At 42.0% G+C, this 72,089-nt stretch overlaps 1 protein-coding gene across 2 annotated transcripts; it reads right to left on the reverse strand.

Moving 5' to 3' along the window:
* Positions 1-17,918: 17,918 nt before the first annotated feature.
* Positions 17,919-48,135, reverse strand: LOC147427628 (uncharacterized). 2 transcript variants are annotated; one of them, XM_086497296.1, is made up of 6 exons: positions 47,929-48,135; positions 44,902-47,063; positions 44,661-44,823; positions 44,410-44,573; positions 43,892-44,150; positions 17,919-18,633 (listed from the first exon to the last, which is right to left on the reverse strand). In XM_086497296.1, exons 2-6 carry the CDS (start codon positions 47,040-47,042, stop codon positions 18,523-18,525), a joined length of 2,838 nt encoding a protein of 945 aa, XP_086353422.1. In that variant the 5' UTR covers positions 47,043-47,063; positions 47,929-48,135; the 3' UTR covers positions 17,919-18,522. The 2 variants fall into 2 exon arrangements, with proteins under 2 accessions (XP_086353422.1, XP_086353423.1); XM_086497297.1 differs by lacking the exon at positions 47,929-48,135 and adding an exon at positions 47,565-47,715.
* Positions 48,136-72,089: the final 23,954 nt, after the last annotated feature.

The raw sequence follows: 72,089 nt of genomic DNA on the forward strand, positions 1-72,089 counted from the left end.
TGTAAAAGTTCAATTACACACACACACACACACACACACACACACACAATCGTAAGAACATAACGAGTTGCTTCATCCCTTCACAGAATGGGTCTCATACTTCTTGTACTTTCTCAATTTTCCTCCCTCGTATACTTTGCCCTCGTAGGTTTCGACTTGCATCATTGCCCTTTGCATCTTCCCTTGCATGCTCGTGGCTCTCACAGGATGCTGCATCCATCCACACACACACACACACACACACACACACACACACACACACACACACACACACACGCACGCACGCACGCACGCACACACACACACACACACACACACACACTCTCACCCTCAGACATTATTAGTGACACATACACACACTCTCAATCTAGCGTGGAATACATGCCTTGAATGCTAGGCATGCCCGTCATACGCAATCTTCGTCTTACTCTCTCTGACATACCCATACCTGCATTCGTACTCACAGACATTTGCAACTTGGAAGCTAATCGATGTTCCTCAGACTACTTATGATGATACAACACATACATGAAGTTGCAATCGATGGCCATATAGTACAGTCTTGACCTCATCAAGCTAAATGGTGTTAGAAGATTGAAATACTTCAGTTACTATCCAGTTGATTGTTCTATCGACAGCAACGGGACAGGTAGGTGTCCTTGCACCTACTCAGTAAAACCTTGATTAATTTTGAGATTTTTAAATTGGACCTATGAGCAATGATTTCTAATAATATGTATTGGAGAAAGAGGAACAGGGTAAGTGTTTTGCATTCAGACTATAACACACTAAGATGAATTGACAAAAAAAATTGAGTTTTACTATGTACAGAAAGTATTGCTTTTCCGGTTCTGATGAATACCCTAGCTTAAATCTGTTTTCTAATTGTCTTTTTTAATTATAATTGGCCATGTCTACATATAAGGATATTCTATGCTGTGACCTTGAGTAATAGAGATAGCTGGAATTTACTGAGAGGTGTTAAAACAATTGATTAAGCGCATGCAGGTTGTGTGCATTTGATAGGCAGTACATCAGATGTCTTTTCAAATCTAGAAAATGATTTTGAGTCTTTCTCTCTCTCTCTCTCTCTCTCTATATATATATATATATATATATATATATATATATATATATATATATATATATATAAATGACAGTATTGATAAGCATCAGTTAAAAAACTGGTTGGGAACTATTTGGGAGTTTACACTCAAATTGTCCTTTCAAGGCTGGTGATAAACATAGGTTTTTGAATTCATTTTTTGTCATGTTAGTACTTGGAAAATGAAAATACTATTGAGAGTTTGCAAGGCCCATGTGCAGGAAGATTTGGCTTTTACATTTGACCCTAGTTAAAGACATTTTGATGCATGATGTTGAGCGTTAAACCTCATGTGAGGGTCTCGGCAGAGATGGCAGTGACTAAAATGTTGAAAAATCATATGTTGTACAAAGGAGATGCTGCCCAAATTTTCACTTTTTAGAGAGCTTTAATACTAGAAGTGGTAGTGATTCAACATGCATGTTACCTTCTTTGGTGTTAAAAATAATTGCAGATTTAGAGTTGAAATTTTACTAGTTTATAAGTTGAACACTCATCTTCCACTTTGACATAGAAGTTTACATTCTTGTGGATCAGGATTTCTTGGATTTTGAGATGCAAATAGAAATTTTTGAGGGCTGAAATTTAAAAGCTTTTTAAGGAGGAATTGTGGTGGATCAATATTCAAAAATCAGGTAGATATGCATGGCTAACTGCTTCACATGGTGTTTTATGTGGGTGAAACATGAATATTGGTAGCTCGTGATTATATGTATATACATGGAATTTACAATCCCTTTTGGTAGATAGTTTACATTAATAATGTAGAGGAATACCTAATACAATGGATATGTCAACCCCGATCAAGGTAAGTATACATTGGTGAGCTCAAAACCATAAGCTAGTTCTTGATACTTTCCTTTGTTAGCAATTATGTGCAAAATTCTTGAAATAGGAGTATTTTCTATGGTTTCTAATAGAGCCTTAATCCTCATGTGAAGGTCTCGAATGATATATTTTCTATGGTTTCTAATAGAGCCTTAATCCTCATGTGAAGGTCTCGGATGAGATGACATTGGATTGGACTTCTGAAAATTTGTCCAAAGTGCAAAGGAGATACTGTCTGTTTTTTTTTGGAATACAAACAATATAGTAAATAAATGATTCAAAGTCGAAGCAAAATACTTGATCAATGCTAGGTTGTTAGTTTTTGTTGTATTTTTGACACCGGGAACAAGGGGAGGGGTCATTGACACCTGTCTTCCCAATTAAGGCCAGTACTGATGGACTTGCAATTTTTGGATGGTGGCAGGTAAGAGGCTCCTTCCTTGGGATTAACAAAAACTATAGCAGTAGCAGGAGATCATCCATCGATATTTTGTTGTTTATCATTGATGGATAGCCCTTGTATACACCTCTTTGATAATTGTAATACAAAGTGTATACTACTCTCAGGACTAAATGTAAAGTGTAGACTTATCTTTATCAAGTCTATAGGATACTTCTTGGTCATTATAAATGTATTTTTTAGCTTTTATGAACAATTATCTGATCTCTAGTCCCATTGTATGGTTGAATAGTTCGTATAATCAAACTATTGTTAGATAATCAATCTTACACTTGTCTCTAGCTAGCCTTTGGTCGGGCTAGCACCATACAATGGGCCTAAAACAACTATATATATCTTGACTTGACCTACCTAATCCAAGAGGATGGGTTGGGGCCACGGTTTCTAATCTGGTCAAGCACATATAACATTTAGTTTATCACCAGAGACTAGAAGTTGTTGTAAGGTGGTTAGTCCTTCTTGCATTCTTTATCCTACCTAGTTCAAAAATATAGATTCGGAACTTATAGTATGTATAACCAACTAGAGGATGTAGTACCTAACCGTCATGACTATACTTTATATACATATAGATTTTGGCTAAACTATACATATATCTAGAAGCTGTTTGTTATTAGTGATTACCTTGGATGATATCAACCTGATATGTAAGGTTTTTTGTAGGATATTGGATAATGTCCATATAGAAACATTGGAAACTACTTGTTTCAACATAGATTATTTTAGCTTTGCTGAACAACAGTAAGAGACTCTCTCCTACTCATCAGTACTTGACAATGAATACATCATGACTCATTAGATGAATTTTTCTATCATTGATCATGCTTATATATCAGCCCTAGTGGCACCGCTTTACCAAATGGTAGCCTTTCTTCATTTAATTAATACCTCTTTGAACACTTCATACTGTTTAGTATTTTTTCCTTATTTGTGCAAACTTGGTTGGGGGTAGGGTTCCACATGGTGGGCCCTACCTTCCACCATGTGGACATTCTCCTAGGGGTTGGGGGAGGGCCACACACACACACACACACACACACACACACTCTCTTACACTTATACACATATCTACATGGGCAAAAGCTACTGCCCCATTCTCTCATACTTACTGACTTGCCTCACTCTTCTTCACGACTTCATACCCGTCTCTCACCAAGACAAGGCTTTAGGCTTGTTTCAATCTTGCACGTGAATTCATGCCCACAACATGTCTCAATCAATCTGTTAGAATATCATCTGTTAATATCGATAGGTTTAACCTTCAAGCTTTAGACAATGGAGCCCCATCTATCTAACTTGTGCATACACGCACAATTATTCCAAGGCTTTGAAGGCCATCTGAACTTTTGAAAACGCTATATATGGTATGCTATCAATCCCCTCTTGCGGCCTTCTATGGGTTTCTATTGTTCTATTGCATACACACGTACATACACTTACCCTTGTTCTCACACACATGGACCATTTCACAACAGAGTGATAAAAGACGTCTTTTAAAACACTTGAAATAACTTTTGAGCACTTAGCGAGTTGACTAGCACTTTACTAGCCCCCCTAAACCACTTTACCAGCCCCTGGAAACACTTAAAAGCACTTCTGAGTAGTTTACTAGCCCCCTGTACCACTTGACCAGCTCTTTGGAACACTTAGGACCACCTGACCAACACTTTTAAGCACCTTTTGCTACTTGACAAGCACTATGAACCACTTGACCACACCCTAAACCACTTTGCCAGCTTTTTATACCACTTGACAAGCACTCTGAACCACCTGACCAACACTTTGAACCACTTGAACAACCCCCTGAACCACTTGGACAACACTTTGTTCCACTTAACCACCATTTACCAGCCCCCTCAAAAACTTGACAAGCTCTTTGGACCACTTAGGACCTCCTAACCAGCACTTTTAAGCACTTTATATCACTTGCCAAGCACTTTGAACCACTTGACCAAACCCCTGAAGCACTTGCACATCACTTTGTACTACTTGACCACCACTTAACAACCACGTGAACGACTTGACCAGCTCTTTGGACCACCTGAACAACACTTTATATTACTTGACAAGCACTATGAACCACTTGACCAGCTCTTTGAACCACTTAGGACCACTTGAACATCACTTTGAAACACTTTATACTACTTAACAAGCATTATTGACCACTTGACCACCACCCACTTTGAACCAAGTGACCACTTAACCAACACTTAACACCCAATCCAGTTGACAGCAACAATAACATTTGACTTTCAAAATTTGTCATAGTATATTCAGGTTTAGATACAAGAACAATTTGCTTTACAAGGAGTTAGCTTTTTCAAGGAGTAAAGTCAGTCAGGTAGTCTACTATGGCCATTCTTGCCGATGTGGCCGCTTATGATTGGTTGCTGGACCTGGCATTTTCAGTGCAAGAATTTTATGTTGTGCCCGTACTCTTCCATGTGTGCCAGATTCCAGTTCAATTGTGCAAGTTCATCCGCCCTGGAATCAAATGGACATTCCCTAATAGTCTTGGCTCTCTCAGGAGTGGCAGCCCACTGTATTATAAATGAGGAAATATCTTCTTTGCGGAAATTTTCCCACTGCCTCTCATTTTGCTTTTCTATCCCCTAGGCATAATGACAAAGTTACTGGGATCATTGAAGTACATCTTATAAAGAGAATCATCCAGCAGTAAAGTGTTAGACTTATTGAACTTAGGAAAGAGGCACCAAAAGGTTTCAAGTTTTTTGAAAAACACTTGCTTTGGGGGGTTTCTATATTCCCAACTACTAACATGGCAGCAGTTTCGTGCCAGACACTCACTCAGAGAACGCTTGGCCCGATAGGCACTTGTCCATACCCTTCTAAAGATTGTGGCAGGCGCACGACAACCACATAAAAGTCTCTGCTATTTGACTCATGATGAAATGACGTATATGAATTCTCCACAACACCTTAGGGTGATAACATGTTTAGGTGGTACCACTTTTTGCACCTTTTGGTGGTACCACCAATAGCACCTAGTTGGAGGGAAATACAATGTTCTTCAATTTGGGAAAAGAGGGAGAGGGATATTCTAAATTTGCATGCAATATAATTTATCTACCTATAATCTAGATGCATGTGAGCCATTATGGGGTGGAGTGGGTCCCCTTTTTTCGAACTTATAGTCATCATGGCCTTTGTCCTCTTTCTCCTTTCCTCTCATGCAACTAGCTTGTCACTCAAAATCCTATTTGTACTTGTGTGCTCGCTCTGCTCTCTTTGCTCCCATAGATCGTGCTCCCCCCATTGCTCATGCTCCCCCTATTGCATGCTTTAGCTGTTGCACTCTGCCCCCCATTGCAGCCATCACGCTCTGCCATAGCCCTGGTGGAGCTCTGTCCCCATTGTCCCCAGCACGGAAGCATAAAGGCTGTAGTAGCACCCCCTGCAGAGATGACTCCCAAGAAGAACACTCCCTCTTGGAAGTGAAAAAACCCAACTCAGAGAATGTAGTTGGTACAGCAGGTGCCCCCTGCAACAAACACCATAGCACAATAGACCCTCGCAACAGCCACCACACAACAGACCCTCCCAACACATGCAACACAGCAGACGCCTTCAACAACCACGACACAACAATCTCGTGCAACCAACATGACGCTGCAGACCCCAACAACAAACTTGACTGCCGAAACTTCCCTCTCCAAATGCATGTTGTCGATTGAAAAATATGTTTGGAAAGGGAAGTTCTACATTGCGTTTTCGTCGTGTCTATGCGCCTCATGGCAATGCATGGCCAAAAATCCTATTTTTCAATATTGGTTGCAAATCGTTTTTCTCCATGGCTTTGCTTGCAGCATCGGTGGAGTATCCGATACTCTCCAAGTTTTGCTATTCTGCATTGCAGTTGCATGAGGAATATGGACTGAGCATGGAGGGCAAGCTGCCCAAGGATTTAATAGACAAGAACCTGCCACACCAGAATAGTGGTCAACAGTGTTCAAGGTGCTAGAGAAGAAGAAGACTAAGATCTTCCTCCACCAGGTGCATGACCACCTTTACGATTCATGCCGGCTTCTGTATCAGAAGGTCTACCAGGCAGCCCCCTCCAATGGCGAGCTCATGACGAGGTTTGCGAGGGGGTTTGCATATGAATACTGTGATGTTGCCAAAGCAGACCTCGACAACCATAAGATTTCATGGGCTTTGGTTGGGGATCAAGTATTAAAGAATGTCAAGAGCCCTGCTCAATCGGAAAATACAGAAGTTCATGTCCGATTAGGGTGTGAAGGAAGCCCCCACATTTAAAGGACTGATAAAGAATGCTGTGGACGATCTTGCGGCATCCAACCACCCTCTACAACACATGTAGAGAGCCTCTCATCCACGCTCCCGAGCCCTCAGTTTTGAATGCAATCGGCCGCCCTCAATCTACGCAAGCCTGTAGAGGTGTCATAGCCTGGGAAGGTGATCGAGAGTGGACAGGGGCCGCCTACCCTTTGTAATGATAATACTTCATGCTCTGGTTTAAGCGGGAACCAAGTCTCAGTATGTCTTTATTATGCAGCCAGGGGGGGGGGGAAGAGCTTTTCTTTAAAAAAACACTTATGACTAGTATACTAGTGTGTGTGTGTGTGTGTGTGTGTGTGTGTGTGTGTGTGTGTGTGTGTGTGTGTGTGTGTGTGTGTGTGTGTGTGTGTGTGTGTGTGTGTGTGTGTGTGTGCGCGCGCGCGTGTGCGTGTGCGTGTGCGTGTGTTAACTACTATGCAGGGCAGTTAAGGCGGGCAAACATGTGATGGCAAGATAAAAGAAGCAGGAGAATTACACGTGAGAGATGATGACGATTCTATTTTTAAGGTGTATCATGCATGATTGAGTAACACAAGGGGTGAGTGGGTATCACACGCCCTCTTTTTAATGTTTCCTATGTAATATTCAATTGTTCCATGTGTGTGACAACAAGGGTAAGTGTATGTGTGTGTGTGTGTATATGATAGAATGAGAGAAACCCAAAGAAGGCCGCAAGAGGGGATCGATAGCATACCGTATAAAGCGTTTTCAGAAGTTCAGATGGCCTTCAAAGCCTCGGAATAATTGTGCGTGTATGCACAAGTTAGATAGATGGGGCTCCATTGTCTAAAGCTTGCAATTTAAACCTATCGGCATTAACAGATGCTATTCTGACAGATTGATTGAGGCATGTTGTGTTTAAGACTGAAATAGGCCTAAAGCCTTGTCTTGGTGAGAGCCAGGTATGAAGTTGTGAAGAAGAGTGAGGCAAATCAGTAAGTATTTCGCCCATGGATATGTGTATAAGTAAGTGTTTGTGTGTGTGTGTGTGTGTGTGTGTGTGTGTGTGTGTGTGTTGTTGTTGTTGCTATCTTTAGCCTTATACACAAAAGAACATAATAGTTCAAAAGATAATTGGCTTTAGGCAAAGGACAATGATTAGCACAAAAACAACCCAGTCGTTGATTCATTTTTGTACATCATAGTGAGAATGAGGTAAGAACAACTTATTCTGAAGTGAAAGAGGCCAGGTTCGATAGTGATGGACAGTAGCTAATCCAAAAATATCATAAGTAAAGATAGAGTCCTCACATGCATCCATATAAACAAGGCAACAAATTCAATAGCCTTGAATACATATTACAGGTGCCAACAAACCTATCAATTGTTATCCATGTCTTACTTAAAACCTTTTTAACTTATACCTACCATCCATGTAGTGTTAAATATCAGCAAGTATTCATTCTCAGAATAGTAAGACACATATGAAAGTGAAATGTGTGTGTGTGTGTGTGTGTGTGTGTGTGTGTGTGTGTGTGTGCGCGCACACACACACTCAATCCCAAACACCATACTTAATGAGTCGACCGTAGGCCCATTGAGTATGGGCCTACTGCCTCATCAGGTCGATGAGATTAGTGCAATTTAGTTTAAGGCCAGGCCACTTATTGTGTGAAATGGCACGGGTGATGGTGTTTAATAGATTGCATCGTCTAAAACCATTTAAGCAATAAATATTTACGAGGCAGTTGATTTCTTCCTATGCAATGAAAATGTTGGAAGAAGAGTAAAGGATCGCATAAAATATGCTCAGACAAGTGTTAATAGCGACTTTAACAAGTCTGTTACTTTTCTTTTTTACAAACTCAGCAGGAGTAATTATTAAATTCTCTCTTTTCCAACAAACCTTAGGTCAAAATTCCCAGCACAAGGTCTATGCAGAGAAATAGAAAAGTTTAGTAGAAGCCATAGGGAGTATTAAACCCTATCCAAGCATGGGCTCTATTTTTAAACATTTAGGGTAGATTCAAGGAATTTCCAATTGAAAGGATCTATTATTGATGCTAAGGAGATCATCATGTATCTTTAAGTATGTGAAAAGAGAGAAATCTTTTGAAGAGACACTTTGTTAGCCATGGTTTTTAAAAACCATTTTTATTCAACATAATCAAGTTAAAGAGTACACATCATAGGTGAACACAAAAAGCCCATTGGAATGCCTTGACATTGTCTAAAACAACGCCCACCAAATTGTACAAAAAAAAATATTGAGTACGCAAAAAATGATAATGTAGAGCTCTTGCTCATTGAAGTGTGAAAAAGGTTTCAGATTAGATTTTTCAATCCATTTGGGTTTATGGGATAATGAGATATTAGAGAACCCTTGCGACTTATCACTATCAACGCCAATTTAACTATTTTGCTTAATATGTTTATAAGACCAACTTCTCCGCCAAGAGGAATATTTTTATAGCATTGAGTGAAATCAGTCAAAAAAAGATAATAAATTTGGTATGGGAGATTAATTATGAAGTTCTTGATAAGCCAGAACATATTGTAGTAGATATTTAGGAAGTCTTTGCAAACCTTTTGTTTCTTTGCACAAACAAGTTCAAACTTGGTGAGGATAAGATCAAGACAAGAAGTAATGTCCTTTGTGATGTTCGTGTAAATACCATTAGAGGCATCAAAGATCCATCTAAACTTATGCTTGTGAATTTTATAGGCTTGGAACAACACTAGTAGTTTACTCAAATCCTTAAAATAGCCTATATTGTAGTAATGGTCTAAGACAATGTTGGAGATGGAAATAGGAGATAAGGGGAGTGAATTACCCTAGTACGTTGAATGTGGGCAAAAATCCAAGGCAGTTTTTTATATTAAATTGTAGGACTGTTAGAAGTTTTATCAAGTCCCACAATAAACCATTTTTTAAAGAGCATTTGTAAATAGCTACATATTTTGGGGTAATCCATGAGTTCAGGGTGGATAACCATTATTAGCAGTAAGCTAACTCGGATAACATTTTTCGGAGCTTTCATTGTAAAAACACTTATTATTTTGATGAATCGGAATATTGCAACTCCTACTTTCCAGATAAACAGTGTAATTGTTGAGCCGGGGCTACAAGCTTTCAGATTGTATCAATTTGTCTTTAGTTAGAGCTTCTAGTTTAGTTTTGACCACAAAAACCTTGGCTAAGGTATAAAAGCCAATTCCAATTTTTGTAAGTATTTTAAAAGTTTTTGGATAATAGAAACACACCGTGAGCTAGCGACGCTCACTTCTCTCCTTCTCGCACTTCCTACTCCCTTCCCGGTTGTCCCATTGCAGTGTCGTCTGTTGTGTTGCAACCGTAGGTAAGAGCTCTACGCATTGACGTAAGCATCTCATGGTAATCCATAGCTTTTGGCGTCGCCGATTTCCGGCCTAATTTTCTCATAAGTAGGAATTTAAGCTTCAAAATCATAAAATAAGTATAGGCGGGGTATTGGGGCATCATTGCTAAGCATTTAGATGCATTCTGGGTTGAAAATGACTAGGTCAAAAACTCACTGCTGTTAATAATCATGATTTTTGTACTTGACCTAAAGTGAGATTTCAGACCATAAGCATGTGTGCTTAGGTCTTATAAACATGTCCTAGAAGTTTCATAACGTTTGGTTGTCATTTGATGCTATAACGGTTATGATTTGTTTGCCGATAAGCGATTAGCTTTTGGTGATTTCTGTCATTTGAGTGTATCTTGAGTTAGATGCGAGTTGTTTGTTGTTTTCCAAGAGATTGACAACCTCTTGTAACCTCTATGCACTAGCGAGTCAGCTTCGTCCCATGGATGGACAATTATATTCGTGGTTCTCGCTATGTCTGCAATAAGATAGGAGTGAGGTTAGACACCCATCCCACAACCATTTAGGTGAAACTGAAACAATTTTTTGTAAGAAGTAATCATTTACAAGATTTGTTAATTCCATTTGGATTGTCATCTCTAGTCGGGGTTTTTGACTATTCATTTAAACAACCAAGTAAGGTTGATAGGGCTAGATGTGGATTTTTGAATAAATCGGGATGTGATTTAACCCTTTAGCAACAATTTTTCAAATTTTGAGATTGTCTAAGATTTTAAGATCATAGGTACAAATATGTTTAGCAAGAACAACAAAGTTTTTACAAAACTTATCATAATGTGAGAAAAAGCATTCAAGAACAATATTATTTTGTTAAAAGTCAGTGTTGTAAATAAGATTTTTGATGGGATGGTGAGAGGTCCACCCCATCATGCATTGTTTAGCATATTATGGTAACCAAAAAGAGCATCAAAACATTCACAAAAGATAGATTTAGACAGAAACCAATCCAAAAGTTCATTGTAGTAGAGACAGTGTACGTAGACCAAATCTTTCTCAAGCACCTTCTTGGAAATTGTCTTTCTCCCACACGGAAAAAAGAACCTGCAAACTAGTTTAAATTACATGTCAAGGAGGTGTCAAATAGGGGCATTCCTCCCTCTCCCTCTAGTACTTCTACCTTTTCTTCTATTGTGGCTAATTGAGAAGCTAGGGGTTAGGAAAGAAGTAAAAGAGCTATTGGGTGTGGTAAGAGAGTTTGGCCTTTTTAGAGAGGGTGTGCTATCTTCTTCAATGCATGGCTTGAAAAAACTAGTCGCAATTTTAAACCTTGTAATTGGCATACGTAGTAATGTGGGTGTGCCAGATTCACCTGATTTGAATTTTTTAAGAATATTGTGCATCTTGCTTCTAAAATCATTAAAGGCAATCTAGGCAATCACCAAGGATTGGGCATGTCCCCCAAGCCAAGAGCAAAATAGAGAAAGATGAAAATCCACCAATTTTTTACGGAAGAGATGCTCAAGATATTTCAAAATATACCATATAGCATGGTCAAACCACATGATACTAGACTCACATGCTGCTTAGGGTCAAGAAATTTGCATGCACACTTTAGGTATGGCCTATAGATAATCCAAATAGATTTTGTGTAGTAGTCAGGATTACTTTGGCAAATTCTGTGATCCCTTTTGTGCAGATGTAGAAGCACATTTAGCATGATCTATAAAATTGAGATTGAAGGGAGCCTTTCCCCTTTATCCACAAATTTTCCACCCTTCAATATTTTAAGGTGGCAATCCTCAATAGTGGATGCGGGAAAGTTATCAAGGTAAACCCAAGTTTCACTAAGTATTGAGATTGAAGGGAGCCTTAATGAGTTCTCCTTTATCCAAAAACTATTTACCATTCAATATTTTAAGGTGGCAATCCTCAACAGTGGATGCGGGAAGGTTAGCAAGGTAAACACAGGTTTCACTAAGTATGGGAGTAGAAAAATATTTATTAGGTAAAATCCAAAGTTGGCGGTCAACCCCAAGCTTGAAGAAAGGGGAACACTTTAGAAACCTTAGGGACCATTTCCAAAAGAGTAGATTCATTGAGAGTGCAAAGATTGTTTTGGAATTCTTTGACTTCTTTCAAAGTAGCTTTATCTTGACAAAAGAGACCACCTGATTGTGGGACAATGTAGGTGGCCGAAGTACTGACAAAGGCCGAATTTAAGCCACATAGCTTTTTCAAAAAATTGGCAAGCTTCTCACTAGACGAGGAAAAATAGGCCAATTCTTGATCATATTATTGAGCCCAAATAAGGAGTTGGGAGATAAATTCAAAGATCATTGTACAACCTTTCTCAGGTTCTGTTGTCCAGAGTAGCAAGGATTTTGACCCAATCATTGAAGGAAAGCATGTGCAAAATAGAGGATTTCTTTTCTACAGAAAGAAAGAGTCATAAATAAGTTGTGAGGCTTCCAAATTGCAAATACATCGAAGGACAAGAGAGCTAGCAATTGAAAGGGGCTCAGAAGCTAGCTCAAGCTCTTGGGAAAGGGCCAAGGCCTGTATCAAAAGAGTCAAAGATTAGTTGCAAAGAGGTAGCTAGTTAGAATATATTATCTTTCGGTTTTTGGATTTTCTCTCAAGAAAAGGCCTAGTCTTAGGTGGAGGGATTTTATGTCTGGGGTGATCTTTTAAATATTGTAGGATGTTTTCCATGGTTTTTGTATGTTTCTCAGGGTTGTGGATAACCTTCATATGAGCATTCCCTTTAAAGGTAGAATGTTCCTGAAAACATGAGAATAATTTTAGCATATTATCCAAACATGGGTTAGTAAATTTGGGTTAACTTGCAACTTAAAACCGGCTAAGCCATAAAACTACAACAGTCATGAGCGGAAACCCAGCCTCTAGCCAAAGAAAGACCACCTAACAACAAATTACACACAGTGGGCCAATCAAAAAAAAAAAAAACTAAAGCCAGCATCCCAGTCCACTCAGTTACCTAGTTCTTGTGTTTAGGATGTGTGTGTGTTGTATTAGACTTAATACTTATACACAAAAGAACATAAAGCTTGTACAAAAATAGCTCAGTATCAGATTCATTTTTGTACAAGATAGTGAGAGTGAGACATCATTCCAATAATCATATACATAAGTATTAGAGTCATGGGTGTCATCAAGGTTGAAATCAACTGGGACCTTCAAAGTCGACGGAAAAAAGCTAGGCTAAATCATTTTAAGTAAAGATGGCATTCTCACCTGCATTCATACAAACAAGACAACAAATTCATTAGCATTGAATACGTATTACAGGTTTCAAAGAACCTATCACTTTTTATCCTTGTCCTACTTAAGTTTACCTTAGACTACTATCTGATAAGTTTTTATTTACATATAGTTTAGAGTATGTAAATGTAATGCATCAGAAGGCCATCACCCCTTCTAATGCAAGTGGCAATACTTGATTTTAATGTGTGACAAAGCAGTTTATTTTCATAAGAAATCTCATGATATAGTTTTTTTTATTTATAGTCTTAAAGGTATGAACAAATCACAAGTAATAGTCCCTTATTTTCATTTAAAGTTTCTAAGTTGAAATGACTTTCTCCAAGCAGTATCCACAGGATCTTTGCAAGCCTCATTTAGCAGTAGCCCTTTACCTAATCCAAGATTTCATCAACCTTATTTATATTTTCAAAAGTGATTGGAGAAGCCATCTTTAGCAACTACAACCATCTTGAATCAACCAAAAGTAATCTCAATTTAACAATTGTGTTTTGAGCTAGAGATGAAAAAGTGTATCAACTAGTGAAAGCACCCAATTAGCTAAGTACTTCTAGTTAGAAATTTTAGTGTACCCACTATAGTCTAAAATATTTCCCATCCGTAAGTTAATTTGTATTTACCATTCGTTTATCAGGCACAGCAACCATCTTTTACCAAGCACAAGCTTAGCCGCTTTATCAAAAAAGGATTTAGTATTGGCAATGAATGAGATTATACATATTTAAATAGAGTAGCGAGTAGTATTATCCATAGTCCAAAAAGGACAAGGATTTAGATAACGGCCAAGTTTGAAGAGTATCCAGGTCTGCCACATTTAAAACAAGGTTATTAGCTTCAAATCGCCGCTAATTCTGGCCAAAAAATTCGGTACGGCTTCATCGTACTTCATAAGTCTACACGACAGTATCCTTTTTCGATTAAAAACCATTTTCATGATAAATACTGCAAACCACAATCAAGTTAAAACATTAGGTAACTTACCAAAACAGAGCCACCCGCTTGATTTCTGATGTATTGAACTTTAGATAGACATCATCTCGGTCTAGTAAGCATTAGTTTTAAGAGCAAAATCGAGTAAACTAAGCAAGATGGTTAGAATGCAGTAAGTGTAATACAAACAACACCAACACACAAACAGAGTTGAACATATCAGTAACGAGAGGCACGACAACAGCTACTACCAATTTTTAAAAAATTGGTTGTATGGTATATCAAACTCACTATCATTCACAAAAAAACTAGTTTTGTTATCAAAAAAGAGTTCTAAACCACAGTCAAATTAGCCAACTAATAATTCCAAATGCACCATATTATCACCGCGGTAGGGTAGCCATAGTAATTGCAGAGGTGATAAAAACAAAACGAAAGGCCAGCATTATGTGTAATAGAATAGAACCAGTGAGAAAAAAACCTGTGAAGTTGCAATATTTTCAACTAGTTCAATGTTACAGCCAACAATGTTATGCCACAGCAAGGATGCACAACCTCCCTCACACTCACACTCTCAGAACGTATTGCAAGGCTAAGTGAGGGAAAAAGGGATCCCTCACCATTTATATAGATGAAGGCAACCAATCTTGAGTGGACTCCAGCTAGGTCCCATCCTCCAAGCATCATCGATATTAGCACGTGATCCTATCAGGCAGGTATGGAATCCACGAATAGGTGCAGATACTCCCAATATGCAACAACATAGGGGACATAGACTTTGGTAGGATTAATGAATGTGAAGCAACGAAAACAAAGGATTAGAAAGATTCCTCCATCGTTTCAACCCAATGGGGAAAAATAGTTGCAGAAAAACGTTTTTAAGAAGGACGTCATTTACCCTGTGGGACATGGTTATTAAATATGGTAGGTAGTCCAACGGGGGAGTTCTCACTAGGTAAACATTTTCAAAGCATGGTTTTAAGTTTATTAACTTGCCACACAAGGGGTGGGAGAGAGAAAGAGGGAAGTATAGGAAACATAGAGGGGCAGTAAATAGGAAACACTATTAAGCTTCATAGGTCAAAATTAGTGTGCGTATGAGTTTTTGGTTTGACCAGGGCAGGTGTAGACTAAGTAAATGTACCATGGTAACCCAAGAGAATTTCATGGAATGTTAAGAAGGAGGGGGGGTGGGGGGAGAGAGAGAGAGAGAGAGAGAGAGAGAGAGAGAGCACATTTGGTCATAAAAAGTTTTTTTGGATTAATATAGCCATCTTAGACTTCAAGAGCATGATAAACTTATAGGAGCCATGTGTTAAGCAATATGGTTTTCCTCTTTTGAAGTATAATTGGTTTTTGCAGGCTTGTGTGACCAATTGCCTCCCAAGAATCTAATGGGCTTTCTCTAAATGAGATGCAGAGGTGTTGATTAAAGACATAGGTGATGAGGTTGTCAGTTGAAGTGATTCAACATTGTGACCCCTCATGAGGGATACTTTCACCACACTTTTTAATGTGTGGTGATTACATAGGGATTTCTTAAGTTGGTACATTAAGGACAATGTCATATAGTGACTCGACAATGCACCATGATTGCAACCTTGTTGTGGCATAATAAGGCTTTTTGGTTAACTTTTTTGCCATCCCTTTTAGCTCATGGGTAAAACTTTTAAGTAGACAAGCTATCATTAGAGCTATGGCTGGAAAGCAATAGTCCTCACCACAGATAATAAAACTTACATGTGGCCATTAAGTGCAACGGAGGAAGACCATTAGTATATTGAAATGTAGTGTGATAATTTCTTGCACAATATCCACATTGTTCCTAGGGTCATACTCAAATTCATCCCGTTCTAATCTTTCGGACCATTATTTGGTTGAAGCAAAAGAGCAACATGCCGAAATTATGAGTGGGACACATTCATGAATTCTCTTCAAGTGTGGGATATTAGGACAACTAGTGAATTTTCTTGGAAAAGCTGGGATCTACTAAGAAAAGCTATAGATGTCATGTCTCAATCCCTACACTTACATTGTTTTTGGAGCCTAGACTAGAATTTAATACACCATGCATCTCAGTCATTACTTTTTTTACTCAAGCTTGGTTACCATATAATTAAGCTACAAAATCATCGATTTCACATTAAAGTTTTCCTCTTGGGTATCTAAGTAAACCAAGAAAAAATGTCCCAAATTTGAGCCTTGGCCTTCTCTGACCATCTAAGCACCTAGTAAGGCTATCAAAGCCACCAAGAAGAGCCTAATCGAGTTTAGGAAAGAGGTAGTGGAGATTCGAAGGAGGCCATTAGAGAGTGTCTACTCGATCCTAGTGGTAACCCCACTCAAAACAAGATTCATGAGTTAAATCTGAAGAGAGAGGAAGGTCTTGCTTTCCAACACGCTGAGTAGTAAGGTTAACAACCTTTCAACAGTCATGTTTAAGATCTTGAAAAAGAAAGCCGTCAAGGACACTCCCACTATATAGACAACCGATGGGGTCAATCCCTCTATCGAGGGTGGAAACCTTGAGGGAATATTGAATTACTTTAGATCCACCATTGCCTCGGCATACTCAATGAACGTGGAAACCTATAGGCAATAGACGCGGGGCATACTCAACATCCTAAAGATGGCAAACAACTTAGCAAGGAAATGGATTATCGTAGCCCTTCATAATCCCATGGTAGATTGGCGATTTCTTAAGAGAAGTCCACTTAAATCTTCCAAAGGTGGCATACTATCCAAGGCATACCCTAGTTGTTCGGCTCTTACCGTATTACCGCACTTCTCAAGTCCAGACAAGCAAGAATCCAAATGTAGCTTCTCAATTGTTGAATCACATGTTCTGTATTAATACAAACAAATTATCAAACAAGACACACCTCTCTCTCTCTCTCTCTCTCTCTCTCTCTCTCTCTCTCTCTCTCTCTCTCTCTCGTCGGATAGATCTTTAAGGTCTCTTTGGATAGTTTCCTACAACATTAAAATACTCTTCTTCTTGTTCTCTCCCTCCCCTACCCCAAAAAAAAAAAGCAAGTCACCACCATCTCTTTGATATATAGTGAACCAATAGACCTTTCCATTGCTTCGCATGCAATTAATTCAATTGTGAACAGTCCATGGTCCAGCTTCATATAAAACTGTACATTATGAGACGACAAAAGCAGCTACCTAGGTACACACCGAGGTAAAAGGAAAAATTTGGGTGGCAAAAATTAGCAGCGCCAAAAGAGGAAGACCAAGACAAGATGTTGCCAATACCAAATTTTGGCAAGGAAGACCAATGCTAAGCAAGCAGAGAATTAACGAACCACCTGATACAGTTATACACTCACTAGACTTCACATTGGCATTCTAAAAGAATAAAATGAAAGGATAGTCGAGTCATCTAAGGTTGCAAAATGAAAAGACCCATCAATTGACAAATTAAACAAAAGAAGATTTCCACTATTAACATGAAAAGGTCGAATCAGTAAAGGAAATGATAAAATTTCAAATGTTCTAACTCTCTTCTCCTCCAAGGCTTCTTTTAGAAAACCAAAAACAGATCATTTCGTCAATTTTGAAGGTGTGCACAGCTTATGCAAGACAACTCACATGCACACCGCGCGCACACACAAAATCAACATACATGCAGAATATGGGGTAGTAATGAGCTTCTGACTTCCACAAAGAAGAAACATAGCAGTTAACAACAGAAACAAGAAGAGAATCTCCTTTCATTAAAAGATTGTCAAGTTTACATCACACGAGTATACATCAATATGAACCCTCAAATCTTGCAGCAAAGCATTACGATTTAACCCAGTAAAAAACAGAGGCCAGTGCGGAAGTCCAATTCCTGTCTGTTGGGTCGTTATATATGTACTATTTCTTGAAGTGACATTGATCAGATTTGAGAAGGTCGTATATTCAATTTGCAGAGACCCAAACGCTGTTTCTAACAGGCTGGATGCACTTTCAATCCCTAAGTAATTCCCCTTCACATAGACTAAATCTATATAGCACAACAGTTGTAAGAGGAGAGCTTTTTGTTTGCTCTCAAGCAGTTCTAGAGATTTTTAACCCACTAGGAGCATACCTTGCCCTCAACCAGCTGGAAAACTGTGGGCCAATGTAACCCGGTTGTGTTACACAAAAATTCACAAACAAATGGCGTGCAGTCAATCTATTGCTCATCTCTCTGCCATACTGTGAAAAATGCCACCTTGCCTTCATATCTTTACGCTGTTGGCCTTCTCTTTATCAATACAACCAGGAGTTTTCCTGCATACAAAAACAAGTAACAACAGTTCACAAGCCCCTGCTCAGCATTTCTTTAAATTTCTCCTGGAAAGGATGCGTTTCCCATAAGGGCTACTTCGCAGAAAAGGCATGTGAGGACAAATGGCATCTACAAGAGTGGCATGAAGATTACCCTGCAAACATATGCAAGAAGCTTAAATTAAAAGACTAAGGAATTATAAATAAATTTGCAAAAATGCAATGGGCTAGACACAAAAACAACCTTCATGACAGGCATACTTTCAGTTGAATAATACCTGCCAACTCTATAATCAGCAATACTCTCCTGTGTTTCTTCTACCTCAGGTTGCTCCGCTGGCACCTCCCTTCAAAGGTCATAGTAGACTTACATGAAAAGCATTGTGAATCCTGTAAGTATCTCACAACTTAAGTCTAAAGGATACCTAATAGGTCTTTTCTCGAGATTTAAAAGGGCTCATAACCAAGCTTTGGATAAAGCTTAGTTATGAGCCTCCTTACCCTCCATCTTTCCCAGTCGTGCCTTCTCAAACCTAAGCAGCACCCGATCATCTTCCGCTAACTTCAGATGCTTGTCTGCTGCTTCCTTGTGCCGTTCTTGAGACTTGCGCAAAGCCTCCCTAACCTTAGCAAAAGTGGTGGCTAGATCCTCTACAAAATGTCTGAAAGATACTGTCCTTGGTGCACAAGATAGGCACAACCTTCTTGCCACCCTCGATTATCTCAAATGGTGCCTTCTCAATCGATGTATGAACAGAGCTGTATGCAAACTCCACCAATGGAAAACATTTCTACCTCAGACACTTATTTTCACAAATGTGACACATTTACAGGTCGAATACCCATTGAGGTGGTAATCTCTGATTGCCCATCGACAATCGGACGAAACTACAAAGACAATTCGAGTGTACAGTACCCAGATTCTCACATACTGCTCTCCAAAACAAACCTGGGTGTCTTGACGCAATAGATGTAGGCATCTGCCACAAACTGCTGACGTGTCAAAGCCCTGAAGAAGGGAGTCAACTTGCAGATGTCAGCCGAGGGGCCTAAACCCTAAGAAGAACAAGTAACAGAAGAAGAAGTCCTACCAACTTATGGGGACCCCATCTGATGGGGCCCCAAGTGACAAAGGAAATAAAGCAAGACCCACACACACACACACAAATTGCGTAGCTGCTGATGACGTGGCAGGCTGTACGGATTTCCGTAAATTACGCTGGCAGCTTTTTGGCATTGCTTTTGCACCAGATGCTTTTGAGTTTGAAGGCTTTTCACTGTAAACTACTTTTGGGACCTAGGGCCTTTAAATATGTGCGAAGGGCTCATTCTCTGGCATGCTTCCTAGAGAAGGTATAGAGTCTGGAGTATCGGCTTGTATTGTGTTGATGCAATATAAAGAAATACCGAAAGGGGCACCAACGTTTAGGGCCAATATTCTCTGGGGTGGAATTCCGCCACTCCGTGTCGCGTCTCTCTCTCTCTCTCTCTCTCTCTCTCTCTCTCTCTCTCTCTCTCTCTCAATTTAGTTGTTATTGAAGTGTTAAAAGTCTGTTTAGTCTGTTCTTTTCTATTGGCACGTGGTGCCCGTCTTGTGACAGCATCCCATGAATTCGAAAGATGTTTGAAACAACAAACTTAGCCAAATGATTGGCCTTCATTGTCTCCTTCAGTGGTACAAAGTGAGCAACAATCCAAAAACCATCATGCCCACCCCAAGTCGCAACATTCTCCCAATGTCAAACTAGAATAGGTAAGAGCTATAGGAGTCCCATCGCTTTGTATCAAGCATACTTCACTTTTTGATATACCATGCAAGTACCCACTCATTGTAACAGGCTTGGAAACTCCAAGCGAGAAATCAATAGCAACATACGAACAGAAACGTCAAAGTCATTGAACTTTGAGAGAGAGAGAGAGAGAGAGAGAGAGAGAGAGAGAGAGATGCGGCCCGACGGAGTTTAGTGCCCAGAGGTATTGGGCCCAAAGTTTGGCATCCCTTTCGGTATTTCTGAATTATTGATCTTTGCAAAGTACAACTCCCGAGGGACCTCTGCTCTCGGACTTTGCGTCCAAATCCTCTGCAGAGTGAGGCCCCAGGAGCTCTTATAAACTTACAAGGGATGCTCAAAAGCAAAGCCCCAAAAGCATTCGACTCAAAAGCACTAAACCCAAAAGCATCTGCTCTCAAAAGCTAGCGCTTGGGACTCCCAAAAGCAACCAACGTAATTTCCAGAAATCCGTACAACCTACCACGTCAGCATAGTAGCGCAATTTATGGAAAATCCGTACAATCATGCCATGTCACCATTCAATGCGTTTTTTGGATGTCCGTACAGCTTGCTACGTCAGCAACCATCGCTAGGGTTTTTTATTTCTTCTTTATGTTCCTTGGGCCCCATCTGACGAGACCCCATAAGTTGGAATAGCTTATAAAATCGTTTTATATGTCAGGGATGTCCATCACTTTGTGTCATACCCCCCCTCTTGAAAGAATGGTAATCGCCCTTGATTACACCTGCAAGATCAAACATAAGCCATAAACCAATTCAGTAGACACTGGCTCTAAGTACCAACGCACTAGACAACACAAATCCAACACTTGCACAAAGACGACACTCATTGAATATCACATCACATCCAAATCAAATCACATGAAGTCCATCGAGATCTAGGACCATGATCTCTCGCAACGTGTTTAAGCAATCGCATCTAGATCCACACCGGATCTCACTGATATCAGATTGACTAATTCTTATTGCTATCATGTCCAATAGAATCTCAAGACCGAAATGTTGCAATCATTTTGTCTTTTTCTTTCATAAAGTCATCCAGCAAAATATTGTCAACTCATCAGTATCCCAAAATTCCAAAGGAAAATCAGTGACTTTATTCCATCTCGGTAAACTGTGACAAAGGAGCGGAGTGACTCCCCTCTTGTGCACTCCCATCTACACCAAATTCAACTTTGTTGATCCATGGGATCTCTCGGAATAGTCGATGCTAGACCGAAAACCTCAAGGTAAAGTTCAAATATATATGGAGTATCCAATAGTCCTCCTCCTCCATCCACTTCGCATCAAATGCCGGATAGTTCTTGCCTAAGAACCAGCGTTCACTTTACCTTTCTCTTTCCTTTCTTGGTGAGCCCGTATCTGTTCCAGAACAAGAATCTCCTCGCTCTCTTCCACTTCATGTTGCTCCTCAGGCTCCCTGTTGATTGGCACCTCACCCTTCAAAGGTTTCAATAGACTCACATGAAAAGTACTATGGATCTTCAAGTATTTAGCAACTTCAGTCTGAAGGATAGATCATTTATCTTCTCTCGAATCTAGAAAGGGCCATAGTACCGCATTCTTAGCTTTGGAAAAAAAAAAACGCTCCTTTTCCTTTTGTTTCCTTAGGCATGCTTTCCCAAACCGTAAGAGCACCCAATCATCTTCCTTCTGCCGCAAGTTTCTCGTATACTGTTCTGCTTCAAAAATCTTATCCTAGGCCTCGGGAATTCGTTGACCGTTGATTTCCTTTTCATTTCTTTCCTTGTGCCTTGGGACATGTGGTTAACTTCGCTAGCTTCCCTGGTCCATTGGCACGTCAATCTCACACAGTATGAATTTTTGGAGATGGAACGTCGACAACAAGTTGACGAGTACACAAAGCAGATGCTTCAGTTTGCTAAAGATCCCCAGTTTGCAAAAATTTTGACTCAACAGTCCATGGCTGAAGTGCATAGTCAATGGCAGAAAGTCACTGAACCACCAATCAAACCGGCAATCAAGAAACCTCCTACTCCGAGAATGTTTACTGAAGAAGAACTTCAAGGGTGGTCCAGACCCAGATCAATCAGCTTTTGAACATGAAGAAGCAATTGAAGAAGCGCAAGAAGGAGACTGACTATCCCGGTTACTTGGGCCGTCAATCTTCTTTTGCATCTGCAAGAAAGCAAAAGAAGCGTGTGCGTTTTGAAGGACTACCCAATTCCTCTTCCTCTTCTTCTGAGAGTTCTTCTAGCTCTTCCTCTTTCGACTCGAGTGAGGAAGATAGAAAGGGCAAGAAGCGAAGCAAAAAGCAAGGCTTTGGAAAGAACAAGAAAAAGGCAAAGATAATCAGATTCTGACTAGTTTCTAATAGTTCTACGGAAGAGTCATCCTTTGACAATTCGGACTCCAACGATCACATGTTTTATGCAAAGGAGAAGCACTTTTGAAAGCCAACCAATACGATTTCCTCGAAGATAAGAGCAAGAAGGCAAAGGAATTTAAACAGGGTGGACAATCCATAAAATTTGAATCCTTTTTTGGATTTCGAGATACTCGGCCTTCATTCAACACTTTGACATAGCCTTCTCTGGAGGGCATTACTCAGAGCACTCCAAGATCAGGAGGGCTGCATCGTTTTCAAAGGGAAATGTAACAAACTGCTGACGTGTCAAAGCCTAAAGAAGGGAGCCAACTTACAGATGCCGGCTGAGGGGCCTAAACCCTAAGAAGAGCAAGTAATAAAAGAAGTCATACCAACTTAAGAGGACCCCGTCCGATGGGGCCCCCAAGTGACATAAAGGATTAAAATAAAGCAAGACCTGCACACACACACAAAAACTGATGACGTAATAGATTTTCGAAAATTGCGCTGGCATGATCAGGTGGTAGGCTGTACAGATTTCCACATTTTGCGTTGGCTGCGGACGTGGCAATTGTACGAATTTCCATGATTTACGCTGACAGCTTTTTGCATTGCTTTTGCACCAAATGCTTTTGAGTTAAAAGGCTTTTCATGAAAAACTGCTTTTCACGCCAAGGGCCTGTAAATATGAGGTTAGGGCTCATTCTCTGGCATGCTTCCTGGAGAAGGTGCAAAGTCCAGAGTACCGGCTTGTATTGGGTTGATGCAATATAAAGAAATACCGAAAAGGGGCCCCAAGGTTTGGGGCCAACACTCTCTGGGGTGGAATTCCGCCACTCCGTGTCGCATGTCGTCTCTCTCTATTTCAATTCAGTTGTTATTGAAGTGCTAAAAGTCTATTCGGTCTGTTCTTTTCTATTGGCACGTGGTGCCCGTCTTGTGACAGTGGTATCAGAGCATCAGGGGTGTGCTTTTCTGAAAGCATACCGGTCCTACAAAAGAGGAGATAGAGCATTCTGGAATTTATTCGAGGTATCTTCGCCCTCCAACCCGGACCTTTTAGCCATTCTGTCACAAAGTGATGACGTGGCGGACAACAAAAACCCTAATTTCTACCAAAAACCCTTAAAAAAACCTGCAAACCTTAATTTCTGCCACAAACCCTAATTTCCGAAAATCGTGGAGGTCTTTTAAAAAAATAAAAATATATATTAAAAAAAAAATTGGGGATATTTTTTAGCGACGCAAATCTCAGCTTTTGGCCAAAAAAGCATAATTGCTTTTTATTGCTCTCATTGAGAGAGAGAGAGAGAGAGAGAGAGAGAGAGAGAGAGAGAGAGAGAGAGAGAGAGAATTTGCTTCTGCTTTCAGAAACTCTCTGTGAGAGAGGGAAAAGAGCTTTTGCTTTCAGGGCTTTTGATTTTGAAGCTTTTGTTGGGGCTCTGCTTTTGGGCATCCCTTGTAACCTTTAAATAAGTGGTGAGGGCTTCACTTCTCAGAGCATCTGGACGTAGAATCTGAGAGTGAAACCCTAACCGCTCTCTTGTACTTTGATGATTGATTAATACAAAAAGAAATACCGAAAGGGGCGCCAGTCTTTGGGGCCAATATCTATAGGCACGGAACTCCGCCGGGCCAGTGCAAATCTATTGTGATCTGTGAATTGTTTGAAGTGGTTATTTGGTGCTGTCGTGATTGATTCTTGACTTGGAGTGTCCAAGTCTGTTACAGTGGTATTAGAGCACAGCCGATTTCTCTTCTACGGGAAATCCGATCCCAAATTTTTTTTTCCGCGGCACCTATGGCTTCACGCAAGGATCAGTCGACTCCCTTCGCATCTGGAGATGCGGGCTAGGATCACAACGAAGATTCAGACAAAGAGTATGGCCCGCCTCGGCCTACTCAAGCGGAGCAAAGAGAGATGAAGCGTCGTCAATTGATCGGCAATGCAACAAAGATGATGCTCAGATTTGCGAAGGATCCGAAATTGGCAAAATATATGACGGAGACTTCTTTTCAGGAAGTGCATGCACAGTGGCAGAAAACCACACCACCACCACTGAAACTCGCTCTCAAGAAACCTTCTGATCACAAACAGTATACAGAGAAGGAATTACAAGAGGTGGTTGATGCACACATTGCTCAGCTTTTTGACGCGCAAAAGAAAGCCAAAAAGCACGGCAAAAAGCAGAAGAAAAGCACCGACTTCCCGGGATATTTGGGTTGTCAGTCAACTTTTGACAAGGCAAAGAAACAGAAGAAGCGTGTTCGATTTGAAGGAGTACCCAGTTCTTCTTCTTCTGACAGTTCTTCTAGCTCTTCAGATTCGAGCCAAGAAGTCAGAAAAGGTAAAAAGCGAAGCAAGAAGCAACGCTTCGGAAAGGGCAATAGAAAGACAGAAGCCTAAATCTCGCCCAGAGACTGACAGAGTTCTACTGAGGACTAGTCTACAGACAGCTCAGGTTACGATGACGGAAACTTTTATGCGAACAAGAAGAATTTTTACAAAGCCAACCAGTATGACTTTCTCGAAGATAAAAGCAAGAAAGTCCAAGAGTTTAAGGAAGGTGGCCACTCGATCAAGTTTGATACTTTTTCAAGATACTCAGATGCTTCGAAGGCTTTGTCTTTTATACAGCAGTTTAACATCGCTTTCGCGGGAGGACGCTATTCAGAGCACTCCAAGATTCGGAGAGCTGCGTCTTACTTTAAGGGGAATGCTCGTACTTGGTGGTCCACGCTTCTTTTAAACAAGACTGCGCCAGTTAAATGGCTGAAATTTAAGAAGCTTTTTATTTCTTCTTGGTTGACGCAAGAATATGAACGAGATGTACGAGCTACTTGGAACCATCTTTGGATGGCCAAGAAAGATACAACCAATGCTTATTGTGAAAGATTCTGGAGCTCTTTTCTACCCACCTCTTCATTCAAGAAGATCTCGTTCAGAGAACAGATTGAGCGGTTTACCTTGGGTCTACCTACAGAGATCCGAGATCACTGCTTAGAACAGAAGTCGGCTTCTATTCAGAAGTTGATGAGTCATGCGAAGTGGGGCTTTGCCATTCACTCTGGCAATCTGACCTACCCCACAGATGAGGCCATGACACAACGAGCCGAACAGACTTTTGGGAATGAAAGTAGAAAGAAAAAGAGCAACCCAGAGAAAAAGGATGCACAACCCAAGCTTACTCCAGAGGAGAGAGCTCGCTACTTCAGAGATGGGAAGTGCTTTGGATGCGGGGAACAGGGACATATCTCCGCGAAATGCCCTAAAAAGGCACAGAAAGAACAGAATGATAAAGACGACGACAAGCCTGAGAGTTCGAGAGCAGCTGAGGAACGTGGCAGAAAAGACAGATAGAAAAGCAGAACTGGTACCACATGGCGTGGGACCTGCAACGAATCTAATGAATGACAGTACAAACTTTGCCGCTTTTGGGGCAAAGTGAAGGATCAGGAAGCTCTTTTGAAGGAGCCAAGGCAAACTTCTTTTCACTTGGAATTGGCGGCTCGATTTGGAATTATGCCCGACAGACTGACGCCACAGGCGGAGGTAGTTCGACTGGCACTCTAATGGGATGTTGCCATTACACCGAGCATAGGCAAACTTCGTTTGCTATGACAGGGGTGTTCAGGACACGCGAGTGACGTTCTACTCAGGATCCCTTGGTACCACAAGAACTACGTCGTGGTTGACTACCGGGCCGAGAAAGCGACTTTGATAAATGAAGGGCTTTGAGATTGTACTTGATGAACTTCAGTTTCTTACTCATTCTTTTGGGGGAGAACTGAACGATGGATAAAGGTTGAATATGTTTTGACCTGATCAAAAGAACGCCAAGATTTTTCTCCACACTCATGCAGATAGCTTTTCAGAGGGCTTGAAGATCAAACGATTGATCTGATACCTGGAAGCACGCCACAGAACCGGCCACCTTACCGTGTGAGCCGAGTACAGAATGAAAATTATGAACCCAGTGAAAGACCTCTTGGAAAAGGGTCTTGTCCAGCATAGTACTTCACCGTATTGCTCTCCATTGTTGTTGGATTTGAAGAAAGACGGATCTTGGAGAATGTGCATTTTCTTTGATGATATCATTGGTTTCTCCAAGAATGAAGCAGAACTCAGAGATCATATGCTTCAGAGATACTTTTTCTTTTTTTGGAGGGACACTTTGTCTCAGCAACAGAGTGCAAATGGATCCGGCCAAGATAGAGACTATCCGAGATTGGCCCGACTTGAGGAATGTCCATGAAGTTAGAAGCTTCTTGGGACTGTGTTCGTACTACACGCGGTTCATACGAAAGTTTGCAGAGGTTGCTTCCCTTGGTGCATATCTTGATACAGAAAGGAGTCCCTTTCTCGTGGGGATCCACAGAGGCGACTGCCTTTCAAACATTGAAAGAGAAATCGACTACACGACCAGATTTGACTTTGCCGGACTTGCAGAAGTCATTTGAAGTATTTTGTGATGCTTATGGTCGTAGTCTGGGTGCGGTCTTGATGCAAGAAGGTCGTGTCATTGCTTACGAGAGCCGATTGTTCTCTAGGCCGGAGATGAGAGCACAGATATATAAGAAAGAGCTTTTGGCGGTTATCCATGCTCTTACTCAGTGGCAGCATTACCTACTCGGAGCGAATTTTACTGTCTTTACAGACCATCAGAGTTTGCACTACTTCTTGTCACAGAAGCATCTTTCGGAAAAGCAGATGCGGTGGGCGAACATCCTGTCACAGTTTCACTTCCAGATTGTCCATGTGCAGGGACAGAAGAATGTGGTGGCAGATGCTTCGTCTCAGAAGCCGTTGGTTCTGGCTATTTCCGCGATACATCATAGGAGCTTCGAGGATATGGTCGATTAGTATGCCACAGATACAGATTTTGCAGATATTTTCACACGGATACGGGATGGGGAGACAGTAGCTGGATACTCCCTTCGGGAAGGCTACTTGATGAAAAAGACTATGTTGTGCGTTACACAACCGTTGAGGGAAAAGGTTATGACTGAATGCCACTGTCCACCTTTTACGAGTCACCACGGCATTGCTACCACCATGAAGGGGGTAGAGAGATACTTCCTTGGGCCGAGACTCAAAAAGGATGTGGAAGAGTTTGTGCGCAGTTGCTTAGTATGCCAGAAGGTCAATTTTGACAGGCATAAGGCACAGGGATTGTTAAAGCCTTTACCCATAACCACCCGCCCCTCGAAAAGTATCAAAATGGATTTCATTTTTTATCTCCCGAGAACACAGAATGATCACGATGATTTTCCGATTACATGGCACGCCTGAGACGATTGTCTCCGACAGAGACCCCAGATTTATGAGTTTGTTTTGGAAGGCAATTTGGGAGAACATTGGCACGCGATTGCAGTTCTCGTCATCGTTCCACTTGCAGACTGACGAGCAATTTGAGATTGCCAATTCAATGATTTTAGATTTATTGAAGTCTTGTATCTTGGATCAGAAGACTCAATGGGAAAAGAACTTACCTTTGGTGGAATTTGCCTACAATAACACGATACATTCTTCGACGGGGAAGACGCCATGTGAGATTGTTGAAAGTGTTGCGAAGGTTCCATCCTTCCTGAGCACGAAAGATTAGATATTTGAAGCGGATGAATATTCGCGAGATTTGGATACGGCTTTTGCCAAGGTTCGCGAGACTTTGCAGGAGTCTCAAGAACGACAGAAAAAGGCAGAGGATCGCCATTGTCGCGACTTGAAATTGAAGGAGGATGATTGGGTGCTCTTACGTTTTGAGAAGGCACGCCTACGAAAGAAAAAGGGAAAGAAGAGGCTTTTTCCAAAGCTTAGTATGCGATACTACGGACCTTTCCAGATCACTGACAAGATAAATGATGTCTCCTTTCGATTGAAACTGCCAGATACTTGGAGGATTCACAATGCATTGCATGTGAGTCTCTTGAAATCTGTTAAGGGTGATGTGTCTGATGATGGGGAGCCTGATGAGCAACCCGAAGTGGAAGAAAACGAGGAGATCCTTGTTCATGAAGAGATTTTGGCACATAACGATACGAAGAAAGGTAAAGTCCGAAGGCGGTTCTTGGTTAAGTTCAAGAACTTTCCTGCATTTGATGCGAAGTGGATGGAGAAGGAGGACCTAGCAGATACTCCTCGGATTGTGAAACTTTACCTCGATGTTTTGGTTTAGCATAGTCTACTCCAAACGGAACCCAGAATTAAGCTTGGCCAGAGATATGGTGCAGTGGGATGCACAAGAGGAGAGTCACTCTGCAACAGATGCCTCGACTTTGATACTAAAGTCACTGATGTCTCTTTGAGCTTCAGGGATACTGATAGCTGACAGTATTCTGTTGGATGACTTTATGAAATGGAATTCCTGATAATGATACTGATTTGTTTCATCACTTCTTTTGAGTGCAGGAACTGATAGACGAAATGACTGCAGCATTTTGGTCTACTTGATCAATAGGGGTTAGTCAATCGGACATCGATGAGGTCCCGATTGGACCTAGATGTGATAGCTACATTGCCGATAAATCATGCTCTAAGATCCGAATGAATGTTGAATGTCATGTGATGTCCTGTGATGTCTGGTGATGTCCTGTGATGTCGTGTGATGTGACTGTCGATTTTGTACATGTGCTAGATGTGTGTTCCTAGTACGTAGGTACTAACAGTCAGTGTCTGCTAAGACAGTTTATAGCTTTTGTTGGTTTTGCAGGCGTAATAGCGGTCGATTACAATGCTTTCAAGAGGGGGGTATGTCACAAAGTGATGACGTGGCGGACAGCAAAAACCCTAATTTCTGCTAGAAACCCTTAAAAAACTTGCAAACCCTAATTTTTGCCACAAACCCTAATTTCTGAAAATCGCTGAGGTTCTTTTTTTTTCTTTTTTTGGGGATATTTTTGGACGACGCAAATCTCAGCTTTTGGCCAAAAAAGCATAATTGCTTTTTATTGCTCTCATTGAGAGAGAGAGAGAGAGAGAGAGAGAGAGAGAGAGAGAGAGAGAGAGAGAGAATTTGCTTTTGCTTTCAGAAACTCTCTGTGAGAGAGGGAAAAGAGCTTTTGCTTTCAGGGCTTTTGATTTTGAAGCTTTTGGGGCTCTCCTTTTGGGCATCCCTTGTAACCTTTAAATAAGTGGCGAGGGCTTCACTTCTTAGAGCATCTGGACGCAGAGTCTGGGACTGAAACCCTAACCGCTCTCTTGTACTTTGATGATTGATTAATACAAAAAGAAATACCGAAAGGGGCACCAGTCTTTGGGGCCAATATCTCTAGGCACAGAACTCCGCCGGGCCAGTGCAAATCTATTGTGATCTGTGAATTGTTTGAAGTGGTTATTTGGTGCTGTCGTGATTGATTCTTGACTTGGAGTGTCCAAGTCTGTTACACATTCCCACCCTTACTTCATCGTGCATCAGGCGCGCTCCTGTCTTCACCGCTCATGTCTTACAGGGCATAAGCCAATTAAGATCACTTGCAAGAGAAGGATCCAGATTTGTTTCAAGTCAATGTTTTTCTCAGAAGCAGTGCCATGCAGATGTTGATGTCTACAGCATACTCCAAGTACTTGGCAAGCTTTCAAGGGGGGAAAAAAAAAATTTGCCCAAAGTTATATGGTTTCTGACATCTTCCTTCGGAGTGCAACTTCTGGCAGAGTGGGGTATCCTGAAATGCTTGCCATGGAAACCCTGGCAGATTATAACTTGAAGTTTCTCGACATCTCCCAGTAGACGTCTCTTCCTCACGAGCGGATGACGTTGGATGTCCGGTGCGATTGCGTTCGTCTTGGGACTACCATCGCCGCCAAACGAACACTGTCTGTCCAAGAGCTTATGGACCATGCTATGGTTGTCTACGACCTTATGGAAGGAACCTGACCTAACCCTAATTTTTTATGCAGGTTTCAGGATGGAAAGTCAATCGACTTTTCGAGCTCGACTGATCTCGAGATTGCTTTTTAAGTTTCAAATCTGTTTGAGAACTTGTTTAGTGATCCTGTTTGGAATTTGTTTGAAATGGATGCTATTTGTTTTAAACCCGTCTTGGTGCCGATTTGAATTGTTTGACTTTGGTTTGATACTGTTTCAATGATTGGTGATTTTACTCCCGGGTGGAGTAGTGAGAAATTATGTTTGAGAATGCTTGTTCATACTCATGGCTCGGACCCTTGTGGTTATTTGCGGGGGGAGTATTGAATGATTGAAAAGTGCTGTTTTTTTTTACTCATGGTCTAGACCCTTGTGCTTATTTACGGGGGGAGTATTGTTGTTGTGACTCCCGACCCGGACCTAGATGGTTATGCGGGAGGAATATTAAGAAGTCCGAGTAGTGGTTACTCTCAGCACCTCCAAACGACACAGGCTGCGGTCTGGGGGGCGTTTGGTTGTAAAAGGCCTCTATATCTCCCGGCCCAAACCTTTTTAGGTTATGCGAGAGGAGTGATGAGGGTGTCGTTGAATATCTCCAGGCCCGAACCTTGTTAGGTTATGCAGGAGGAGTGTACATCGGTGACTTTATGTTTCTATGTCTTGTAACAAGCATATGTGAGCAGTTGTGTTGCATTGTGATGTGCCACTGAATATTCCTAATTGGATGAGATTGCCTGGGTATGTAATTTTAGTGCATCAAGACACCCGTGGAAGATTAGTACGGTCTGGGTGTGATGGCTAATTTTACTACGCCGGAATATCAAGAGTTTCGATCTGGACGAAAGGAGAAGCTAACTCCTTGATCAAAACAGCCGAAAGGAGAAGCTAACTCCTTGATCAAAAGAGCAAAAAGAAGAAGCTAACTCCTTAATAAAAAGAGCAAACTGATTGTCCCTCGGAAATTTTTGAGCTAACTTGAGTTGTTTTGCAGTAATCGCGGACGATTACTCTCTTTCAAGAAAGGGAGATGTAACAAACTGTTGACGTGTCAAAGCCTAAAGAAGGGAGCCAACTTACAGATGCCAGCCGAGGGGCCTAAACCCTAAGAAGAGCAGGTAATAAAAGAAGTCCTACCAACTTATGGGGGACCCGTCCAATGGGGCCCCAAGTGACATAAAGGATTAAAATAAAGCAGGACCTTTACACACGCAAAACCTGATGACTTGGCAGATTCCCAAAATTGTGCTGGCATGATGACGTGGTAGGCTGTACGGGTTTCCGCGTTTTGCACTGGCTGATGACGTGGCAACTCTACGGATTTCCGTTATTTATGCTGGCAACTTTTTGGCATTGCTTTTGCACCCGATGCTTTTGAGTTAAAAGGCTTTTCATGAAAAACTGCTTTTCAGGCCAAGGGCCTTAAAATATGAGGTTAGGGCTCATTCTCTGGCATGCTTCCTGGAGAAGGTGCAAAGTCCAGAGTACCGGCTTGTACTAGGTTGATGCAATATAAAGAAATACCGAAAGGGACGCCAAGGTTTGAGGCCAATACTCTCTGGGGTAGAATTCCGCCACTCCGTGTCGCGTGTCATCTCTCTCTATTTCAATTCAATTGTTATTGAAGTGCTAAAAGAATGTTCAGTCTATTCTTTTCTATTGGCACGTGGTGCCCGTCTTGTGACAGGAAATGCTCGAGCATGGTAGTCCACTCTTCTTCTGAGGAAAGAAGCCCCAGTCAAGTGGTTGAAGTTCAAAAGGCTCCTTTATTTCTTGGTAGACTTAGAAGTATGAACGAGATGTAAAAGCCGCTTGGAACCATCTTCAATGAAGAAATCATGAACCAAGTGAAAGACCTTCTTGAAAAGGGTCTCATCTAGTCGAGTACTTCACTCTATTGTTCCCCGATTTTATTAGTACTAAAGAAAGACGGATCTTGGAGGATGTGCATTGACTATAGAGCTCTCAATAAAATCACTACCAAGAACAGATTTCCGATTCCAAGGATCGATGATATTCTTGACAGACTTCAAGGATCCTCTTGTTTGAGCAGGATTGATTTGAAAAGCGGATATCATCATATCAGAATCGCTCCGGGAGATGTCTACAAGACAGCCTTTCGGACAAGCTTTGGTTTATACGATTTTTTTGTGATGTCTTTTGGACTTACCAATGCTCCAACGACTTTCAACTGAATGATGGATAGGATTTTCCGAGAGCATCGATCTTTTGTGGGCACTTTCTTTGATAATATTGTAGTTTACTCCAAGGATGAAGCAGAACAACGACACCATCTGCTTCAGTTCTTTCAGGCATTACGTGATCACGGATTGGTTATCAATGCCAAAAAGAGCGAGTTTTTCTTGCAGGAGATACACTTTCTGGGACACATCGTCTCAGCAGCAGGAGTACAGATGGACCCGGCCAAAATTGAGACCATCCGCAATTGGCCAGACTTGAAGAATGTTCATGAAGTCAGAAGCTTTTTGGCTTGTGTTCTTACTACCGGCGATTCATTCAGAAGTTTGCAGAGGTAGCTTCCCCTTTGCACTTATTGACTCAGAAAGGAGTCCCTTTCTCATGGGGACCGACAGAGGTGACTGCCTTTCAGACACTTAAGGAAAAACTGACTATTGGACCAGTGTTGGCTTTGCCAAACTTGCAAAAGTCATTCGAAGTTTCGTGTGATGCTTGTGGTCGTAGTCTGGCAACGGTCTTGATGCAAGAATATAACCGGCCTGTACAACGTAGAGGGCGGTACTATTTCAATTACCTGTTAACTTTACACAGAGCATTGAGAAGGGAAGAGAACACAGTTGTGTCCAGCGACTAGAATGTCACTGCGCACACGAGACCGACACCCTGTAGGCCCCAAAGACTGGCACCCCTTTCGGTATTTCTTTATTCAAATTAAGGTAGACGATCTGACCACTTCGCACAAGCTTTCACAAAGCTGTCCAAACCTGGCGAGGGCTGAAAACGCAGGTTTTCGATCTGATTTTGGCAGCATAACAGCACAAAAAACCCCTGTAGGTCAAGAGCACCTGTCTAGGACAGATTCCCTCCCTATCTGGAAGCTTTCTGGTGAGCTGTCACAGAAATTCAGCGGGCTGTAATTCCCTGTTTTTCACTGCCGGGTGCCCAAAAGCCTGTACACGCATCCCAAGGCTCTCACGAGGCTCCCCCGGTGTTCCCTTGCAGTTTAGGTGCGAAACCCTAAACCTGCAGAAAAACACAGCAGGCTGTAATTCGCTGTTTCGGATCGTTTTTAGCGGAGCGAACACACCTACGCGTGTCCCAAGGGCTCCCGCACACAATGGGACAGTTCCCCTATGAATTGGACGAGTTTTCACACGAGAAAACTCTCCGAACTCGCAATCTTTCGTGATGGAACTGTGCGTACCTGTGGGGGATTATCAATACGCCACCAATTTAAATTTTCTCGATGTGTTTACTCGGATACAGAATGGAGAGATAATGTCAAGGTATTCCATACGGGATGGCTACTTGATGAAGAAAACAATGTTGTGTGTTACACAGCCGTTGAGGGAAAAGGTTTTGACTGAGTGCCATTGTCAACCTTTTACGGGTCACAGTGGCATTGATACCACCTTGAAAGGTGTGGAGCGTTATTTCTTTTGGCCGAGACTCAAGAAAGATGTGGACGACTTTGTTCGCAGTTGTTTAGTATGCGAGAAGGTCAAGTTTGACAGGCATAAGGCACAAGAATTACTACAGAATTTACCCATTCCCACCCGCCCCTGAGAAAGTATTGCAATGGATTTCATCTTTGATCTCCCGAAGGCACAGGTGGGCACGATGGCATTTGGTCTGTCATCGACAGATTTAGCAAGCAAGCTCACTTCATTCCACTAAAGAAAACAGTCAAGCCGGACCATTTAGCGAGACTGTTCATTGCACAGATATTTCGATTACATGGCATGCCTGAGACAGTAGTTTCTGACAGAGATCCCGATTGCAATTCTCGTCATCATTCCACCCACAGACAGATGGGCAATTTGAGATTGCAAATTCAGTTGTTCTAGATTTATTGAAGTCTTACATCTTTGATCAAAAGACTCAATGGGAAAAAAAATTGCCTTTGGTGGAATTTGCCTACAATAACACGGTTCATTCTTCGACGGGCAAGGCGCCATTTGAGATAATTGAAGGTGCTCAAAAGGTTCCACTCTTTCTCAGCACTAAAGACAAGATTTTTGAAGTTGACCAGTACACTAAGGACTTGGACACTGCTTTTGCCAAGGTCCGGGAGACTTTAGAGAAATCTCAAGAACAACATAAGCAGGCAAAAGATCGACATCGACGAGACTTGAAATTAAAGGAAGACGATGGGTGCTCTTACGTTTTGAAAAGGCACGCCTAAAGAAATGAAAGGGAAAGGAGCTGCTTTTTCCAAAGCTTAGCATGAAGTATTATGGCCCTTTCCAGATTAAAGAAAGATAAATGATGTCTCTTTTCGACTCAAGCTGCCCGATACTTGGAAGATTCACAATGCATTCCATGTGAGTCTCTCGAAACCTCTTAAAGGTGAGGTGTCGATTGATGGGGAGCCTGATGAGCAACCCGAAGTGGAAGAGAGCGAGGAGATACTAGTTCCTGAACAGATTTTACACACAAGGAAAGAAAGATGAAAGGTAAAGTGGTTTGGCAGTTCTTGGTTAAATTCAAGAGCTATCCGGCATTAGATGCGAAGTGGATGGAGGAGGAGGACCTAGCAGATACTCCTCAGATTTTGAAACTTTATTTTGAAGCATTCGATTTAGCAACGTCTACTTCGATAGATCCCCGAACTCAGCAAGGTTGCATCTGGTGCAGAGGGATTGCGCAAGAGGGAAGTCACTCCACTTCTTTGTCAATAGATTACCTCGATTGAATAAGGTCACTGATGTCCCTTTGGGTTTCAGGGATACTGATGAGCTGACAGTATTCTGTTGTATGACTTTATGAAACGGAATTCCCAAAATTGAATATGATTGATTTAGAATGAATTTTTATGTGATTAATTTGTCATGTGATGTCCTGTCATGTGACTGCCGTCTCTGTACAAGTGCTAGATGACTTAAAGTCAACGTCTACTACGTTGGTTTATGACCTCTGTCTGTTTTGCAGACGTAATCGAGGGCGATTACAATTCTTTCAAGAGGGCGGTATGTCACAAACTGATGATGTGGCAGCCTCTGTGCTGATGTGGTAGAATTATACGGACAGGCTGACCTGACAAAGTGCCACGTGGCAGACAGTACGGATTTTCGGTTTCTGTGTTCAGTTGCTAACGTGATAAGACACTACAAATTTCCACTTTTTGCGCTGACATGCTGACGTGGCAACTGTACGGATTTCCCCAAATGGCGCTGCTGCTTTTACTGGCAAATTTTTGACCAATTGCTTTTGGGACCCTATTGCTTTTGAGTTTCATGCTTTTGGGGCTTTGCTTTTATCACCCCTTGTAATCTTTATATTTCCACTTTCTGCACTAACATGCTGACGTGGCGATTGTACGGATTTCTGCAAATTGCGTTGCTGCTTTTATTGGCAAATTTTTGACCAATTGCTTTTGGGACCCTATTGCGTTTGAGTTTCACGCTTTTGGGGCCTTTTTGACCAATTGCTTTTGAGTTTCATGCTTTTGGGGCTTTGCTTTTAGCACCCCTTGTAATCTTTATAAGTGACCCAAGCAGGCTCACTTCTCAGAGCATCTGGACGCAGAGTCTGAGAGCGAGCATCAACGAGAAGTTGTACCTTGCTCACAGATTAATATAAAAGAAATACTGAAAGGGGCGCCAGTCTTTGGGGCCAATCTCTCTTGGCACAGAACTACGTCGGGCCGTGTCGACACTCTCTTGAATTGTGAATTGTTTTTAAGGAATCTCTGCTATGTCGCGACTGAATCTAGACTTGGGGTGCCCAAGTTTGTTACAGTCTGACCGATGGCTAACTTGGCTTCAATTTCTCGTCTCTCTGCATCATAATCAAAGTCCATCTGCTTCAAGAATTATGGACGAATGAAGTTCTCGATAGCTCCGAGGTCAAAGAAGATCGGGGTTAGTCTCTTAGCCAGAGGTGGCCCTTGATATCTTTCTGCCGTCGAAGCGAAAGGTTGCGTTGAAGATGTCAAGGCTTGTTGAGGACATGTATCAAACGTATGTCCTATTTGAAGACATTCGAAGCATCGGCCTTCTTGTAACAAGGGTTCTCGTTGACGTTGTGTCAAACAAGGCTTCACAAGACTCACCAGGATTTGTTGGTTGTTGCCAAGAGTTCTCGTTAGTAGCCGGAGTTGCTTTTGTTGTGAACTCCAACTTTCCTTTCATCAGTTTGTAGCCGACCACGGCATGGTCCATCGGTTTGTAGCCGACCGCGGCATGGTCCATAAGCTCTTGGAATGTTCATTCGAAGCATCGGCCTTCTTGTAACAAGGGTTCTCGTTGACGTTGTGTCAGACAAGGCTTCACAAGACTCACCAAGATTTGTTGGTTGTTGCCAAGAGTTCTCGTTAGTAGCCGGAGTTGCTTTTGTTGTGAACTCCAACTTTCCTTTCATCAGTTTGTAGCCGACCACGGCATGATCCATCGGTTTGTAGCCGACCGCAGCATGGTCCATAAGCTCTTGGAATGTTGAGACTTGCTTGGACAGACAATATTCCTAAAATGGTAATGGTAATCCAATGGTGTATCGCTCGCACTCGTTCTCCAAGGGAATGAACTTAAATAAGGACATTGAAAGGTAGACATCTAGAAACATTTGGTTCTATTTGTCCATGGTCTTTTGGCATGCATATTTTCACGTTGCCCCATTCTGACAAGATATGGACGTCAAAGAGAGAAGTCATATAACTACATACAAATATTGTCTTGAAAGCTTGCCAGGTCCTTGGAGCATCCGATTGCGTCACAATTAAACTCTACCACTGCATAGCATTATCTTTAAGAAATCCTGCTGCTCCAGAAATCTTGAATTCTTCTATATAGTTCCCTCGGCATAGATGTTGTCGAACTGCTTGCAGAAACTGCAATGCTTTCTTCTGATCTTTCACCCCAAAAAAGGTTAAAAACTTTATTGTAGTCTGTCGTGCCGTCATCTTTGAAATCCTTTGGTTGGTTAGACGCATACTCCAAGTATGGATAGTAAGGATATCCATACGAGCTCCAACCATTGTAGCTTGGTGGCGGGGGTGGTGGGGGAGGTGGGGGCAACGGTGGTGGCAAAGGCGGTTACACTAGATCAGGGTGAGATGATTGCATCATATTTTTGAAGACTCCCCTAATCGGAATAGACAGTTGCGAGGGTTGCCTGTTAGAAGCTCTCGCACTTTCTAGTGTAGTAGGAGGAGGTACCAGAGAAGATAACATGTAGTTCAGAAACTGTTAAAAACCTTGCAGCATCGAGAGATTCTGCTATGGATGCCGTGAAAGAATGTCGCGAAGCTCGTCGAGGAGAAACTACAGGTACTCTGCCAAATCATGTGGTCTTGGGTTCTTTATGGCTTATGCCCCTTAAGACAGTGCAATGAAGACGAGAGCACGCCCGATGCGTGATGGACTAAGGACGGGGGTGACTAGTAAGTCCAGAGCAAGGACACGAAGATTCTTAGATACCTTGCTCCGTCTCCTCTTGAAGAATCGGTATGCTTTCAGAAAAGCACACGCCTGAAGCTTTGATACCACTGTAAGGGAAAGGCACCACGTGCCAACAGAAAATAACAGAAGAGAAGACAAGCTTTTAGCACTTCAAATAACACTAAGCTGAAAGAGATGCACGACACACGAGACTTGGGGTGGTAGAGTTCCACCCCAAGAAGGCATCGCCCCAAACCCTAACGCCCCTTTCCGTGTTTCTTTATATTGCTTGAACTCACTACAACGCCGATACTCGTACTCTGCACCTTCACCCAAAAGAGTGCCAGAGTATGAGCCCTTTGCACATATTTAAAGGACCTTGGCCCTCTAAAAGCTGTTCACATGAAAAGCATTAACCCCAAAAGCTTCTGATCCAAAAGCATCTGACCCAAAAGTTGCAACATAAATCTGGAAATCCGTTAACTGCCACATGAACAGTCAACACAACACACGGACGTCCATATAGCATGTCAGCAAAATTTGCAGAGGCTGCCGTACAGGTCTGCCACGTCATCAACTTGTTACGTGACTGGGTTGTTTTGTATTATGTGTTGGCCCTGCTTTATTTACGGCCCCAAGACCATCGAACGGGATCCCATAAGTTGGTGGAAACTTCATTTGAAATTAGGCCGCATGGCAAGACTTTGTATGTTGGTAAAACTTCTTCTGCTGCTTCTGCTTCTTCTTTTGCTTCTTCTCTTAGGGTTTAGGCCCCTCGTTCGGGATCTACAGGTTGGCTAGGGTTAGGCTCAGAGAGCCCTAACAGGCTAACCCGTCGGGTCTTCAATGGCTTGACACATCACCAGTTTGTGACATTTGTTGAGACCGTTTCTTGGCAACGTCGTTGTATTTCTCGATGACATCTTAATTTACAGCCAGAGTTTGTTTGAACGTCTTGCGCATATACGCGTTGTTCTCGAGGTACTAAGAATTGAGTAGCTTTATGTCAAAGTCTCTTTAAGTGCAAAGACTTCAAGAAAGGGCTTCTTTATCTGGGTCATATTATTACTCGCGATTGAATTCGCGTTAACCCCAATAAGTTGGATAAAGTGCGAAGCTGGCCCATCATGAAGAATGTATGCCAAGTAAAGTCCTTTCTAGGCTTTATTGGATTTTTTCGCAAATTTATCAAGAATTACTCCAAAGTTGTTGCTCCACTTACGTAACTTTTGAAAGGAGGGGTGAAAGCACCGTAGACTTTTGTAAAGGTAATCTCCCAGTTGTCTAGAATGAGCGTCTCGATGAGAGCTTTAAGACCACTAAAGCGCTTGGTGACTTCGGGGCCTCACCGTAAAAGTAATCCCCCTATTGTATGGGATGAGCATCTCGACGAGAGCTTCAAGACACTAAAGCACTTGGTGACTATTGCGCCAATACTGCATATTGTGGTCCTAGCAAGCCATGTGTACTTGAAGAAGATGCCGGTGATTATGCGATTGATGCGACGCTATATCAAGATGAACGTCCTGTTGCGTTTAAAAGTAAGAAACTTTAGACGGTGAAATGCATTATCCAACATATAAAAAAGAGCTTTACGTGTGGTACACGGTTTGAGAAAGTGGCGTCATTATTTACATGGCTCTATCTTTGTTGCATGGGCAGATCATCACTCTTTGCGCTATGTCTGTGATTAGGGTGACCTCAGAGGCCAGAAGGCTAGATAAGTTGAGCTTATGCAAGAGTTTGACTTTGAGATTCGCTCTAGGAAAGGATCAAGCAATCGAGTTTGTACACTCCAAGTCAAGATTCTATCGCGACACCACAAGAATACACTTCAAAACAATTCACAGTTCACAATTGATTCGACACTGGCCCGGCGGAGTTCCGTGCCTAGAGATATTGGCCCCAAAGACTGGCACCCCTTTCGGTATTTCTTTTTGTATTTATCTGTTGCAAATGTACAAACGAGTGGGAGACTCTCACTCTCAGACTCTGCGTCCAAATGCTCTGAGAAGTGGGAGGCCTGCCCACTCATTTAAAGGGTTTACAAGGGATGCTAAAAGCAAAGCTTCAAAATCAAAAGCTAAAGCATAGCCATTCTTCTCACAAGGCCTCTTGGGAAAATAAAGCAAAAGATTTCTTTCTCTTGCCAATTGCGTAGCCAAAAAGCTAGGCCAAAACTGCCGTAAACTGCGTCGCAAAAAGCGGACGTCCATACAGCCTGCCACGTGTCAGCAGTTCCGCGATTTCCGGGGCATGTCCGTACGGTGCAGCCACATCATCACCCAACGGATTTTCCGGGGGCTGTCCATGCAGGGAGGGTGTGTGTATACAGGGGAACCACGTCACCAACTGAGCAGCACGTCACCAGTTTGTGACAAGTTACTAAAGCAAAAGGATCAAGCAATCAAGTTACTAACGCACTCAACCGGATTCCTAAAGTAAATGCTTTGTCTGAAATCTCAACAGATCTCTCTCTCTCTCTCTCTCTCTCTCTCTCTCTCTCTCTCTCTCTCTCTCTCTCTCTCTCTCTCTCTCTCTCTCTCTCTCTCTCGGGCTATGTCCAACTAATAGCCATTTGGGTAAAGATATGGAACAAGGTCAAGGTAGGACGTGACTCGCATGTAGGCTTGGCTGATCCGGAGACCCAAGTGAGTAGTGCTGGAGAGATGAGACACCGACAATATTCCATTAGATGTGAACTATTATTTAGAAATGGAAAAGTCAAGTGTACCGAAAATCAATGAGGTTTCGCAAAAGATTTTGTGCGAATGCCATGATGTTCATAGCATTGGGCACCCGTGCATCCAAAAAACTTTAGCATTGGCCAAACAATATTTCTATAGACCAAAGATGAGCTCTTATATAGAGAGCTATGTGAAGAGACACACTCAGTGTCAGGTCAACGAGGCAAAGCAAATTAAAGAAGTTGGCCTGCTACATCCATTGAAAATCCCCTGATGCCAAGTGGCATAGTATTTCTATGAATTTTATTGTTGGTTTGCCAAATACTAGTCATGGCAATGATGCAATTTGGGTTGTGGTTGTCAACTCACAAAAATGGTAAAATTTATACCAACAAAGTCTACTATAACAAGCCATAAGTTGACAATTTTATTTCTCAATCATCTTTATAAGCCATACGCTTTGCCAGAGAATATCGTCAATGATGTTAGCGTACATTAGCTGCCTTAAAGAAAAACTAGGTGAAACCGACATTGTTGTGCCTATCGAGAAAAATGTATGGGAAAACTAAGTATATTCCTCGAGAACCAGAGAGCTAGGTGAAACCAACATTGTCATGCCTATCGAGGAAAATGTATGGAAAGATATCCAAACTAAGTATATTCCTCGAGAACCAGAGACTGTTTTAGATCACCGTACCCGTCATTCACACCGAAGAGCTTATGATGAGTACTTCATTAAATGGAAGGCTCAATCTGAGAGGTTTGCTACTTGGGAATCAATTAGAGCTTTATAAGCTCACTATCCCCACTTCATTGATGAGGACATCAATGGTTCTTAAGGGGGGAAGTATGTTATGTCCCGCTTACAGGAGAGGGGATCTAGTCTATGACATTGTCGGGATGGGCGTCAAATGTTCGATGAGACGTAGTGTGAACCCGGCCAGTGTGACCGGACGCTTTTATAAGGGGGCTAAAGCCTCATTTGTATCTATCGACCCCCATTGGCAGGGTGCCAATGGTTAGCCCGTGAGGCTAAGAGTGTGCTAAGTCACCTCAAGGAGGTGAGACCGGGTGGTATCGGGCAGTCGGTCTTACAGGTGCAAGCCTACATTCTCAGACGTTGACCCTAGCCCGAGGGAGTTGCCAGTGGGTGGCTACGATTGGGTGGTTCGTCCGATGAGTGTCCATAGGCGATTTGTGTAGCCAGGAGATCCTGTTCGTTTCACTCAGAAACCTTCAATTGATTCCCTTGCTTCGTTGGCACCGTCAAATGCATTGTCATCTCATTCTCTTTCTTCTTTGGAATCCTCTGATGAACTTGCACTTGGTTTTCTTGGTTGTCAGAACCCTCGCATGCACTACATTTGATTCCCTCACTTCTCCGGAATCCTCTGATAAACTTTCATCGAGTTCCCATGATTCATTCTCCTCACTAGAAGACTCTTGCCCTGTTGAGGTGGACACTAGCATGTCTGTAGGATAAGTCAATGAGTCGGCATGCATTCCAAAATCTTGCTCGGCGTGTCTTATATCAGACTTCTATAGCGGACAATACTATTGGATCTCTTTTGGCAAACCATAGCACAACGGCTCAATCTGGTCTCTCAAAGTGATCCTCCGCAAAGAGGACACTAGCAAAAAGGTATCCCAAAACAACCTGCAATAGTCATCCAACGTGTCTTTCTTAGTCATTCTCAAATGATGCTAAGCCGTGATGACATCTTCTTCATATTCTTTTGATATCCAAGTTGACGTGAAAGTTTTCTCAAATTTCACCCATGTCATAATAGTGCTTCTATGTGTAACAACAGAGTAGACCACAATCATACAATGTCTATGCATTTCCTTTCAAGTACGATACCGCCCTTAGCACCTTGGAGCGTTGCAAGGACCAACCTCTCGAGAAGGCAACATCAAACTGCCATATAAACTCAAGGGCTTGATGGACATCCTGGTAGCCTGAAAACGTGTCAAACCTAAAAGCCTGGCCCCCTTCCTTGAACTCTTGGTCTTCTTGCTCATTTGTTCGCTATCAAAAGTGGACGAGCTCTCCTCCTCTGCACCGCTAGATAGCCTCCCATGCCTTCTAGACTTTGTCAAAAATCTGCTTTGCTTTCTTGCTTTTTCTCCGGTTCTTCCGCCTTTTCCCCATCCTCACTGGAACTAGAGAACCACGAACTGTCAAAACTCTCTAAAGACGAAGAAAAATCTAAGTCGTCCTCAAAACGAGCACGCTTCTTGAATCAGCTTGCCACCTTGAAAGTCAAACTTCCAACCCAATAGCCAGGGAAATCCGTCAATTTCCTCTTCTCAGAGTGCTTCAAGCCCCTACACCCAAAACTTCTGCAAGTTTTTTCAGGATCAGTTCTCCTTGTTCGCTCGGCCACTTCATTTCCAGTCGGCCATGCCACATCATCGCTTTGTGACACAAAGGGTATGCAACAGCTCTAACTAGATAGTTGTCAAGGTGGTAGGTGTCTCAAGGAAGGCTCGGAACCCAAGATGTGAGCACAACACACCTTCCACATAATTCATAACATAATGCAGAAAATCGTGGTAAAAACTGTATTCCATGGATGTAGATCAAACTGATGCACAGTGGGGTGGAAGCATAACAAAAGTGCCTTGTCTGTAACCCAAAGATGTGAGCATGAAGACCAGCTTTGTATGAGAACCAGTGCGTGAACCTAGAAATAACACCTCTCTCTCTCTCTCTCTCTCTCTCTCTCTCTCTCTCTCTCTCTCTCTCTCTCTCTCTCTCTCAGGCTGCAGCAGAGGATCTGGGTCACTTTGGCTCGACATGCACGACGCCCGTTCAGACTACTGACCATGGAGGAGATTGATGAGACCCACCAGCGACCGATGCTGGATCTCCTGTGATCTAGTTATCCCAGCTAGCTGTTTTAGCGACTTAGTCCACACTCAGCAATCCAGGATTCCATAATATTTTATTTTGTCATTTTGTCATCTTGTTACTCTGACTTTGTGCACATTGTAACTTTCTGGTCTCATAGGTCACTTTGGCCTTTTGAAGACGTTAATATAACATTTCATTTCATCTCTCTCTCTCTCTCTCTCTCTCTCTCTCTCTCTCTCTCTCTCTCTCTCTCTCTCTCTCTCTCTCTCTCTCACACACACACACACACGCACACTCCGTTTCTTTACCTTGGAAACCATGAGAGCAGATTGTACTACATAGTTTGCATAAGGATCTTGAAGCAGCTCAAGCAGGTGAGAATCTTCCATGAGCTCCCGAATTAGTTTGGTTTTCTGCTCCTCGTCGGCAAACTTCAGACATTTTTCTACCACATTGCTGCTAAACTTTTGCATGGAAAGATGGGCAACGTGGCCACCGAGCTGCTCAATAACTTTTACTACCACCCAAGGCATTCCAAGATCCAGGACATACTGTACAACATAATTACTGCCATACAAAAGACAAAGATGGTCATAAACCATATCACAGACAAAACAATTTCACACCATTTCAATGAGCTAACTTGTCTATGCCAAAAGATGGACAACCTAACCTCCAAAAGAACACATACAGCAGCTTGATTATTGTGTTGAGCGACAAGGAAATGACCAGGTCATTTTGCTTGTCTGATGAACATTGCATCAAACTATATAGACTGAGTGGAACTTATGCAAATTATTGACATCAAGCAGTATCAGAGACTTACCCAAAAGGGTCCTGGGAGAGCAGCAATGCATTGGCCGCAATTTCAGCAATAAGTTCCTGCTGAGGTGTTCCCTTGGAAAAATCAATACATCGTTGCAGCACACAGCAGCCGTGACGATGTGTGGCAATTTCCACACAATGAGATGTAACCACTTCAAAAATGAACTGCATTAAACAGTAGAACTCAATGTAATGACAGATATACAGGTAATCTTTCCTACAATACATCATTTTCATTAGTTAAAACCGTACTTGGCTGTCCTCACTGCTGAGATGCTGCAAGCAACGCTGTACAACATGATTCCCATTTAAGTCCTTGATAAGTGTTACAACTCCAGGTCGTAAAGAAGCCGTAACCATTGAGACTTGTTCACTCGTTGTCAAAGTTTCAATTAGCTTTTGTACAGCCCGGGTTCTGCTTAATTGAACATTATAGATAAATATTCACAATTCAAAGAAAGAAAAAAAGTATTATGCAAAAAGTTTGCTTTACCCATGCATGTTGAGTGAAACATTGATCAGCTCCCCGTTGGCTGTGGTTGTATTCAGAATTCTCAACCTTTGGTCATCATTGCATACTTCTAGAAGCTTTTGAACTAGATAATTGCCAAATGGGTCAATCATGAGCTCCAGAATATGATCAATTATCTCCACAAATATCTTCTCTACTTCTTTTGGTCCCCCTTCATCAAACTGCTTTTGCAAGAACCGGCAACCATGCTGATCTTTGGCAACAGAATAAATGAGCCCTTCTACCTCATCTAGGGAGCTATACTTGCCTTGTGAAGACAGTTGTCCTTTAGGCCAATTGCTCTCTAAATTTCCGAGCAGAGGCCCCCTGTAATGTTGCTTTTCAATCATTAGCCGTGTGTCACTGGTCAAAACATCAACGGAAGTCCGCCTATGACTGACTGACTCTATGCTTTTGTCAACACAAGGTAAGGTAACTACTGGTGATGCCGCTCGAGGACTTTCTCGAGAAAGGATTCTTATCGGACAAAAAGCTGACTTCTCTGGAGGCACCAAAGGGGTCATGTTGCCACAATGTGAAGTTGCACCTGCTTTAAATGGCCTGCTTTTGACACTATTTCTAGTGTTAGCATGAACACTAGGACAAGTGTCTCCTCTGCTACCAAATCCTTGCTCTGAATAAGCACAATCATCATCCATTTGGGGCATAAACCCTTGTAAATTATGCCTTCCTGGATCTCTATGACATGGCTGCAACTTCCAATCTGCCATATCGTCAATTTGGCCAATGTGAAGAGGCCTACACGGCTTGTCTGCTGCTGTATAAAAAGAAGGAACAGTGCAAGCGTGTGAATGAAGGGGTGGACCTTGGTAGTGTTGAGCACAAGACAATCCCTGTGGATGAGAATCAAAGAGAAGCTGCATTCTTTGCCTCTCCTCCTCCTTTCTCTGCCAGTTTAGCTGCATTTTGCATGCCTTTGCCTTTGGGGCATGACAATACGACAAAATGGATGGATCCTGATGGACATCCTGCTGATGTTGTAAGTAATTAGTATGAGCCTCAGTTTGCTGAGAATACAGCTGAAGGTTATAAAAACTGCTAGGGGGCACTTGAAGTCTATCAACCACGTGAGTGTTGTGTAAATCTACATTTAGGCCAGTAGCTTGATCCATACTAGCACTTCCGTAATATACAGAACTATTATTCTCATGCACATAACTACTTATGCCATTACAATGGGGAAAGCTAACAACCCCATGTTGGGCACTACTACCATCCCCCAAAAAGGAAGTATTTACGTGACCTCTGGTGTATTCCATGTTATTTTTCAAGGTTCTAACAGGAGCAGATGCTATCCCAGCTGTATACGCAAACATCATACCACCATTTGAATAAGCAATCCTGGAGTTAGAGGAGCTACAGTTGGCATAAACCTCTGGCCTGTAAGGCCCACTAAAAGAGTGTCCATTGGCACAAGGAGTTGATGAGCCAAGTTTCTTTGGAAGAACTTTCATGTTGTTCGGCATTCTGGGAGCCATCGATCCCATGCTTAAATCTGTAGATAATGAACTGCCCTGAGTGAATTCCAGATTATGCTTTAAGCCAGCAGAAATCTTCATGCTTTCAGCTCGTAAAACATTTTCACACACATTTTGGGTGCTTTTCATGGTATCATGTGATTTAAGCAAATTCCTTGTTGTTGGCTGTGTTTCAAGAGTTGCCTTTTTGAAGGCAGTAATCAAGGAAGCATCACCAGGCAATGCCTGTGGATGGCTCTCTGCGAATCCAAGTGAAGCCAGTGGCTCTTCCTCTTCTTCATCCACAGTTGGAAGACACCGCTTCATCTCCTCCCCTAATGCTGTGATCTGTGAGCAATCTTCACCTGTAATAATGCTAGCCATGACTCCTGGATAAGGTTGAGAATGCAGGTGCCCATCATTTTGACCGTCAACAACCTGAAATGCGGGAAAAAATTGTTCAAAGATCTCTGAGCCTGGTAAAGAAGCCTTTTGATTCACGGTACACTTGGGAGAAAGTTGATCTCTGGAAGTGTATGAAGCAGGTCCTCCAACAGAATCTGAACTCACTCCGTGTGATGCACCATTCGTAACATGTGGAATCTCACCAAGCAGCTTCTCAAACTCTTCATCTTCCTGCTTCATAGCTCAAAATAACTCCACTCTCTGAAATAAGAAAGCAATGACAACCACATTTCAATCAACATCAGAGCAAACGCAAGCTCTACGAAAACAGAAATGTGATTGGCCACAACACTTGTATCTAGAAGCACGATTCAAATCACAATTATTGACACATCTGCCAGAACATAACAATTTACAATGATCTCAAAAATCATTTCTGCTCTAAACTCTTCTAATGATTTCATCACTAAACACAGCATGTCCCACAGCATCTGAGAATCTCTCTCTCAAGCATGTACTTATATATATAGACAAGGGCATAAAATCAAGCAACGTGTGGATGATAATTTCCCACTAAAGACTCCTTCAATATTGCACACATACATAAGACCCATAAGCAGAGAATAAAGCATTGTATAAAAAGATGTAGCTTTCTAAGCTTCAAAATGGCCAGGATAACCTGAACTGGAGGCATACTAAGCTGCAGATACATCTAATACTTATGACACTCATTTGGGTTCTTCACACAGAACAGTTTCATACACGTTTATAAGATCCAACCATGTGAACAATCTCTTCCAAACGCCCGTGTATATAAACAACAAGAAAAAGCTGGAAAATCATTGTTTGACACACTCAAAAGATCTGTGCATGTTGCTTCCGATTACAATCGCACGAGACCCATCTCTCTCTCTCTCTCTCTCTCTCTCTCTCTCTCTCTCTCTCTCTCTCTCTCTCTCTCTCTCTCTCTCTCTCTCAAATATATCAAGATCAAAGGCCTACATGTAATCCCCTGATTAAAAAGGGACCCGCTACATTCAAAGACCATTAAAAGGACAGGGAAGCTTAACCTCTTTGTGAGAGAACAGCATGCACATTGTCATAATAATGGCAGCCAGGCACTTACTTGTCGAGCAAGGATGAAGAGCTGGAGAGAGAAGAACAGAGCGAGCAGCGAGCAAAGAAAGAAGAGAGCTGCGAGGGCGTCTCCGTCTGTGAAAAGAAAGAGAATGTACACATACGGGGCGGCGGTGAAGCTCTCATATAAAGAGAGAGAGAGAGAGAGAGAGAGAGAGAGTAGTAGGAAATGGTGGGCGAGAAGAAAGGAAGGGCTGATGCGGCACAAAAGGAAGTTTTTTTTGGCCGAAGGACGGCTCCTCCAAAAAGCGAACTGGGCACACGCCTTCATTCTTTGATTTCTCTTCATCTCCACGTCTCCTCTAAAACCCTAGTAAACCCATAGAACCTCCCCCAGAAAGAGAGAAAACACACACACACACACACACACATTGACGAGGAAAAGTTCGTGCTCCATCTTTGGAAGATGCTCATTTACTAAGGAGAGAAGCTACACATGGCAAACCCTCCCCCTACAAACAACACTCTCCTATAGGACCTCCTCACCCCCCACCATATGCATAGGTTGGGGCACGGGCGATGGAAGAGGACATCTATATGACGTGTCGACCAACAGCCCCCCTAAAAAAATAAAGAATAAAAAAATACAACGCATAACCCTAGTTGTAGAGTGTGAAGAGCAAAGATGACAAAGGACTTACCAAGGAGATGAGTAATTTGATGATGAGGATGTTGCACCCACCTCAAATGACATAAGAAATGTAGAAGTAACATGTAAAGGTGTTTATTGGCGCTCTGTCTAAACCTAGCCACTCTCTCTCGAGTTGAAGACCCCTCCTCCAAACAAATAAATTTGGTCCCACTACATCAAAATAGATCAATTTGGTCCCACTACATCAGAACATTCTCTCCCCAAGGATTTACACAACTCCCTCCAATATTTCAAGGAGCATGCATGCATATCTATGACACCATAATCATCTGAGTCTTCTGCTGCATATCTTTCTGAAGATCTTTGCCAAATGGAATAAGCTTTTCAGGTGCTTCTCGTGCTCACTAAGAGTCATTCTGGTCTTGGGTCCTCGACTGCTAGCCGTATTGTTTTCCAGTAAAGTTTTGACTCTTAGATCCAGAATTCCCCTGGCACTCTACATCTGTATGAGCATCTCTTTGCTCTACAGTCAGATGTCTTTCATGCACTGGTAGGTCGGTATGGTGCCCAATAACAGCTCTGCACGTATCTCTAGAGACTTGAGATCCGCAGTGGTTAAGTCTTTTACTGTTGGATTTATGGCTTTATCATCATTTGTCAGGCACCATGCCAAGACCCTATCTAGTACTTGGACATAGCTCGGATGTGGTAGAAGCTGACAGACTATCTGATCATGATAAATGGCCGACTTCCAGTCTGCCGCCATCCGTCTCGTCCCCCACATACATCATTTGAAACCTCTCCATTTCTGAATAGATTGTGTCATCATCCAAGTATTGCTAAATCTGTAGACGTTTCTACTTTTGCAAGCTCTTGTTTAGTGTTAGTATCTTAGTAGAGTGATTGCGGTCAGCTTCATAGTTAGGTTTTAAGAGAATGGCTTTGCCCTTACACTGACTATGATATGCATGCATGCCAGTCTACTGATGATTGGGTGGATTCTGTTGGTTGTCCCTAGCTGATGGTGGTTGATTCTCAACAGGCCTATCTGTGACATGGTATGGAGGATGGCTCCCAGTAGTTGCTTGATGGAACTGCGAGGACTAACATTGTGTTCTGTCCACCCTGATCGTTGTCATCATCATCGTCGTCGTGTTCTTCTGATTTTGTTGGTCTTGGGTCTGATCATCCTCATCCATGTCCTCATCATCTTTATTCTTCTGATTATCTATAAATTATGTCAATGCCTCGTTTGCCAGTGTTGTGGTGTATGTGCTAGCCTTCTCTTGGAGATATGACTGAATGGATTCGATAAAATTTTCAAGATTAGCCACATTCAAAGTAAGTCGTTGTCTTTATTTGTTATCAGTACCAAAGAGTGATAAATGGACTTTTCCATGATTGCCTCTTTTGTCGGGTGGTGTTTCTGGTACAGTGTCTTATAGTCTGCTCTCTTTGCCTCCAGTAGTGTCTAGAATCGATCAGTGTCTCGTTGAACCCATTCAATGTCTTGCTATGCAATTTCCTTCTCCTTCTGTAGCACCCTGTTTATATCAGCTAATTTATCGATCTTCTTCTGGAGGGCCTACACATCTCTATCATGGCTCTACTGCTTTGAGAACCTGTTGTGTCCAACCAACTTTGTCTTTCTTTACCTGCTCCAATGCCTCTTTTGTCGTTTTAAGCTCTTCTTTCATTTTGTCCATTTCCAAGCTAGACAGGATGCATGCGCCTCCATCATCTAACCTATGGAATTAACAATGGTGTTCCATCCAGATTGTATGGCTACAATGCACCTTTGGGTTACTATCTTTGGATCAATCTAGTTAGACTCATATACCATCATAGAGAAGGGATAGGGCAAAGCTACTCTGTCAGGTTTCTTCATCACTAGCCTCCCTTTGAGCGATTGTTTTTGGAGTCTCTGGAGCTTGTCCAGCATGATTATTGGCAATTGAGTGTGGCCAGACTCAGATCCGCTGCTAGATGCCTCCTTAGGCCTAGCATTGGTTTGGGTTTTCTCTGTGCTAGCAGCAGTTTCCTGTGTTTGTTGTGCATGTTGTTGCTATGTAGTGGCCTTGTTATGCGTTGTGTCCACTGGGGCCTTTTCAATGCTTACTGGCTTTTGGGCTCTGTCTTTATAGGACTTCAATAGATCCATGTTATAGAATTGATATTTGATTATCTATTGCAGCTGACACGTGGCAAGAGCATCAGCAAATAATGGATTATGCAGAAGGATGTTACATTTTATGTATATTTGATTATTCAAGTGCTCCTTGTGACCTTTGGCCAATTAGGTCCAGCCGGCCAGTTTGTATTCAATTTGACCATTCAAGAAATCTATAAATGAAATACGTGCAAGAGTGAAATGGTCACTCTTGCACGGGGGGAGATTGCACCCAGTGTCCGCGTTGTTCTTCTCTCCTCTCTTCTCTTCTCTCTCACCGTGCCGACGTAGCACTTCGCTCTAGGAGGTGCGTCTGCACGCGCTCTTTTATCCTCTCGTGCTCTCAATCTCTCTCTCTCTGTTCGCGTATGGCTTCGATTCCGTGCTATGGGATTCGTCAGGTATGGGGATTTGCCGATTTATGTGTTATATTGTGTTATCTTGGATGATTTGCAGGGCAGCCGTGACTTCCGTCTGTAACAGTGGTATCAGAGCACAAGGAAACGCTCCTACATGTTGTGGAGAACAACAAAGGAAGTCATAGCAACCAACTTATGGCTATCGTCTTCACTTCCAAATATCGAAGATAAGTTTATGATGTTTTCAAAATGAATGTTTTTGTTTTAATGATTACATTAATGCATCGTTGCTTGAATTGCATCACGAAGAAATTAATTGTTTATGATAGTCGAAGCTAGCTATACTAGAATTAATTCATAATTAATTAGTAGTACATTTCATTTACAATATCATCCGCATGAATAATCATGTGAGTATTGGGTATATAGGAAGTTTGGTACGGCGATAGAGGTATAAGATCAAGGAGAGATCTGATAGAAGAAGAGTAGTAAGAGAAGGATTGGAGGTGTTCTGTCAGAGGGAATTCAAAGTAACATCATATTCGCAATTTCTCATGGAAACCTGTCCCAAGTTAAGCCCGAAATTTATAATTAACAAGGATATTTATAAAAAATAAAATAAAATAAAAAGCGTAGGAGATCGATCGTGACCAGGAGATGCATGACATCGCGAGCAGCAGGGTAGACCGAGCTCGCGTGCAGCATGGCGGATAGAGCCATGCAGTTTCAACTCTTTCTCTCTCTCTCTCTCTCTCTCTCTCTCTCTCTCTCTCTCTCTCTCTCTCTCTCTCTCTCTCTCTCTCACACACACACACACACACACACACACACACACACACACACACACACACACATGCGAGCCATCATAGGCCGCCAGTTCTCACTGCCGCCAGACTCTTTCTCTCACAGTGTCGCGCACACACACATGCCCCCTCGTCATCAGATTACTATGTCCCTCACTTGCCAACCAGAGCCGCCATGCAATTTTGTGGCTGTGGTCACTTCACAAGCAACATCAACTGACTCTCCCTCTCTCTCTCTTGCATGTCGGCGCTAAGCTCATGCGGTTTCTCTCTCTCTCTCTCTCTCTCTCTCTCTCTCTCTCTCTCTCTCTCTCTCTCTCTCTCTCTCTCTCTCTCTCTCTCTCTCTCTCTCTCTCTCTCTCTCTCTCTCTCTCTCTCTCTCTCTTTCTCCAGTCCATAGCCACCCAACTCTCTCTCTTTGGCTGAAGCACTGGCCGCCATGCTGAAGAGGTAGTTCACTACACAAAAGCACACAGTTGTGTGGACACCGTTTTTTCTTTAATCCCATGCCACACACCTCCAACCATTAAACTCTCTGTTTCCTACGGTTGCCCACCAGTGGCAGTTACACTGGTTGCACTCTACCACTCCTTTGTGGTCACACTAGTTGCGCTCCACTCCTTTGCGGTTACAGTGGCTACGCTCTGCCAACCCGCCCACCAACCTTCCATGCAGCTGCTCTATCTTCTCTCAACCACTAGTCGCAACCATATTGTATGCAGTGCCGCCCTGGGTGCATGCAAACTGGAGGTCCGTGTGGTGCTTCCCCACCCTTTTGTTTGGCTTATCACCTCTCGACCAACATGCAGTGCGTACCATTAGTCCACTCACCAGCTCTCTCGGTGCCACTCTAGCTGTGCATGCCAACTCCTGCACACATGGCGCCACTCAAACTCGAGATATAGTGGTCACACTCCACTCAACTCCCTCACCCTGGGCAACTGTCTGCATGTGTCAAGTGCTCATCTCTCTTTTTTTTCTCTCTCTCCAAGATCAGCCGCTACAAACACTCTCACTCTTTCTCCCTCTTCCGGGTCAACTGCGATTCTGTGTATGCCACATCCCCCTTCCTCCTCGCATGACTGTTACCTTCCTCTTGCATGTGGTGGCAGGGAGCTAGCAGGCGCCATGTGAGAGGCAGTCTCCTCTTCTTGTGAAGAAGCCCAGGCAAGCCTATGAGAGCCCCCTTGGAGGAAATCTCTTTGCTGTTCGCAATGGATTGGACATACAGTGGCGCCCTGTATCAATGCAAACACAAGATGCAGCTCTCCATTATTACGCAAATGGCCCAAGTGTCTCAGCAACTAAAGCCTAAATTTGTCTTTGGGACTCCAAATGCACAGGCGTGCCTCACAAGGGAAAAAAAAAACAACAAAAAGGTCTGCATCCACGCGATGAGAAGACCCAGGCTCGGAGAAAATCTCGGGCAAACACCTTTGGATAGAGCACACATTCACAATATAGCTTTCCACATTGCTATCGATTTGTACCAACCTGCTCTTCCCCTTACACTAGCACCCCAAAGTTGCTCATGACCTGCCACAAAACCCCCACTTATGGTAGTTTGAAGTCGTCTACTCTCTCCCTCTCGCACCCACTTTCTCCCTCTCCCCTAGCCTAATCTGACTAACTATAGAGGCGGTACTTGATGCATCTCTTCGATGACCAGTGTAGCTACCTACTACAGCGAACATTGACGCAACTCTGCAACGACCGCTTTCTGCGACACCGCCCAATGTGGAGCACCATCGGGCATTCACGACAATGCTGATGATGGTTTTAACATGTAGATTTTAGGCCGTTGCCTTAGTTTCACACTTCACTTTGTTTTATTTTTATACCTAGATATTGTAATTAGCTCCATAGAGATTGTATCATAGGTACGTTTGGCCTTTGAAGGCGATTAATGTAGCATTCTGAACCCCCCCCCCCCCCCCCCCCCCCGACGACAGTGGCAGAAGTACACACTGATGAATCTTTTCGATGACCTGTGCAATACTTTCTCGGACAACATTTCTCATAACAATCTTCCATTTTACTTCATTTTATTTTTGTACCTGGATATTAAATTGGATCCACAAGGATTCTAGCCGATGGGTCTCATAAGAAATTTTGACGATGACTAGCAATTCATTCCTCCCTCTCTCTTCACCCCCCATTGCGTTTTGGTAATTGCAATCAATAGTGTTATACTTTTTTACAGTTCTAGACTGTATTAGTATCATAATCAAACAATTGAATTTATCATTCTTATTATAATTATTTAAAAACCATCTAAATAAATATATAGAGAAGAGAATGATTGTATACAGTTTTATATATTTGATGTTATTGGTTAGAGCTTAGATAAGTATTATGTTTATATAGTTTCTTAGTAAATATGTAGTTGTTTATCATATATCTAGTAAAATATGATTATTAATTCCAATATGCTATTTTCAGCAAGCTGACAATGTGACCCGTCTATCTTGGTTGCATTTTTGGTACACTATCCATGACCATTACATGTAACCACACAAATTAACACACCTACTATATGAGTGTCTCGTTAATGCGCAAACCGGCATCCCTACTTGTGCGATCTTTATTCTTCTATTTCAACTAATTACACATTAAATTCCCTTAATTTTGACTAACAAGGTTCTACCTCGTGTGGTTTGTATTATCTGACTTTCAAGGAATTATTTAGCCTAGTTTACGTAATTTGTACACGCTGCAAACTCTTATACTACGTACCTAGTACAAGTTTAAAAGAGGAGCTTAAGTTTTTGGTCTTGCCATGCATTTTCTTGATGCATATTCTTTTACATACTTTGACATCTAACTCAAAATGTCTGATAGAGCAGCTAAGGTCAAACTAATTTTGCATTGTTTTCTGTATTTGTTGGATCAATCTACTGTTTATAGTGTAGCATTTACATGATGACTAAACACTAGTCAACGACCTTTAAACAATAAAAATGAAAATAATAATAATAATAATAATAATAAATTCTTTTATTAAACATTTTTGAGACAACATCAAGAGGACTGCTTCATTTAGTAGATGTCTGTAAGTAATTCGTGTACTGTAATTTTGCCTCTTACATTCATCTATAAACTCAAATCAAATGTGGTTCATACATTTATTAAGTTAAAACTATAGAAAATCTCTTTTCCACTCAGTTGTCTCATATTTGTCTCTGTTGTATACTAATCCCCTTTGTAGTTGTCAAGTTCATGACTAATTATTACTCCCACACTACCACATTTTGGATCTGTTACCTATATATACTTTGGTCTAAGTTTGCTAGTTGCAGTTGTCTCCTACTTGTACCTCTCTCCCCACGCACAAACTAGTACATATTTTCAGATGCAATACATCATCCAGAGTCTAATGGTTTACAGAAAGCACACAGGTGAGTTCTCTCCGCATTTTAATTTTTAATTTTTATTTTATTTTTATTTTTTTGTTTGTTTTTTGTTTTAAAAAAATCATCTCGTAAACACAAGCAATCATATACTAATAGGACTCTCTCAAAATTCTATGATTTTCAAAGTCCTACACATACACTATTCCACAGAGAACAACACGGTTACAAAAATTCAACGCACATACCTTACTTATCAGCTTGATTACCATCTATTTTGTAACAGACAGTATGGCTCTTTTTACTTACTTGCATTCTCTAACATGGTGTCAATACTTGTATTAAATGAAATTGCTATTACGATCATTTCACATTGCGCTATGCATCTACTTACATGAGCCGAGGTGCTTCCACCAATGCAAAATAATTTGTCAATACTTTGTTACTCAGCCTTACTCCAATGTGGTGTGAATGAGGTAGTACATTTTGTATGTTTTTATGCCTGGTCTAGTCCATTGGTCACATGCACACAGATTCGCCGATTTAGGCAGTGTGTAGATACTCATCTTGGTGCAGATTTGCCGATTTAGGCAGCACATTGATAAATTGCACATTCATGATTTTTAAACTTATACCAAATGCCGATTCGCCGATTTAGGCAGCATTAGTGCAGATTCGTCGATTTAGGCAGCACGTCTTATTGGTGTAGATTCGCCGATTTAGGCAACACTGATCACAAAATCATGCTACAGTGGCTGGCCACCACTGCAACTGGTATGATTTTGTTACCCGGGTACATAATGAAAGTGATTTGGATTTGGACTTATATTGTGAAATTGAAATTGAAATTGGATTGGGATTTGGTATCTGGTGATTATTATGGCAGTGTTTATGTGATGAGACTTGATATTATGAGATTAATGATGAGTGTGACCAATGATATCCTGATTCATCAGGGTATGACATATACTACTTATTCTAGTGGTATGGGACACTAGAATAGGTAGTATGTGGATGACGGCAGGCATAAGCTAATGGTGTGTAGTTTCATAAATTTTTCTTTTATTATGTGATGTTTCTGACACAACATACTAATCACTGTTTTTGACAAGTATTGTTTGTAGACTTTCATCTTCGCAACTGAGGACAGTTGCTTTCCAACGGAGAGGTATGTTATAGAATTGATATTTGATTATCTATTGCAGCTGACACGTGGCAAGAGCATCAGCAAATAATGGATTATGCAGAAGGATGTTACATTTTATGTATATTTGATTATTCAAGTGCTCCTTGTGAGCTTTGGCCAATTAGGTCCGACCGGCCAGTTTGTATTCAATTTGACCATTCGAGAAATCTATAAATGAAATACGTGCAAGAGTGAAATGGTCACTCTTGCACGGGGGGAGATTGCACCCAGTGTCCGCGTTGTTCTTCTCTCCTCTCTTCTCTCCTCTCTCACCGTGCCGACGTAGCACTCCGCTCTAGGAGGTGCGTCTGCACGCGCTCTTTTATCCTCTCGCGCTCTCAATCTCTCTCTCTGTTCGCGTATGGCTTCGATTCCGTGCTATGGGATTCGTCAGGTATGGGGATTTGCCGATTTATGTGTTATATTGTGTTATCTTGGATGATTTGTAGGGCAGCCGCGACTTCTGTTTGTAGCAATCCATGTTTTCTGTTTCTTACTGGAAGACCTTGTTTTCATATGCGTTGATGGTCTCTTTGTCCTAGTTTGCTGCATCGTCTCTTTGCCTTTATCTGCAACTTGCTTTGTTGCAGTGTCCTTTGTTTGTGTTGTGTTGGTCTTGCGAGCCCCCCTCCAGTCTCGGTTTCTTCAGAAGATACGAATGTGATCTTAGGCGCTCTATCCTTAGTTACCCTGTCCCACATTGTCTGAACATTGACGTGTACTGGCAACAAATCTTCCCAGTAAAGGAATTGCCATACATACCGAGCTTTAAATAAACATCTGGATTTAGCCTTGTCAATCTGCTGCACTACGCTAGTGTACAAGAATTGGCAGATATTAATATTGGCTTTTGGGTTCTGAATTTTGGCCATTAACATAACAAAGAGTTTTTTAGAGAGGTGAGTGGGATTATTCTTGAGACTAATGGTTTTGGTGATAAATATGTAGATTGCAGTGTATTCCAATGTTGCGACTAGGATGCCCTGAGGACCATCCTTCCTTTTCTTTTGGGCCTAGTCATCTTCTTCGAGAAATTTACCGAATTCATAAATTGTGGCTGGTGTAGATTTGGGCGTATCTGGAATGCAAACACATATGCTAACGCACCATGTGTGAGTTCCAGGGTTCTGCCATTAACCAATGTCGTGCCCTTGTCTACCTGTTATATGCTAAGCACCTGCTAGGTGATCACAACATCAAAGGGTAATGCTCCAACATCCACCACCACCTCCAGACCCCACAATTTTAGCAGGTCCTGCTCTCTCTATAAACCTACTTGGAGGTTTTGTTGTGTTGAACCACACCTATAGTATCTGCTCCAGAAGCCTTCAAACTATCTGCTTCTATTGTCACGGTGTCTAGCATCTCTTGCATCTGTTTTGAAGTGGACTTCCTTCCCATTCACAACTCAAACGAACCTGCTTGTAGGGAAGAAGACTTATTTGTGGTAAACGAACTATCAAGCGAGCCCATTATGGGTGTATCACCTTTTAGGAGCTCTCAAGGCTTGCTTTGGAGGGGCTCGTGTGCTCACGGGGAGAGAGGTGCGCATTTTTGGATTCCCACCAGCTAGACAGGCACATGGACACTCATTTTGGTCCACACGCCAATTGCCCCCACCCTCTTCCTTGGTCAAAAGGCACCGGTTGCCCATTTCATGCCCAATTTGAGCCCAAAAAAGGACCAATAAAAAGGAGTCTTGCAAGGAAGCCTTGTCGGCTGAGAAGATCCCCCAAGCATAACTTACTGCTCCGGTCATCGAATGGCACACCGTAACACACGGCTTGGAGTCCAAGTCCTCGACTACTTCTAGAATTCTTAAACCTCAAAATTTATAATTCCTATCATCAAGATGGACCAATTACATTTGTCGCATGCACCTGCAATCACTTTCTAAGTTGAGACCGCCCACTTCGGATGCTCATAACTCATGATGTACAAGTCCGATTCACGAGCTATAAAGCACGCCTGAAATACTTGTTGAAAACCATGTCTTGGGGACTCGAACAACCCAAAACATCAGCATTCAAGCTTGGCAAAATCACACCTTTATACATAAATTTTTACATGGTCACTTCCAAGCTTTGCAGGGCTATATACACATATATACATGAGGTTAGTGGGCAAGCTTTTTGGCATGACTTAGTGACTTTATGCTCATCCAAAAAATGCATGACAACGTCTAGGCTTTTTATTTGAAAAATCATAAAACCTAACATTTTCTCTTGTTTCCTCCCATTCATTCGGGTTGTCAGAGCATTCATTATCTGCATCATCTACTCTCTCAAAATGCTCTAGGCAGTCATGAAACATCTCCTCTTCTTCTGCACTCACCAGTTGATGATCTTTTAGCTTTTTTAGGAATAATTTCTCATCATTCTCATTTACTATATTGACCATATAGTATGGAACCACTTCATAACCATCCTTGTCACAGAATTTTGTTGTGGGCCCATCCGAAAATAGCACACACATCTAGGGTTACTAGAATTTGGGTTTATTCTAAAGGCTTGAGATTTTCCTATGGGAAGGGTTCAAGAAGGTATTCTTTATCTTCAAGCTCCCTTTCCAAAATACACTCTTCTTGTTGGTTGCAAGCTTCCGCAATGAGAGGCTCCACACATCCATAGCTCTTTTGGCTTGCCTAACCAAGGTAGAAGCTCTGATCCTCCTAATGTAGCTGAATCAAACTCCTCAACTAAGGTTTGGTCCACATCTTTGTAACTATGGTCTTTAAGGTTTATGCGCGTCGTAGTTTCCATGTGTCTGAGGTTTATATGATCATATTCCCAATCTTGAACCATCTTCAATTGTCGCATGAATGGCCGTCCAAGTATTATGTCGTAGTTGTTCTTCTTGCCAAAATCCACTATAGCAAAGGTATGCTTATACACGATGCCGCAAGAAGTAACAATCACTTTCTCTAGAAGCCCTAGGGATTTCTCTGTATACCCATATGCTAGTTGCAATTTCAAGGCAGGTTTTTCCCATTTTTTCCATATCTTTTTGGTTGCAATGCCTACACCAACTCCGCTATCAAGAATTGCCATGGTTGTTACACTTTGGAATTCTAATGGAAGCGTAGTATTTCCATCTCACCCTCACAATACTCTCCAAACTTGTTTAATGGTACAAGTTTTATGTTCAATTGAAGTTTTTTTTAATTCTCATATTTCTTTTTGTATCTGTGATGTTGGATCTTTGACCCCAAACATTTCTAGAAATTACCAACTATAGCCCACATATTTAGTCTTATTCAGAGAAGCTTTGCTAGCATAATAGTGCAAGTCAATAGGCGTAGACAATATGTCTATCAATCCTTTAGAGTTCATAACCTTTCTTCATAAGAGTCTTTGTGATGACACCACCTTCACATCAGACTTTGCTTCATACTCTCCAAAGTATGAGGGTAAGATTCTCAAAGATTGAGGTTGACTCTCTAAAGATCATACGGATCCTCTATCCCCCCAATATAAGGAAATTTCCAGATTTACTTGAGATCATGTCTCGAACTCCTCAATAGGTGGAAGAAATACATCCCTCCCCTTGCTAGTCTGGTTGAATCTCTAACTCAACTCATTTGCATCGTTTGCTTCTTGTATCTATCTCCAAAGATTTTCTAAGCCATCATCCTCTTTGTAGGCCTCCGACGTTGTAGGATGGAAGCCATTAAATGTCGATTTGTGGTATTCATCACTTCCCTTGGCTTTTCAATTAATGTCTTGGGTTCTATTTCAATTGTGGGATTCTCAGCTATCCTTCCACGCTCATGTCTCAGTGGGACTCCTGGTGAGGGCTCTAGAATCTCTGTCCTACCCTTCAGTTTTTTTGTGGATGGTTCCAACAAAGGTTGGGCTGTTTGGATCATCTTGTGACACATGTCTAGTCTTTGCTTTTCAAGCTCCGAATATGGGTACATCATCCATCTCTGTTCTTGAGTTGTGCCTCATAAGCTCTCATAAGTGAATCTAGGGGTTCATTCACTTTATCAACATGTACGGATCCCCCTGAACTTGGACTCTTTAGTCTCTTTTTCTCATTAGGTTCTCCGGTCTCTGGAATTTTCAACTTAGGATTAGTTTGATTCTCTAATCTCTCTACCCTGTCCTTGGTTTGTTTTAACTCCTCCGCTAGGGTTGTCTGTTCACGTTCCTTCCTAGCTTTCATGCGCGCTTCCTAGCCTTCCAGATATTGCGTTGACTTTTTTGTTCATAACAAGGAGCTTTGTTTTGGGTTCCTCAATTATCAATTCTTCCCTTGCTTTTTGAGCTTGCGCTCTTGTGACAACTTGTATAGGTATCACTGTTTCATTTTCAAAACCACTGCTTGATGGCATTGCCCTCAATATGTTTAACCTTTTTTTCATTGTTTTATTTGGGTTTTTTGGACAATCACTGATCAAATGAGTAATGTTGCAATCTGGACAGTATACATTCACTCTAATGATCTTTGTATGAGGACAATCTTTCATAAGGTGATCACCACCACACTTGTAGCACGGTCCTAAAGGTAGGTGTGGCACTCTTGGAGCTGCTCTTTGTTGACAAGCAAGCCTTTGTCCTATTAGCCCACCATTGACTACTATGAGCAACAATTTGCATTCATCCAAACTATGTCTACCTTCTCCTATAGCATGAGCTGTGATTCAACATTCACAATCATGCTCCAAGGTTCCGATTGTTTCGGCTCTTTGGATGGATAGTATGTTGAACTAGCCCCTTATTCACTTGGCTCTTTGTAATACATAGGCATAGGCACTAAAGCTTGTTCCTTCAATTCCTATATAGTGGGTGCATACCTAATGCCCACACGTATCGTTCCTTGCAGAGGTGGATGTTGCCCCAAAATTTTGTGGCCGTTCAACCCCTTATTGGTCCTAGCAAATTCCCTACTATATATCTAGGCATTGGTGGTACCTGAGGAGGTGCTACTTGGGTTGGTGGGGCATACTATCACTCTCTCACGTATCCCTTGTTGTAGTAACACTCTTCAGTAGCATGATTTATCCATTTTTGTTCAATGGCACACCACTTGGGTTGCTTAGCCTGTGGCTTTGCAATCGGGCTTATCCTTTTGAGCATTTCCTCAATAAGTCTCTCTTGATTTATCGTTACCTCTCTCTTTTGTGCCAACTTTGTGGTCTTCGCTCCACTATGTTGTTATGAATAATCATCATCTAAATCCCTATAGTCACCTTCCTTGTAGAAAGCACAACTATCTACTAGGTAGAGAGCTTCCTTGATCAACTCTGTCATAATAATCAATATCTAATTCTCCTAAATGATTTTCTCATATTAAACTGATCATTTAATGTGGGGAAGTGCCAAGGGAGAAAAAGCTAGAATATTGGTTAAGTTAGCAGACCGGCCACAGTAGGGATCCAAAGGAGGGAAAATAGGGATCCAAAGGGGGGGCCATCTGCAAAAGAGCCATGTGAAACAACGGGCTAAAAAGACCCTAAGGTTCAGCCCATTAAGACTTCCAAAATGCTAAGGTTCCAAAATTCAAAGGTTGTGTCCAAAGGTCAACCTTAGGGAAAATTGGATGCTTAGTGTGTGTGCCCAAAAAGTCTTTCTGCATCCCTACATGGGAGGGGGCGAGCCCCAAAGCTAGGGGATGAGAGAGAAATCTACACACACACACACACAGGCTCCCTTTACACAAAGGGAATGAGGGACACATGTCAGCTCCCTAGGCCAGATGCCCACAAGGTGTGCCCAATTCCTATTGGAAGACCCTTGAAGTGGACCAATGAGAATTAAGCTAGAGTAAATCTAGTTTAATTAATTTAAAAACATTTAATAAAAGAAACCAATAAGAATTAAGTGTCCTAGAAGACTATTGGGCAGTCTCCCAAGGGGTCCAATGAGCATTCAGGAGCCCCATGGCTTGCCTGATTCCTATTGGCCAGGAGGCAAAGGGGTCCAATGAGAGTTTAGTTTAATTATTTAATTATCTAAAGCTCTCACAAAAGGGGAAAGGGGGACACATGTCAGAAGGCTATCACTTATGCTGCTTAATCCCTATTGGCTGGATCTGGGGAGGTCCAATGAGGCAAAAGCCAGCCTAACTTAGCAGCTAGGGCTCGCCCAAGAGAGAGAGGGGGCTGATTTTTGCTTGGCATTGACACACACACTCTCACACTTGACCATGTGTGAAGGGAAAACACTCTATCTCCTCCCAAGCTTTAATGGAGAGCTCATCACTTACTCCAAGCTTGTGAGATAGAAGCCTACATCAACACTCTCTTGGCATGTGGATGCAAATCCAACCAAGAGCCAAGCTTCAATGCATGCTCATCTTCTCTACCAAGCTAATTACTAAGCTAAGCTATGCTAATATGAGTGATTATGTGAGGAGATGTACTTCTTTCTCGTAAGATACTTCTTTTTCCTCTCAATCTACTCTCATACCCTGCTAGCTCTCACCATCTTCGAAGGTGTGTGAGGTCTTGGGTCTGAGAACGGGGATAATTCAAGTTGTGTTTGATTAAGTGTTTTGCTTGGTGTATGAAGCTTCCATCTTCATTGCACTAGCTAGTCTTGAAAGGAACACAAAGAATTGTATTGTACAATGTCTCTCTTGATGGGAGAAACCATAATACAAAGCCTTTTGGAGGGGGGACAGGCTCCATGCAAATCCGGTCCTCAACTGTTGTCAATAGCTTAATTACTCTCTCTTTTGAAAGTATTGTTGATGCTATCTAACTAGGTGTTATGCTTTTTGTTGCTCTCTCCACCCAAGCACTCTTGTAATTCTCATTAGGAATCAACTCTAATGAAATGCCCACTATGTTCATGCTAAATTCCGCTACACAAAAGATTTTAGGCCATTAAATGTTACATTGGTATCAGAGCTCAACGTTTCTCTTTTCTTGCTCAAGAAGGGAGGTCCTCAAGCTAGCTACAAATGGTTGGTATTATTAATTGCCTGTGAGTAAGTAGAATAGGGATTTTTCAGCCTTGCAGTGCGCCTGCCTTTGTGCAGTTAACGGGGCATCACCGTCGAGAGCTATGGTCTTAATAGTGGAGTCCTACGGGGCTTGCCTACGGCTTAACCACTATTGAGCTATTAGAAGCTTGACAGGAGCCGGTGCTGTTTTGGTGTCGAAAGACCCTCTCTTCTATTCCTTGCAATTAATGGTATTCGAGCCGCGGGTACAGTAGCTTGAGTGCTTTTTCTAAAGGGGTAAAGAGGAGTAGCAACTAGGGCTTGAAGTGCCAAAGTACACCTAAAAAGTTTACACCTAAAGATTGTTAGAATGGCTGACAATATTAAAGAGAGTGAAATTAATGTTGATAACTTTGATTTTGCTCATGAGCAAGCTACTAATGATGCTTCAATGCTTGTTAATTATCTTGTTTCTAGGCTTCAACAAGCCATGGGCAATCCATCTCTCCAAAGTGAAGTGCAACGGCAGCTCCGTGCTCACGGGATTCTCCAAGCTCATCACCATGACGAGAGAACACCTAGGAAGCCTCCTTGTGAGACTACCAAAAGAGGTCTCTCTCCGATTCGGGAAGAAGAAGAGAATCCATATGAAGGGCTCAAGAACTTACTTCTTGATGATGCATCTCCTTCCCAAAGGAGAACTCAAGAGCCTCCACCGAAGGAACGAGAAAGAAGCGAGTCTCCCGCCACCTCGGCGGAGATGGCACCACGAAGACGGCAGGCTAAACGCTCTCCATCACCACCAAAGCGGAGAAGACCATCACACTCTTCTCCACGCCATAATTCAAAGAGGGATGATAAAAAGCAAGAGAAGAAAAAGGCGAGAAAGAGGACACCCTCTTCTCCATCTTCTTTATCCTCTTCCTCTTATGAAAGCTATGGTGAAGACGACAAAGATCAAGACAAGAAAAAGGTGAGAAAGAGGTCACCCTCTTCTCCACCTTCTTCAAATTCTTCATCTTCTGAAGAAAGTGATGGTGCAACTTTTGAACCATCAAAAAGAAGAGGCCATAGAAAATCCTATGCCGCATGGAAAAGGTCGTCCAAGCTGAAGAAATTCAAAGAGGGAGGGAAGAGCATCTCTTTCCTTACCTATGATGGCACCTTCGGTGCTACAGACAAAGTTTTGGCCTTTATCCAGCAATTCGATGCGGCGTTTGGAGATGAGGGCTTCACGGAGTCCTCTAAGCTACGCCATGTAGCTATGCACTTTCAAAAGTCCGCCAGACAATGGTGGTCTAGCCTACGAGCCAACGGTGAAGCTCCACGAACATGGAAGGCTTTAAGAGCTTCCATTATGAAGCAGTTTTTGGCCACCGATGCCAAAGACAAAGTACTCACCGAATGGCGAAGCTTAAAGCTCTCTCCCAATGAATCCATCCACAAGTATGTAGACAAGTTTTGGGACCTACAACTCAAAGCCACTGTCTTCAAAAAGTTGGATTTTGGAGAGCAAAAGCAACAATTTTGTGCGGGCTTAACCGAAGAAATGGCGGAGTATGTCAACTCCCAAAGGCCACGTACCATATCGGCGGTAATACACCATACTATGGTGGCCTCGCGAATCAATTTCCAAACGGGGGGTAAAAGAAATAATAAGCCCCCGGAAAACAAAGGTACCAATGAGCCTAAGGGGAAGGACAATGTCCAAAAGTCTCCTAAGGGCAATTCCAACAAAGCTAAAGAGAAGGGAGTTTACAAAGGAAAGAATAAACTCTCTCCTGAAGAGCTTGAGCGTTATCGTAAAGATAACCGGTGTTTCAAGTGCGGCGAACAAGGGCATGCGTACCGCGCTTGTCCCCAAAAGAACAACCGCCAAGATCCTCCTAGAGCTTCTTTGGTTGAAATCCAAGAGGAGGAGATTCACCAAACTCACCACAAAGGATCTCCTCTATGCCATGCTTGGGGAAAGGTAAGAGAACATGATGCTTTTATTCTCTTTGACCCTGGTTCTACTCACAATTTCATATCTATGGAGTTAGCCACCAAGCTAGGCATACAATCCTACGAGATGGGAGATATCCTACCCGCAGACAGTGCCTTCAAGGGGCAAGAAGCTTCAGTCACTCCCTTAATCGGGAAATTGAGGCTTCATGTCCAAGGCTATGTGGACAAAGAGGATTTCTTTATCTCTCCTCTCAAGCATGAGGATGTAATCCTAGGGGCACCATGGTTTGACCGTCTGGCTGCCCATGTTAAATTTCCTGAAAGGAGAATCTCCTTTAAGTTCAGGGAAAAGGACATGTATATAGATGCTAGGGAAATGGGTAACACCATCCCCATTGTACATACACCAGCTTTCAACAAGTCAATAAAGAGCTCTATTTCCGTGTACATGATTTTTGTTAAAGATTCTCAAAATGAACCTAATGCTTTAGCAAAAGAAAATAAAAGCAACCAAAAGGAATTAGAGTTATCCAATTTTCTCAAGGGGTTTCAAGATGTCTTTATTGACGACATCCCTTGTGAGCTACCTCCTAAACGAGGTAATGACGACCATGCAATTGAACTTCTTCCAGGAAGTTCACCGCCTAACAAACCTCCTTATAGAGTTTCTCAAGCTCAACAAGAGGAGATTATGCGGCAAGTGCATGAGTTAATTGAGAAGGGCATGGTTAGGCCTAGCTCATCTCCATTTTGCTCACCTGTGCTATTAGTGCAAAAGAAAGACGGCACATATCGTATGTGTGTCGACTATAGAGCACTAAATAGGATCACTATCAAGAATAGGTTTCCCGTTCCACGGGTAGAAGACCTATTTGATAAGCTACAAGGATCGACCTACTTCAGTAGGATTGACCTAAAAAGTGGCTATCATCAAATAAGGATAGTTGATCAAGACATTGTAAAGACCGCATTTCGTACTACATTTGGTCTTTACGAATACATTGTCATGCCTTTTGGCTTGACTAATGCACCAGCCACATTTAACCGATTGATGGAGAAGCTGTTCAGGCCTCATCGAACCTTCACTGGAGTGTTCTTTGATGATATTATCATCTACTCTAATTCATTGGAGGAACACAAGCAACACCTCCAGGTAATATTTCAAGTTTTAAGAGAGAATAAACTTTATGTTAATCGAAAGAAAAGTGAATTTTTCTTGCAAGAGATTCAATATTTAGGTCACATTATCTCTCAAGATGGAATCCAAATGGATCCATCCAAATTAGAGGTAATAAAAGGATGGCCTAAACCAAGGAATCTTCATGAACTAAGAAGCTTTATAGGTATGTGTGCATACTATAGACGCTTCATAGAAAAGTTCTCACAAATTGCGGGACCATTACATGACCTAACAAAGAAAAATGTTAGGTATACGTGGTCTGCTAAGGAGAACAATGCTTTCGAAAAGCTTAAAGAAAAGCTTATCTCTCAACCTGTGCTTACACTACCGGATCTCTCAAAACCATTTGAGGTCCAATGTGATGCTTGTGGTGATTGCCTTGGGGCTGTTTTGCTCCAAGAAGGGCACGCCATAGGCTATGAGAGTCGAAGGCTCGACCCTGTTGAGCAAGCTCTAGGCATATACGAAAAAGAGCTCCTTGCAGTTCTACATGCCTTAGACTCATGGAAGCACTATTTATTGGGGACTCCTTTTATTCTGCGAACGGATCACCAAAGTCTTAAGTACTTCATGACGCAGACCAAGCTCTCCGACAAACAAATGAGGTGGGCAAATTTCCTTTCGCAATTTCATTTTCATATTGCTCACATTGCTGGCAAGCATAATCAAGTAGCCGATGCACTCTCAAGACGCCCGAGAGTGAATGCGGTTTCCATAGCAACTCACAATGATCTATCTTCAATGATAGATGAGTATGCTATTGATCCCGATTTTAGAGATGTGATTTCAGCCCTTGCATTAGGGAAGAAAGAAGAACCATTTATTTTACAAGATGGTTATCTTCTCTATGGCAATAGACTATGCGTTACTAACTCACTACGTGAGAAAGTAATGTATGAATCTCATGCTCCCCCATATGCAGGGCATAGAGGGATTCAGTCTACCCTAAAGGGAATTGAAACATATTTCTATTGGCCTACCATGAAAGTGAACATACATGAGTATGTTTCCAAATGTGTGGTATGTCAAAAGACAAAATTTGATAGAGGGAAGCAACTTGGATTGCTTCAACCCTTGCCAATCCCTAATTCACCGTGGGAGAGCATATCCATGGATTTTATGTTTGGATTGCCTAAGTCTATCCATGGGAATACAGGAATATGGACGATAGTAGACAGGTTCAGTAAACAAGCTCATTTTATACCTGTCAAAAAGACTATCAAAGCCCATCAAATGGCAACCCTCTTCATTTCACAAATTTTCAAGTACCATGGCTTGCCAATGTCCATAGTGTCGGATAGAGATCCTAGAATGACCAGTAATTTCTGGAAGGGTCTCTTTGAGAATTTAGGAACAAGGCTAAACTTCTCTTCGGCCTATCATCCACAAACTGATGGCCAAAGTGAAATAGCTAACCTAACTATTCTCGATCTACTAAAAGCCTATGTAACGGAAGTAGATCAAAGATCCCAATGGGAGAAGTACTTACCCTTAGTAGAGTATGCTTACAATAACACTGTACATACTTCTACAGGAAAAGCACCTTTCGAGGTAATTGAGGGAAGATCAAAAAGTCCCTTGCTACTTAAGGTACATGGGAAGATCTTCGCTGCAGATGAGTATAGCCGAGACCTACAAGAATCTTTCCAAAAGATTAAGGATGCTATCTCTATCTCACAGCAAAGGCAAAAGGCTGCTGCTGACAAGCACAGAAGAGCCCAAGCCTTTAAAGAAAACGATTGGGTCTTGTTAAAATTTCCCAAGGCTCGCTTAAGGCACACGACGGGCAAAAATCCTACGGGCCACCAAAAGTACTATGCTAAACTAGCAAAAAGGTACTATGGTCCCTTCCAGATTCTTAGGCCCATCAATGAGATGGCCTATCAACTTAAGTTACCCAATCATTGGCTCATACACAATGCTTTTCATGTGAGCCTCTTAAAGCCTTACAAAGGAGAGCCACCTCAAGAACCAACTATTGAAGACCCACCGGAGATCGAGGACCACGAGGAGGTGCTGCAGCCCGAGTCCATTCTCCGACATGAAGACAAGGTATTAAGAGGCGGTAAGACTATCAGACGATATCTTATTAAGTTTAAGAATTATCCTTTTGAAGATGCTAGATGGATGCAAGGCATACAATTAAAGGATAACCTAAACCTTGTCAATGCTTACAATGCTTCCCAAGAGTAAGCAAATGTACAAAATGTTAAAAATGAATAAAAATTTTTGTCTTATAAGACTCTCTTTTTCTTGATTTGTGCACAAAAATGAAGTAGTATGCATGCTTAGATCAAGTTTGCGGGGACGACGTCTCCCAAACACCAAAGTAGAGCTTGTCACTCTACTATGGAAGACTGATAGGACTAATGTGCAGACATGCTTGCGGCAGCCTCAGGCTCTCAAGCGCCAAATGGACTAGTCATCCATTATGGAATGATGTCGTAGGGTAACATAGGGATCCTCTACCCGCTAAGAAAAGGACTCATGCATATGCTTTATCTTCTCTACACCATAGTCGAGGACGACTATGATTTCAAGAGAGAGGTAATGTCATAATAATCAATATCTAATTCTCCTAAATGATTTTCTCATATTAAACTGATCATTTAATGTGGGGAAGTGCCAAGGGAGAAAAAGCTAGAATATTGGTTAAGTTAGCAGACCGGCCACAGTAGGGATCCAAAGGAGGGAAAATAGGGATCCAAAGGGGGGGCCATCTGCAAAAGAGCCATGTGAAACAACGGGCTAAAAAGACCCTAAGGTTCAGCCCATTAAGACTTCCAAAATGCTAAGGTTCCAAAATTCAAAGGTTGTGTCCAAAGGTCAACCTTAGGGAAAATTGGATGCTTAGTGTGTGTGCCCAAAAAGTCTTTCTGCATCCCTACATGGGAGGGGGCGAGCCCCAAAGCTAGGGGATGAGAGAGAAAGCTACACACACACACACAGGCTCCCTTTACACAAAGGGAATGAGGGACACATGTCAGCTCCCTAGGCCAGATGCCCACAAGGTGTGCCCAATTCCTATTGGAAGACCCTTGAAGTGGACCAATGAGAATTAAGCTAGAGTAAATCTAGTTTAATTAATTTAAAAACATTTAATAAAAGAAACCAATAAGAATTAAGTGTCCTAGAAGACTATTGGGCAGTCTCCCAAGGGGTCCAATGAGCATTCAGGAGCCCCATGGCTTGCCTGATTCCTATTGGCCAGGAGGCAAAGGGGTCCAATGAGAGTTTAGTTTAATTATTTAATTATCTAAAGCTCTCACAAAAGGGGAAAGGGGGACACATGTCAGAAGGCTATCACTTATGCTGCTTAATCCCTATTGGCTGGATCTGGGGAGGTCCAATGAGGCAAAAGCCAGCCTAACTTAGCAGCTAGGGCTCGCCCAAGAGAGAGAGGGGGCTGATTTTTGCTTGGCATTGACACACACACTCTCACACTTGACCATGTGTGAAGGGAAAACACTCTATCTCCTCCCAAGCTTTAATGGAGAGCTCATCACCTACTCCAAGCTTGTGAGATAGAAGCCTACATCAACACTCTCTTGGCATGTGGATGCAAATCCAACCAAGAGCCAAGCTTCAATGCATGCTCATCTTCTCTACCAAGCTAATTACTAAGCTAAGCTATGCTAATATGAGTGATTATGTGAGGAGATGTACTTCTTTCTCGTAAGATACTTCTTTTTCCTCTCAATCTACTCTCATACCCTGCTAGCTCTCACCATCTTCGAAGGTGTGTGAGGTCTTGGGTCTGAGAACGGGGATAATTCAAGTTGTGTTTGATTAAGTGTTTTGCTTGGTGTATGAAGCTTCCATCTTCATTGCACTAGCTAGTCTTGAAAGGAACACAAAGAATTGTATTGTACAATGTCTCTCTTGATGGGAGAAACCATAATACAAAGCCTTTTGGAGGGGGGACCGGCTCCATGCAAATCCGGTCCTCAACTGTTGTCAATAGCTTAATTACTCTCTCTTTTGAAAGTATTGTCGATGCTATCTAACTAGGTGTTATGCTTTTTGTTGCTCTCTCCACCCAAGCACTCTTGTAATTCTCATTAGGAATCAACTCTAATGAAATGCCCACTATGTTCATGCTAAATTCCGCTACACAAAAGATTTTAGGCCATTAAATGTTACAAACTCATTTAGAGTTGAGCTCTTCTTCATATGCAAACCATTATGAAGATCCGCATTTCTCAATCCTTGGATAAATATCAACATGAGTCAGGTTTGAGTTGGTAAATCTTCCACAGGGTAGAAGTTTATGTAGTGTTTCACCCTTAAGGCCGCTTTCCTAATAGATTCTCCCTCTTTCTGCTTGAACTTATGGATTTGCGATACTGTATTATTATGAGCTATCCCTCTTTGAGAGAATTCCTTGATAAACTCATCAAATACCTCTGAGTTGAACCAAGTGGCGACATCCTCCTCTAGAGTTAACCCAAATCCTACAAACTACATGGAAAAGTCTAGTACTTCCTCATCTCTAATGATACGCACAAAGACTGCCACGTGATCCCTTGGATTCCTATTTCCAGAATGTTTCTTGTTAACCCATTTTTGGACTTGAGAAAGCCTGATCTTTCCGTGATCTATCATTCTAAACATAGGATCCTCTATTCCTCCTCTATGAACCCTTTATGGCTTAAGATATGGTACATGTTTCTCCCCTAGGGTTGCTCCTAATCCATAATTCCTGATTGGTCTAGCAAGTGGTTGTTCCTCCGCTCGGCTCCTTTCTTCTCATCCTTGATGTGGTGCTTCAATCCTAGTTGGATTTAGAATTCGTGTTCTACTCTCATCCTGGTATTGCTAATGGAGTGGTGGTTTTGGTGCTTCTAGCCCTGACATGGTATGATATCCACCCCTTTCTGTGTTCAAGTCTGGTGTTGTAAGTTTGAGCCATGCTTGATTTGATAGTGGTGATGTTTGTGAGTTCTGAGGGTTAGGAAATGGTTGTTTATTTGATTGTGTTGTGGTGTCGTGATCATCTGAGAAGGGATCTGTAGACTTGCTCGGGGTTTCTATGGGCTTTTGCTTCCCTACCAAATTTTGTGCCATCAATTTTGGCATTATCAATTTCCCTACATGACTCTGGGTGAATTGGCTCATATCCTTGTATGTACTTATCGACAAAAATAATATGGTTTCTAGTAATTAAATCATACAAAAACAAGTACAAGACTTTGTCTATGATTAATTTGTTCACGTGGGTCTCCATGCACTAGTAGTAAGAGGTAACTCTTGCCTCCTCGTGCTTGTAAATCCCAATGTTTCCCTAAATCGTAGCCATTCTCTCCACTCTCTTTTCATGAATGTAGAAGGCTCCAGATAGAGTGAGTTTAGGAGGTATTTCTCGGGTCTCCATAACCATCTTCCCTTTTGCTATGTTGTCTCCATATTGATTGTAAATTTTTGGGTCTTTGACAATGAGATAGTGGTTTCCCTCCTCATCATGAAGTCTATCACCATTGTCGATTACCATGATTACTGCTAATCCTCTTGCCGACCGTTCTTCAATTCACATTGACGTCCATCAAACATCATCATATATTAGGGCTCCGTGAGCATTGGCTCCCTTTAGAAATATTTCCGTGTATTTTGGCATGTTTAAGGGTTTTTGAGAGGTGATACCCCCCATGGTCCCTTGTTGTTGGAAACCTCCA

Source organism: Adiantum capillus-veneris, chromosome 23 (genome assembly GCF_014529385.1).
Source record: "Adiantum capillus-veneris isolate H3 chromosome 23, ASM1452938v2, whole genome shotgun sequence".
NCBI classification, from domain to species: Eukaryota; Viridiplantae; Streptophyta; class Polypodiopsida; order Polypodiales; family Pteridaceae; genus Adiantum; species Adiantum capillus-veneris.

What these genes read in the sequence shown, in the direction of transcription:
- LOC147427628 (XM_086497296.1), bottom strand. Translation starts at nt 47,042, where the DNA reads ATGAAGCAGGAAGATGAAGAGTTTGAGAAGCTGCTTGGTGAGATTCCA. An exon ending in TCAGCAGTGAGGACAGCCAA is followed by an intron (nt 44,574 to 44,660) that starts GTACGGTTTTAA and finishes TGTTTAATGCAG; the next exon opens with TTCATTTTTGAAGTGGTTAC. An exon ending in CTCTCCCAGGACCCTTTTGG is followed by an intron (nt 44,151 to 44,409) that starts GTAAGTCTCTGA and finishes TTTGTATGGCAG; the next exon opens with TAATTATGTTGTACAGTATG.